The sequence below is a fragment of the Silene latifolia genome, chromosome 7 (genome assembly GCF_048544455.1).
Source record: "Silene latifolia isolate original U9 population chromosome 7, ASM4854445v1, whole genome shotgun sequence".
Lineage (NCBI taxonomy): Eukaryota > Viridiplantae > Streptophyta > Magnoliopsida > Caryophyllales > Caryophyllaceae > Silene > Silene latifolia.
Window position 1 is genome coordinate 7,389,298 of NC_133532.1, and position 62,990 is coordinate 7,452,287.

The 62,990-nt window shown below is 37.6% G+C and overlaps 4 protein-coding genes across 4 annotated transcripts; 1 reads left to right on the forward strand and 3 right to left on the reverse strand.

The window, feature by feature from the left end:
* The first annotated feature begins 37,349 nt into the window (after positions 1-37,349).
* On the forward strand, positions 37,350-46,825 carry LOC141591572 (uncharacterized). Its single transcript, XM_074411952.1, has 16 exons — positions 37,350-37,779; positions 38,059-38,102; positions 39,252-39,289; positions 39,499-39,589; positions 40,466-40,571; positions 40,671-40,741; positions 41,273-41,342; positions 41,883-41,945; positions 42,724-42,795; positions 42,880-42,981; positions 43,403-43,477; positions 44,362-44,463; positions 45,361-45,477; positions 45,756-45,812; positions 46,385-46,452; positions 46,544-46,825. The coding sequence occupies exons 1-15, from the start codon at positions 37,624-37,626 to the stop codon at positions 46,442-46,444; spliced, it is 1,224 nt and encodes a 407-aa protein (XP_074268053.1). The 5' UTR covers positions 37,350-37,623; the 3' UTR covers positions 46,445-46,452; positions 46,544-46,825.
* A 2,810-nt stretch (positions 46,826-49,635) lies between these two features.
* LOC141589656 (F-box/kelch-repeat protein At3g06240-like) lies at positions 49,636-50,826 on the reverse strand. The gene has a single exon (XM_074410289.1). The coding sequence runs from the start codon at positions 50,824-50,826 to the stop codon at positions 49,636-49,638; it is 1,191 nt and encodes a 396-aa protein (XP_074266390.1).
* A 1,864-nt stretch (positions 50,827-52,690) lies between these two features.
* Positions 52,691-53,884, reverse strand: LOC141589657 (F-box/kelch-repeat protein At3g06240-like). The gene has a single exon (XM_074410290.1). It carries the CDS (start codon positions 53,882-53,884, stop codon positions 52,691-52,693), a length of 1,194 nt encoding a protein of 397 aa, XP_074266391.1.
* Positions 53,885-57,030: 3,146 nt separating this feature from the next.
* Positions 57,031-57,822, reverse strand: LOC141589658 (F-box/kelch-repeat protein At3g23880-like). The gene has a single exon (XM_074410291.1). It carries the CDS (start codon positions 57,820-57,822, stop codon positions 57,031-57,033), a length of 792 nt encoding a protein of 263 aa, XP_074266392.1.
* Positions 57,823-62,990: the final 5,168 nt, after the last annotated feature.

Here is a 62,990-nt window from a genome sequence, read left to right on the forward strand (position 1 = left end):
GAAAATATTTCTGTCGAGAACCATCTTCCGCCTGAAGAAGCATGTCGGCTGAAACTTCACTATATGACTTTGATAAAAGGGAGGAGCCAATCAAACAATCCTAATGCCCCTAAAGTTCCGATTTATCAAGAAATCACGGTATTACTTTTCTTTTTCCTTTCAATTACTATTTGAACTTTTTTTGTAAGGTCTGAGTGCATTCTTAGTCTACTAACATCACCATTGAATTTATACTCTCATTTCTCTTATTAGGTTAAAAGTTCCAGTCTTCCAATTTTCTTGCCCTATGCGTTAATTAGGCTTGCTAAAAAGTAGTTTTCTCATAATTATGTAGACAAGATATTTGAGGGAAATACTCGATTCTGAGCATCCTTATTTGAAAAATCCGGAAGAAAATATCAATTATCGTGCTAGAAGGTTCTATAGGCACTTGCGAGAACAAAATGTCTTGGATCAAGAGCAAGCAACAGAATTGATGTTGTCATGTCATATGACTTTTCAGATGGCTGATCTTCTTATTGATATGAGTAAGTATCTTGAATTTTTCTGTTAATTTTTTTTACAATACTATGCTTATGGAGAGGAAGAAAATTAAGGAATGCTCCAATTTTTTAAAGTTGGGTACCGTAATGATTTGTGGTAGAATGGTAATGAAGTTGGGTAACCTGACTCCATAATCAGATTGATCTTTGAAGCGTTATAACATTCGAAAAGATTGTTATATCGCTTGATTGGCTTATAATGCATAGCAAATTAATGACTAAGGATAGGTTGCGTGGATATAATGGGTATTAGTCGGGATGATTTTTGTCATTTGGTGGGGTTGCTGTCAAGGGACAAATGATCACCTCTTTTTCTCCTGACATTTCAAGTTTTGTATGTCTTCACTTCTTGGGTGCAGTTGGTTTAAGGCCTTATGGCTTCTAATGCATAGCAGATATAATGATTGTGAAATAAATCAATGATTTGTACTTCCTCCGTTCCATTGAATTGTTTATGTTTGCTTTTTCGGGACTATACATAAGTAAGACGAATATCCAATACAACTTCTAACGTATAACATAAAAGATAGTCATGTGAGATCTTGTTTAAATCGTCGTACCGAGTGCATTATGAAAATCACTTTTTTTTTAAAAAATTTTAATGATATGTAACTAAAGATATGAACAAAATAAAACAAGCATTGACATACGTGCATAAAGCAAATGTAAACTATCATATGAAACGGAGGAAGTATAAGTTATCCACTCGTACAAGTGTTTTTGCATCCGAAAGCTTGTAAAAAATGAAATATAAATGGAGTAGCTATTTATTGAAAAAACGAAAAATGCATAATAATTCACTGAGACCGCAATCCAAATGTTATTGATTTAGTTTTGAACTTAAATGATGCAGTTATTATTAACAATAACCAAAACTAAATCTTATCTATATAAAACCAAAAACATTTCAAGCATTCTCCTTAAACCACGTCATCACATACATATTTCTATTTTTATTTTTATTTTTAAATGTGGGACCCACCGAAAAAAATCTGGAATTAATTGCTGAAAAACCTCTATGTTTAAGTTTTAGACATAAATATTTACGTTTATATTTTTTACACGTAAATACTAGTGAATAATAACGAATAATAAATAATTTTAAACTAAATAATTCAGCCCAAAAAATTTTACTAATAAATTATAATATATTGCGCCAACTGAAAAAATTCAATCCAAAATTTTACTACAATAACAATTAAAATAAAGTAGAAAAAAAATACATCAACAGATACAATCAATATTATTACAAAATACTAAATACTAAATTTAAGTTTAAATTAATCGTAAATGGAGTAAGAAATTAAAGAACAACATAGTAAAATTTACTTTTTAAAAAAAAAAAAAAAAAGCTATTATCCAATAAATATACTCAGTCAGATATAGTTTTTCTATATGACATGCATATTGTTTTATGTACATTGCATTTAATATACTCTATACCATGTTTTAACACTGATTTAACCTATTATCATTATAAGAGAAATAGTATTTTGGTTAATATTTTTTAAATGTTAATTATTTGCAACAATGTTCGTAAAAATATACCTGTGCAACTTTGCACAAGTTGAAACTAATAATAATGACAGAACTAAACCCAATTCGACTTGTGATCGTTTAATTAGTGACCCATGCGCAAGAGCTAGCAAAAGTAACTGACTCGATAAGCTTGATTCGAGACCATAAATGATCCAAGAAGTGTAATATGAACTTGACAAGATAACTCGAACTGATCACCCGAAATGAAACATGATACGTACAACAAAACTCAAAATAGCTAAAAATTCATAGACCGACCTTCCTTTCAAATCATCTGATAAAGTTACTTTCTTGGTAGATTAAGACACAGTGACACACCAAAAATAATTACCCAACCAACAATTACAAATTTATTTACAGTTATGTCAAGCTTGTTCATTAATGATGATGAAGCGCTCAAAGAAAAGGTCATAAGTCAGCGGGGCGGCCCAATGCTAGTGCAATCCGGTTCTTTGCACATGGGCCCAATGAGGGAAGGGGCCCAAAATTTAGTCTTCTTCTAATTTTGATACATTAAAAAAAATAGAAAAGCAAACCTACTGTCTACTGACATACCGTACTCCATATTCTTTCTCTTCCTCCAATTTATAAATATTATTAAAAGGCTAGACATTAAACGCCACGTAGACAAATGTGATATGACAACAATTAATTGTGATGTGGCAAAATATAGTCCACGTGGAAATACTAGCATAGTAGTACACATAAAAAAAAAATTACCAATTCCACATTTAAAAGTTACTCTCATAATTAATGGTAAAAAAACTAAATTTAGATAATTTTAATTTCATAAGATAATTTTTAAATGACTCTCATGCAAATGGATTTAATAATAATAATAATAATAATAATCTATAAATATAATTAAAAAGTAAGCCAAACTATCAACCATCAACTATATGTCTTATTTTAATTTTATAAGGTAATTTATAAACCACTCTCATGCAAACCTTTTACATTACATTTCTCCTTGCTCCATATTTATGTATGTAAAATCAATAACTCTATAATCTAAATACAAAATCTATATATCTAACTTAAAGGTATGCTAAATTACCTATCATAATCTACATGTCATATCTATACAATAATATAAAAAAGCTACCTTGACCATGTGTATACGACATGCGACAGCGTAGTATCACTAAGAAACTTTCATTTGATAATATGTACTAATTAATAATATTCATTCATAGAATTAAGATAGAATACTTATTATAACGTTTATGACCCCTTATTCATCTCTAACTCTTCATTTTCTCTTTAGCTCTTCCTTTTCCTTTTTGATGATTTATTTCTCCTCCTAAAATTTAACTCCTTATTTGATGCTAAGTTAATATAAATAAAGTCTTTAAAATAAGCACTTTTATTTTTTACCCTCTTTATCTAACCTTTTGGCATATTCATATGTTATTGAAACTTTCCATTGCATATCATTTTTATTAATCATTTCCATTTGTGAAAAAAATAAAGTTATATCATACATAAGATTTGTGTTTTATTTGGTATTGTTTAAATAACTTTTATTGATGTCAATTTGTATTTCTCACCTTGATTTATTTTCGCAGAGGGAATGGTACAATTTTCTTATTATTGGAAAGTTGGATTGTGCAGTTAATTACGTTATACATAAGGTATGTTCTACGAGTTTTGTTTGTGTAATTTATACAATCTTATTGTAAAATGCACATTTTTTTTGTAATTTATCCACTAATATCGCTTTGTGGTAGATTTATTTTATATTATCTTTATGTAAACCTTCTTACAAGATTAATTGAATTATCGTTAAATGTATGTTTGTTTCTTATTCTATTTTTGTAGGCGATGCTTCCTTTGTCTTCTCATAATATTAACATAGTGTGTTAAAAAAACTACATGAAAAATGTGTAGGCAAGAGAAGGATTTAGTTGAACAAACTTGATATCCGTCCTTGAACCATTTTCTAATGATATTAAAACTTATTTGGTACGTAATTGTCTCACTTGATACAAAAACAAAATATTTTTAGTTATTAATTCGAATTTAGAGGATCTTAGTAAATTGTTTTTTTATAACAATATTTTTGTTAAAAAAAAAAAATACAACATAGTTAAAAGGCTACTTAAAACATCTAATTTTAATTCACATGTCATTTTTACATTGGTTAATATTAAGTCTACATCACACTTATTTATTAAAAATTTTCATAAGATTTAATAATATTTTTTTATGGAAATCATAATACCGATCATGATTTAAATTATAAAAATTAATTAACAATTTACTCTCATTATTTAAATCGTACAATTTGTCCATCTAACTCTTCATTAACCATAGAGATAGTAGTTAAAAGGTTTTACATGTAGTAAATAAAAAGTCTAATAATTTGGATTATAAAGCTACTAATAATATTTTTTAGTGGAAACCATAAGATCGTGTACTAAATTACAAAAATAAATTAAGAATTTACTCACATTATTTAAAATTTTAAATCATAAAATTTATCCATATAATTCCTTATTAGTAATAAAGATAATAGTTAAAAGGTCTTATATGTGGTAAATGAAAAATCCAATAACTTGGATTGTAAAGCTTCACAATTTCTCATATTGTTACTTTTGATTTATTTCAAAACCATCTTAAATATTGTAATTAGCACACTTACGAAAAAAGTGAAAAATAAGGTGTATATGTACATGTGATTCAAACGTACATAGTCTTCTTAAAAGTACTCCATATTTCTATCTTTTAAGATTTTAAAATTTTAAACGTTTTGTAATTAAGATGATGCTTATTTAATTTTAATTTTAACAATCTCAATTTGCAGATTATTGATTGCGAGGAGGCTATTAAAAAGTGGAGATTACATCTTTGGATCTAAATGTGAAAAACGAAAACATATTTTTTACTCTTTTAGTTGGCTTACAAAGCATCATCATTCATCATCGACAAGATTCTCTATTTTACATGTATATTTTTGATAAAAAATATAAAGTTTGAGGAAAAGTTAAATTAATATATAGTATCTATTTTACTTTCTTAAAAAAAACTATCAGATATGTAACCGCGATTTTGGAGTGCTTTGTTTATCGACCTAACGACGCAGCCGTTTTTAGCTTAATTATTTATGACGTACATCATAAATACATAAAAATAACAAATTTGTAAAAAAAAAATTAATAAACATTTATAGTTATAAAATTAGTTACATTAAATTGTTGACTACAAAATATTCATGAATAATATTAACATGTATTAAAATATATGGAGATAAAATTCAAATTAAAACTTCTATCTATATTACTATGATCATGAAAAATAATGTAAAAGCAGAAAACATTTACAAATGTTTGGTTTATAGCTTATTCGCGATAAAAAAAATATTTTATATTTTAGTTAAAGATGGACGTCAACAAAGGCAAATAAATGAGACAAATAGAACAAGTCCGCGATTTTCGCGGGTATAAAAGTAGTTCTCATTTAAATTGTTTTTACTTAATTAAACGTTACAACGGTTAATAGAAAATGAGGGAAAATAATAATTTAGTAAATTAACAATTACTCCCTTATAGAAACCACTTTTCTAAAAAAACTCCCTTATGAAAACTTTTTAATTTTTTACTCCCATAAAACTTACTCTGATCAAATATTGCACCCAAAATGCCTATCCGGTGACTGATTCCGTCATTTTTTGAATTTTATGATTTTAAGTCTATTTTTATGACCAAATTGCCCCTCTCCTCTCTTATATACCTCTTATACTCTTCTCTCTCCTTTATACTCTTCACCTCACCTCATTCATTCACCCTTTTCTTTAAATTTCCCCATTTTCCCTCCAAATTAAGGTATGTTCTTCTTCCTCTTAATTTTATTTCTACACTCTTAATTTTCGATTTTGTTATATGCGGTTTTTTTGTTTCAAATGAAGAGCATTCCCTTATACTTCAACCACTCCCCAACCATCACCACAACACCACCACCTTCAAACACTGGTGCGCCACTTTGTCAGACCTTAGCCGCCTTGCCCATCGTCTCCTTCACAAATAAACCCAGAAAGAATAAAAAAACCAGAAAAATAGAAAATGTTATCTAACCGAGTTGATGCTGCAATCGGGTTTCGGGTTTCAGTTTCGTCATCACAATAAGGAGCAGGCAAGACGCACCATATAGGAGGAGCAGACAGTGGTCAATCTGGCGATGCAGCAGGTGTACGGAGGTGCTCAATTGATGTTAAAGATACATCGTCACAAGCCCATAATACGCAACCGACATCTTCTATAATCAAGGCAATATCTTAGCATATAATTGATAGTCAACTGTACATATCTCGTTACCTCTTTTAACTCTTAAAATCATGGAGTATATTACTCAATTAGTTTTGTTCACACTAGCTAACTACTTGTATATATACTTATGTAAACTCTTGAATCAATATACAATTACAACTTATCAATTATAATCTTTACAATTGATTGATGCTTGAATTGGTGATGGAGGTTGGATAGTGCGACGGAGACGAGTTGCTCCTTTCAGATGGAGTGAATTATGAGCACGGTGGTGGTGGTGGATCTGGGTTCGCGAAACGGAGCCAGGGAGGTTGTGTATGATGGAATTAATGGTGAACGAGTTTGAGAACGAAAATGGCGGTTGAAGCTTTGATAATGGTGATGATGATAAATGGATGGTGATAATGAGGGATGTAAATGGTAAACGATTTGTAAATTGAATTTTTGGGGCTTGGTTGTCATTCCAACGAAATAGTAGGGGAGAAAGGGGAATTGGGAATTTGATAGGGAAGCAGTAAATTTGATTGGGAAGAAGATATCAACATAAGGGCAAAACGGTCATAAAAAAAGATTTTTTACCGGATTGTCAATTTGGGTGTAATTTTTGACCTGAGAACATTTTATGGGAGTAAATTATTAAAAAGTTTTCATAAGGGAGTTATTTTAGAAAAGTCGTTTATAGAAGGGAGTAATTGTTATTTCCAAACGTACAGAAAAAAATAAAAATAAGTATATATCTATGATTAACACTTCTTATTATCATCTTGATAGAGTTGGACTAAGAAAAATATAATTCAGTCACCGAGTAAAATTTATATAATTCCGTAACAAAAGCCAAAATAAGAATAAAAGAATAATAGGTTACAATAACAACCACAAAAAAAAAAACTCAACATAATTATGTGAATATCTAGCCATTATAAAAGTAATAAAAAATAATTTACGTGATTTTCACGAGAAATTAAATTAGTATATACTAAAAAAGGCATGACAAAACATCACATTCCCTTTGACAGAATTTTTGCAAACCACATCTTTTAATAAAAAAAGATAAATTGTTGAAAGAGTTTCTAAGATTAAACACAATCATTAAAATTGGCTTTTCATTTTCAAAGTAATTAAACAATCGCTAAACATCAAAATAAATATTAAATAAATTTTGAAATTTTATTGTTAGAATAAAATTTACGGATAAAATAATCTTTATTCTTTCAACGTTTATAATCCGCACCATACTCTTTCAATACAATGTTAACCGATTAAATTACCTTGAATTATAAGTCGCAAATAAAAATATAAAAATTTCTATTTTAAAAAATTATTTTTGGTTGAATTAATTACGTAACTCAAATGTTTTTATTGAAAGAACAATAAAATAAAACAAATGACTGGAATGGATGGGGTATAATAAAAAAAATCAAAGACAACAAGAATAATAACAATAATCGTGGCAAAACAATAATAAACTTAGCAATATTAGTGGCATTATACAAATATCGTATTGATTAATAGAATTTTTTTTCTTACAAGACTTTTTTATCCTCGATTTTCAGTGTGATCGCAAATATGGGTTTGCATAACACATTAACAATCTAACGTCCCAACATAGCTAGACCCGTGAATTTCACGGGTAATAAAACTAGTTCCTTAATTAAAAATTAACCCCCACAAAAGATCAAAAATCAAGCTTTATTTATTAGTTAATTCTTCATCGAATCATCATCGATACTTTAATCATTATCATCGTAAGTTTTTTTTAATCAAATACTTTTTTTCGTTTGAATCGTTTCCCAAATATTGGTTTTATTATAAAATATGAATTTTTATATTATATTTTATAAGTCTTCGCCTTTTGGGGCCTCCGTCTTACATTTTGAACAGGGCCACCAAAAGTTACGGGCCGCCCCTGTAAGTCAGGTATGTTTTCTCGTGCTAATTAATTACGAGTATTAATTATTTTCATATTTCGCCTTTTTCCTCACAAATCTCAGTCGTTTTGTAGGTTGAGTTTTACTTGAGCGATAAAAATTTGCTAAACGGTAAAAACGACCATTTGAGGACGATTATTACAAGTGGAGATGAGAATATCCTTTATTAATTTGTAGTACTTAATTTGTTTACTTGGTTAATTGACATAATACGTATATGTTCTTGAACTTGACTTTTGAAATTGTGTGATGATTTTAAGTGTTGGACTTGGCGTCATTATGCTTGTATCCGAGAATGAGAAAGTATTTGAAAATAGGCAAGACGGAATTAATTGCAGAAGAAAAGGTTGAAGCCGTAGCTAATATACTGAGAACTTCCGACTTTCTAACCGTTTCGAGTTATGGTTTGTATTCTTTAATGAATTTGTGTGGTTTATGTTAGATAATTGATTGATTTATGTTTGAGTTCCATTGTTCAATTTCAGAGGAAAAAGGTTGGCAGGAAAACTCCATTGTCTACTCGGACTGTTGTTGAGAGGGAAGAAGAAACACTGGAGTACGAAACAACTGTTGAGCATTATTCTACTGATGAAGATGTCGAAAGTTCTAAAATTAAGTAAGTAATGTCTTAGCGTTCTTTATGAAAATACTGAATTGAAAAGCATTGCAACAGCAAAATGTATGGTTATTCCTTTTCTGATGTACAGATTTCCTAAAGGCATGACTATCACAGTCAAATTAATACATAAACGGAAACGGAAGTGGGAACATGATGAAATTACTCTCAAAGATTTGAGAGATGTGTTTGAGATTTTCGGCCATGTTAAGGTACAAATATTCTCCAACTTTGAAATTGATCATTTTAAGAGTAGACAATGGATACTATTACTAAACAAAATTACCGTATGTGAATTAAGCGTTTTAGTACAGTTTTGGGGGCTGAAGATGGATGCAACTTACCCTATGTAACATACTATTACTAAACAAAACTGTACTAAAACGCTTAATTCACATAGAGTAGACAGTGGATATTATTAAGAAGTCAAAATTTAGTTAGGAAGTAATGAATTGATGTGACTATTTAAAAAAATATGCAAGCTTTTTCTGTTTCCGTCTGAAACGAGGGATTAAAGGCTTGATATGATTAATGTAGACGGGGTTTTGAACGTGGAGATATCGTACCTTAGTCTTAACCACTAGGTGGAGACCTCTTTGTTCAAATTGATTTTTTATGAAGTGGTTTGACGATATCGTGTAGTTTCAGAATGTCTGGGTATTTTTTTTAATGTTTAAGACTAAAATGTTTAGCCTGGTTTTGGGAGGAAGGTTTGAGGTTGGCTTCTCGTTCAAGATCGATTTTTTACGAAGTGGTTTGACTATATTGTGTTTTTTCAGAATGTCGATGTGTTTTTTATATTCTGTTTTAAGACATTTTTTTGCCTGGTTTTGGGAGGAAGGTTTGGTGTTGGCTTTAGTTTTATTAGCTTCCTTGATGCTCTGTACATAGAGTATATGATTAATGCACGACATTTTTGAGCTATAAAATACACGGAATAATTTTGTTTAGTAATAGTATGTTACATAGGGTAAGTTGCATTCATCTTCAGTTGAGTCTATTTTAATATTAGTCACAGTCAAATTGATCGTTTTGTTATTACTAGGCCCGTTTTAATACTGACATCTCTTTCCTTCTTGTTTTAATTTGCTTTTTAAGCGAAGCACATCCACTTCCTAAAACCTGAAAGACCCTGTCACATTCAGTTTGAAGAATCAGAAGCGTCTGATAAAGCTCTTGCTGCTGCGGTTGATGATGGGTTGCCGGTGAATAACTACATCGCCATTCTAGAACGCTACTCTGGTAAGCTGCAATCATGTATTTCTATTTTAATTTTCTAATTAGCAAACCTTAGAATTCTATGATCGGAGGCTGTCTTAGCTTGTAGATACGACATTGGTAGAGAACATTGACGTAATCTAAACCTTCTCTTAAATTTTGTCAATTCGGGTAAGATTCGTCAATAATCATTCATCTGCCGTTTTATCAAATATAGAGATTGAAAGATAAGTATCCGTTTTATCAAATATAGAGATTGAAAGATTGTTGGCTGATGTACCCCCGAAAACATATTAAATAATCAACAACATAAAAATAGAAGTGAAATGGAGAGGACGGATCTGGGGATGTATCTTGATATTTCTGATTCCAAGGAAAGAGTGATAGTAGATGAAACTTTTTTATTAATGTAAGAGCGAGTTATTGCTCCCTGGGCGAGAACAAAGCCTACACATTAAGTGATAGTTGTTTGTCTTACAGTTTTTGCAAATGTTGAACAATTATGCAATTGGTTGGTTTAGGTTATGATCGATCATTCCAGTTGCTCCCTCGAAAGGATTTCCGTCCACAAAATCTTTTTATGCAACGACTCAGAAACCGACAATATCGGGAACCTCCAACGAACCAATTGTTTCCAAAAAAAAAGCAAAGATCCTGAGATGCCAATGTTTGGGATATGGTGGTGTGTACCGGAAGTTCATTACCTTGTGAAAGGAGAAAAGATTCCTGTCGAGAACCATCTTCCGCCTGAAGAAACATGTCGGCTGAAACTTCACTATATGACTTTGATAAAAGGGAGGAGCCAATCAAATCCTAATGCCCCTAAAGTTCTGATTTATCAAGAAATCAAGGTATTACTTTTTTTTTCCTTTCAATTATTGTTTGAACTTTTTTTGTAAGGTCTGAGTGCATTCTTAGTCTACTAACATCACCATTGAATTTATACTCTCATTTCTCTTATTAGGTTAAAAGTCCCAGTCTTCCAATTTTCTTACCCTATGCGTTAATTAGGCTTGCTAAAAAGTAGTTTTCTCATAATTATGCAGACACGATATTTGAGGGAAATACTCGATTCTGAGCATCCTTATTTGAAAAATCCGGAAGAAAATATCAAGTATCGTGCTAGAAGGTTCTATAGTCACTTGCGAGCACAAAATGTCTTGGATCAAGAGCAAGCAACAGAATTGATGCTGTCATGTCATATGACTTTTCAGATGGCTGATCTTCTTATTGATATGAGTAAGTATCTTGAATTTTTCTGTTACTTTTTTTTACAATACTGTGCTTATGGAGAGGACGAAAATTAAGGAATGCTCTAATTTTTTAAAGTTGGGTAGTATAATGATTTGTGGTAGAATGGTAATGAAGTTGGGTAGTATCTTCAGATTGATCTTTGAAGCGTTATAACATTCGAAAAGATTGTTATATCGCTTGATTGGCTTATAATGCATAGCAGATTAATGACTAAGGATAGGTTGTGTGGATATAATGGGTATTAGTCGGGATGGTTTTTGCCATTTGGTGGGGTTGCTGTCAAGGGACAAATGATCACCTCTTTTTCTCTTGACATTTCAAGTTCTGTATGTCTTCACTTCTTGGGTGCAGTTGGTTTAAGGCCTTATGGCTTCTAATGCATAGCAGATATAATGATTATTTGAACATGGAGTCGCGTGTAAAGAAAAAAGAAAGTTATCTCGATTCTGGAAGAATGTTCTAGGACTTTTGATCAATGTGGCAAGGAGTAGATTTAGGATTTTTGATGAACGTGGCATTCAACCAAAAGCTGTTTTTTTTTGGGAGCTAAAACAGGAGGTTTCGGTAGAAGGTTAACGACACGAGATTGGAATGGTTGAATGATGTTAGTAAGGCCTTACAGTTGCGGTTTTTAGTGGCTGATCTTAGTTTTTGTATAATTACTTAATTCATATTTTGTGAAAGCTAACATTTACACACACCATCTACTCTATTTTACTATACGTAATTCAATTTTTCTGCTGTTATTTCTTTTTTTGTCATAGGGCATCGGGCACTCGAGTTTGCCGCTCGCGAGAGGTGTGTCTGTATTCATGTATCTCAATCGAACAAATATCAAATTCAAGCAGTTGATTTATGCACGCTTATTCGGGATCTTATGGGTCCACAATTTGAGCCAAAGATTCATGTCAAGGATGTGGATGGTAACCTCATACTACATGAGATAACACTTTATGTAAATGAATCAATGGAGGTACTTCAATGCAATGGTATGCAATACTCAGGAGCTAGCAATGATTTGATTATGTTTTAGCAGAAGACTTAGTTTGTTTATGAGACTATGAGACGTACTAGTATTATTTCATTTCATGATTAGCGGGTTACTTTTGTATGCATCTAGTGCGATTCAATTACCAATTCAGATAGCTCAAATTAGTCGCAGCACAGTGATACAAACTTACAAAGGCATTTTACTTGCCAAAATACATAATCAGTCTTATGTCTATGTTAAAAGAGTTTATTATTTCAATCCCGTTTCCACGGAGCTGGCTTTATTTGAAGATGTTTTGATCTTATTCCTCGTGTTTTTATCAAGTGCATCCGACTTTTGAGATATGTAAGAGTCCAGGACCATCAACTGTACTGATTATACTCTGATGCATAAGTCGATGTATTTGACTGACTGCTTGAGGTTTGGATTTTGATGGTTTGGTACTGTTTTGAGAACTCCGCTCTCTGTAAGTCACCCTATTAGACAAAAAAAAAAAATCACCCCCAAATATCTGAATATGGTCCTAATCCCCAACCGAGAGTGATGCAATGTTATCATTCTCCACATCTAGTCTCATTGATGATAAGAAACTCGACAAGGATTAACCTTATTTCTATCCGACAGACTCGAACCTTGGATGGGATACCCAATACTTAAATGCAACTCTGATTTGTAGATATATTTTCTCGATTATGTTTGACAAAATATTAGCATTCCCTAGAATCCTACAAACTGCAAGACTCTCTGACTGCAAACATGTGGTGGGATACCCAATACTTAAATGCAAGCTCTCATAGTGTCACATTGATAGTAATGGTCTTGTAAATTCATGGCATAAATCAAGTCATCTTTCTTAACCGAGTCTGAGAGTGATAATTAATGAATTTGTAACCTTAGTAAGAGAAGTCCATTGATTTGTTAAATAACATAACAATGTAGTCCAAGCGCAACATGAATATCAAACCCAGTGAAAAAATAACAAGCCAAAAAACGACAGCATCATTTCTAAAGGAGCACAAAATTTCAGGACTTAGTACAATAACTGATACCACACAGACACAGTGCATAATAACCTTGTGAAACTTGTGATAATTAGTCAAATAACAGACGCAGTTTCCACTAGCTACAGACACATGATAATGATTAATTATACAAGTAGCAATAATAACTTAAGTCTTGATGTCTTTAAATACCGAAAACAACACAAGCAAAAGCCTGCGAAAACTTTCTCAGCCCAACATTAAAACCGAGCTAAAACGAGCCATCCAACAGCTTTGGAATCTTCTAGTCCGCTGCTTCCTGTTCAAGATCACTCAGAATCTCTGAGGCCAATGTGTCATCAAATAGGGAGACAGAGGAATCCCATCCAGGTTGATTATATTGGGCAGATCGAGAGAGAATCTTCCCGTCTTTCCCAAATGTGACTAGGGTTCGATAAACACAGCCATTGCCATATATATGCTTCATGACAGATTCACACATACCTCCAGGTAATATAGGCCACTTGGTCTTACACATTTGACCCTTTCCACCATTTCTGTATCGGACAACGGGTGAAAAAGGAATAAAAACCACCTCACTACAAGGATATTTGGCCTTAAATTCACAGTAGTCCAGGTCAAGGATCTGGTACGGGTATTCAGCGCCATTTCCAAATGTGGGGTGATCAAGGTAAAGAAGGACATTTTTGTTGTGAAGACCTAACTTGTGCGTATCTCCGACCAATTGTTCTAGGCTGACTGATCTAATCTCATTGACCTTCCTATCTATAATAACGTCCCTTGTGAAGGGATATGCATCGATTCCATACGAGGTTGCAATATGTCTTCCCAAAATGTCCCCAGGACGGTCACCATTCGGCAAAATGATTAACTGGTCTTCTGAAAGACAGTCAAACAGGCGCCAAAAGGTGCGACATATCTTGTCGTTGAAGGGGAATACCAACCAAGATGAACTTGTATAATTTTTCAAGGCAGATTGTTTCATAAGGTTATAAAAGGATGCGGGATCATAATGACGTTCAAAGGGTACTGGGACAAGGACAATCTCAAACTTATGCCCTTCATCAACACATTTTTTATGGATATCCTGAAGTTTAACCATAAAGTCCCCTTAAATATAGATATACAGTGCAACAACTGTATCACCGAGGTCAGAGGTTTGTACACGACTGTCCTCATCGGTGATTCGTGAGAGATAATCACATTCGAGAAGTTCGCTAAGGGATATAGGAGAATCAGTGGACCGTAGCCTCTGTCGGATAATCTTGTCTTGACCCATGATATTAACAAAGTGCTCATTAGTAAAAGGAAAAGATTCAGCTCTATAATAAAAAAGGAAACAATGGTCGAACTGCAAAACCGTGCCACTGGGATCTACCGCTAGACAAGGCGCTTCAAACGAAATACTCTGGGGATAAAAGCCAAAAGACTCACATACCGTGTCACGGGACGTGGAATCAGAGAAGGAGATAGCAAGACAATCAAGTGACAAGTTGGAAAAAAAACTGTCAAAATCAGCCTCATCAAAACCAGTAGCAATCTTGGCAACAACAACCAACTTAACATTCTGAGCCATTCCGTTGAGAGATAGTTTAGAGTATAAAGCTTCAAGGTTTCAGCAAATGCTAGCTCCAGAACTGTGAGTCTTAAAAGGGACGAGGAAACAACAAACAAGAACGTAGTTTCCCTGAAGACTAGCAATAGGGACAATTTCACCACCGTTGGTCGTGACTAGAAAATTTTTAGCTTTGGTAGATAACAAGGCTTCCAGATCAATATGTTTTCCTTGCTCAAATTCATGACAAGGAGCCATTGAATCCGGCTGCATCCCCTCATCATCGTCCTTCTCCTCCTTTTCATTCTCCTCTTCATCATCATTATCCTCCACCCCCACCTCCTCCTCCACCACAGTTAACATTACACGCCTCTTCTTTACTGACCTTTCAGTAATCGTCTCACATGGTTTTATGAGGAGGCTCCTATCATCTTGCTTCCTTGTGGAAATCATCTTGCATGGCTTTATAACCATCGTCCCACCTTGTTGATTAGTATGTATCGTATCAGCTGGCTTCTCTAAGGACATGGTATCGCATGGCTTTAAAAGCGTCATCTCATCTGGCTTCTTTGTGGCCATCGTATCAGCCGGCTTCTTTGCGGACATTGTCTCCAATAACCTTATGAGAATCCACCAAACCTTATATCAAAATAAATATCAATAATTATAATAATACGGAGTAATACATATTGCGAAACATATGCACACAAGCAGCTCAGTACTCGGCAAACTATAAACTCAGCAAATACATACATGTTGAGCTCAGAAAACAACTCGCTCCGCCCGTCAACCATTAGTTTACATAACATATGCACAGTAGAGCTCAGCTCAGCACTCAGCAAATACATCAACTCAGCAAATACATACATGTTAAGCTCACGAAACTACTTCATCCGTCTCAATCATTTGTTTACGTAACGTATGCAAAACATATCCACACTAGAGCTCGGCTCAGCATATACTTCAACTCAACAACTACTGACACAGTAATAATTAACGGAATAAGACACAAATTCCAAAACAATTCGAAATTAAAACACGAAATTAGCAAATATATATAAAACACACTGAATTAAAAATTGAAACTGAAATAAAAACAGAAGAAGGAGAAGTATAAGCAAATTACTCTGTAAAATAAAAACGGGAATTGCTCACCCAGATGTTTGCGATCGAATTTGTGGGACTTCAATTGATTGGAAACCCTAAAACCCCAATTTTTTTGCAATCACTACTACAGATACAGGCTATAACAACGGTTAAAAACCGTTGTTATATAAAAAAGCGGACGTTGTTAAAGCGTCCATTGTAAAAGGTTTTAACAACGGTTGGTTTTCTTAAGGAACCCGTTGTTAAAACTATTAACAACGGTTTTAAGTATAAAAACCCGTTGTGGAAAGTGTGACTCAATTTTGGGGGGAAAGTTATAACAACGGGTTGTAATATACAAAACCGTTGTTATAACTAAAGACAACGGGTTGTTTATAAATAACCGTTGTTGTTTGATTTTAAAAAATAAAAAAAAATTAAATTAAATATTACTAGATGCATGCATAATTACGGACCGTTATAATTCCGATGCATGCATTATTACTGCCATCCCTGTGCATATGAATGGACAATATGGAATGAGAAGGGTTATAATAAGATTTGAAACAACAGAGAGAGATATGATGATGATTATGGCACAACTTCCTAACATATATATTAATTAAAAAACAACTCAAACCACACATTGCTTAGTATAAATACATGCATTATCTCAACTAACATTCCATTATCTCACTATACATCTCCAAACCCTAACTGCTAAAACAAACTCCAAATAAACCCTAATTAATCTTTCAAACAAACTCCAACTTCCATCAACAAAATGAATGATATCATCCTTAAGACTCTTACTATGATCGAGAACAACAACAGTTTCATCCGCCGGTTGCTCCACATTTTGGAAAGTTTCAGGAGCTACCTTGTGGATGCTCGATCCGTACTGAAGGACGCCAAAAAAGATGGCTTGACAGAGCAGCAGCAGTTGCAGCTATATGACGATATAGTAACTGCTGAACAGAACCTCCAAATAGTCAAGGAGGAGAGGACGGATATCATAGAAGAGAATAACACTCTCTATGAAAATATAAGAATTGCATTTTTATTAATGTAATTTTTTTTTAATTTATGTGTATATATATATATATTAATTATGTTTATCATGCATTCCTCTCTATCATCTTGCTTCTTCTTTGTTTTAGTTTATTTAATTTGTTTTACTAGCTAATTAAGCGAATAATACTTAAAGAAATAACATAATGTCGATAAAAACACATACATGCAAATGAAATAATTAGAAAAAGAAAATAATGACGATGAAAGACGATGAAACCAACAGTGACGGCGAGATTTACCTGATAATTAGAGAAAGTAAGAGACGATGAAATCAACAATGACGGCGAGAAGATAAAGCGACGATGAGAAAGAGAGAAAGAGACGATGAGAAAGTGTGTGTTTTGTGTTTGTGTTTGTGTTTGTGTTTGTGTTTATGTTTGTGTTTGTGTTTGTGTTTGTGTTTGTGTTTGTGTTTGTGTTTGTGTTTGTGTTTGTGTTTGTGTTTGTGTTTGTGTTTGTGTTTGTGTTTGTGTTTGTGTTTGTGTTTGTGTTTGTGTTTGTGTTTGTGTATTAAGGTTTATGTTTTGTGGCTGTAGCTGATTTGTGTTTGTGTGGTTTATAGTATGGAAAGTATTGACAACGGTTATTAAACAAAAACCGTTGTTAAAACGTTTTAACAACGGTTGTAAAACAACAACCGTTGTCAAATAAGTTTTAACAACGGGTTTCAAAAGTAACCGTTGTGATTACTTTTCACTAACTTTGCGTCAATTTTGCGCCAAATTATTAACAACGGTTGTGCATGTGTGACCCGTTGTTAAAACTTATAACAACGGTTATATAACCATACCCGTTGTAATTAATTTTAGTAAAATTCGCGCCATACATTCTACAACGTCTATTGTGATTTTCGTGAATAATCGTTGTTAAAGGGGCGTTGTAGTTGCCTGGATTTGTAGTAGTGAATATAGTCCCGATGTGTCTTGTACTCGTGTACAATTAAGTTAAGTTGTGTATTAGAATATAATCTTTTGGTTTCCTTATCTTATAAAAAAAATGGAATATAATCTTTTGTTATGGCAATAAGATGCATCAATGCGTTACGACGTATTATTCTCTCTCTCAGAGGTGGATATCGGGCCGGTTCTTGTGCAAGTTGACTCAAAATAAACCTATATTAGTGAATGGGACAGGCGCGGCCATGCTCTCTAATTCCCGATTTGGGATTGACCAATAAGGGAGCAAACCTAACAAAAAAAAACATTTTTTTTTGTAAGTCAACTAGGTCGTGTAGAAATAGGAGAGCCCAACATTGGCCTATGTGGCAGTCAGATCGGGCAAGACCAAGGTTGGTAGTGGGCTTTCGGGTTGGCTAAACGTCGGCCAAAGACTCGGGTCGGGTTAGGCGTGCCCAGACTAGAGTCAAATGTCCAGCTCTATACTAACAATCCTATAATATTTATCAGATGTACTATTTTCATGATTTTCGATGCAATACTTTCACCGCCATTTTATCCATCTTTATATTACGTTTTTTTATGTATATATACAATATACAAGCTCAATCTCAGTTTGCGCGAAATACAATCCCGAGTGAGAACACGATAATACAATTAGGTATTTGCTTATTGGACCTTTTTGGCAACCAGCAACACCAGGTGTTAACCAACAGTTAACATTAGTACAATACGATTTGCTATCGTTTGGGTATTCATATTGATGGGGCATATTCTGCACCGCTGACCAAGTAAACATGATTGAGCAAGGTCAAAGATATCCACAGCAAGTCAACGACTTGGACAATCTAGCCGATGCAGCCCATCGGCCCGTCAGCCTGGGTCTCGGCATGGTAACCTGCCAGCCGGGACACATATCCGCGTACTCATATCCAAGGCCCCTCGGCGGCGAGTCAACAGGATCCGCCGGCCAGCCATAGGCCCCTCGGCCGAGGGGTAGATCAGTCTTTCCACCTGCTAGCCACTTGGCCACTACGTGACAAAAGGTGAAAGCCTATAAATACTCCTCAACCTTCATTGAGGAAAGGATCCCAACTAATCCACAACTTAACCTAAATACACTATTCATCTGGTAATATCTTCCTTATCTCTCTACAATACACATTCAGCCAAGTAACAACTTATCTCTTAAGTTTACTGACTTGGGCGTCGGAGTGAGTACGCTTGGCACAAAGCCAAGCCCTCAGTTCGTTCATTGTCGCAGGAGAGGCCGTGAGGAACGATTAAGACCAAAGGAGAATCCAACTCAAGACATCATTCAACAAGCCACGGGTGGTAACTATACTTGATCTGGAATTACACCCGGAACAATTGGCGCCGTCTGTGGGGAAAGACACTAGAAGCTAGTCACATTCATTCCCAAACAAAAAAAAAAAACAACAAAAACCCACCCAAAAAGCTAAGATGTCGAAACAACAAGACGCAGTCGTCACCGACGAAACCGCATTCTACCACGATGACACTTTCAACAATGCAGGTCGTGCGGCCCTCCACCCACGTGAGTAATCCAACCGGAGTTCGGGATGCCGATAATGCCGGACACGTCGTCGCCCAACCAACCAGGTCACCATCATGGGACATGTGGTTGACATAGCAAAACTGAAAATGGTCCTGGACCTAATTAGTAATACGCCTGCTCACACTGTCACGCCGACAAGAGCGGCGGAAAACGCCCAGGGGACCAGGGCCCAAAACGTGACTCCGAGAAATCTGAACGGAGCATTGGGAGAAGAAGTCCGAGTCGAAGAAGAAGTCCTTCCCGCTACGAGGAGAGGAGCCGGATTAGGAATGCGAGGAGCCGATCGCCGCGCGTCGTTCGATACGCGGTCAGACAGCCCCTCAAAGCCTACGTCCTAGACGTCCAGGTGCCAACTAAGCTCAAGTTGCCACCTCTATCATACAAGGGAGACAGTGATCCAGCCGACCACGCTGAGGCTTTCGAGTCTTACATGTCGGTATGGGAACAGCCCGATGAGGTCTGGTGCCGAGTCTTCCCGACAACTTTGCATGAGATGGCTCAAAGTTGGTACAAGGGGCTTCCCGACGGCTCGGTATACTATTACGCCGACCTAAGAGACGCCTTTCTAGCCCAGTACTCTTGCAACAAGAGAAGGGCCGTGGAGACATCGGACCTCCTAACTATCAAACAGGAGGGGGGCGAGTCTCTACGAAGCTACGTGAAGAGGTTCGACGGAAAGGTCCAGCAGATTCGAGAAATTAATCCCGAATTGGCGGCCTTCGCGCTGATGAAGGGCCTCCCAAGGGGAGACTTGAAAAATGAGCTCATCAAGTGCGGAGGCCTGAACTTGGACGCCGCTAGAAAAATGGCCGACCAGGCCATCAAGGTAGAGGACTATCACAAGACCTGGGTAGGCCCCAGCGAGGCCGAGCACTCGAAAAAGAAGAGTCACCAGGAGGACAACCCGGATGAGAGACGCCGTGACAACAACGGGTCACGGTCCGATGAAAGACGCCGTGAGAATAATAGGTCACGGTCGGACAAACTGCCAGAGACGGGACTCGACGGGCGCCGGGTGGAGTTCGGGAACGTACCACCGGGCGGTATAGTGATAAAACCCCTCTCGTCGTATCGCCCGCCGAGGTCTTTGCCCGAGAGCAAAAGCGAGGGCCGGAAGTGGGAGAGACCCCCAAGCCAAAAAGTGACGGTGACACGAGCCATCTTTGTGAGTACCACGCCACACCGCCATTTAACCAACGATCGCGCATCTAAAGAATGCCATTGAAGAGCTGATCCGGAAGGGGAGCCTCGGCAAGTACGTTGCCAAAGGCCAAAAGACCGACGCGAAGGCTCGGGTAAGAAATCCGTCTTCGAACGGATAGGGGTGATCCATATTGTCATCGGGGGCAACGAGAACGGAGGGTCCGCTCATGGGCACAAACGGCACCTGAACGAGCTATATCAGGCCATCAACTTTGTGCCCAACACAGCGATCCCCGCTTCCAACATCCCCGATATAACCATCGGAAGGAAGGACTACGAAGGAGTCATCGCTCCTCACAACGACCCACTTGTAGTCAATTTGGACATATCCAACCACCTGTCAAGAGGTGCCCGATTGACACAGGGCGCGTACACGAACATCATGTTCGGGAGTGCTTCCTCGGCCTCGGCACGAAAGTCAAGGACTTGAGCCCCGCACCAACCCACTATACGACTTCTGCGGGGGCCGGCTTGGTACCACTGGGATCAATCGGACTCCCGGTGACGTTCGGCGAAAAGAATGCGGCTAAAAATGTCCTAGCTGAGTTCGTGGTCATCGACGGCTCGTCCGCCTACAACGTTCTCATAGGCCGAGTCACCCTGAGCGAGGCTGACGCAGTGATGTCCATCCGGGCCCTAACACTGATGTATGTCTCGGACCGGGGGGAAGCACATAAGCTCGTCTCCAAAGACGAGAATGACGAGGTGGTCAACGTCCAGATAGCCGCCAGAGGATGCAACATGCAATCCCTCAAAGTGGCAAAGAAATCGAGAAAAGGGAAAGGTCTATCCTTACAACAGGAGGGCGACCTCATGGATGTAACTAGCGGCTAACTAGGACGTTGTACCTTCGACAGGCCATTAGGACGCTGATAATCTCGGGAATAACCTATGTAGCGGCGGAGGTGTCCAAAACAGATGTGGGCACCCCGACGCATGTTTTTACCTAAATGAAAAATCATCCAAGTCTTCCATCAAAATGTTCACTTTTCCCATAGTCACTAGGAAGCGCACGCGCCGACTCACACTGTCATGTCGACAAGAGCGGCAGTCTTTGTAAGTAAGCAGATGTCGGCTCACACTGTCATACCGACAAGAGCGGCAGTCTCATGAAGAAACAGGCGCCGTCGCAGTCACCCCAAGTAGTAGACGCCACGGCAGTCACCCCAAGAGGTTGGACGCCGTCGCAGTCACTCCAAGTGGTAGACGCCACGGCAGTCTCCATGAAGAAACAGGCGCCGTCGCAGTCACCCCAAGTAGTAGACGCCACGACAGTCACCCCAAGAGGTTGGACGCCGTCGCAGTCACTCCAAGTGGTAGACGCCACGGCAGTCTCCATGAAGAAACAGGCGCCGTCGCAGTCACCCCAAGTAGTAGACGCCACAGCAGTCACCCCAAGAGGTTGGACGCCGTCGCAGTCACTCCAAGTGGTAGACGCCACGCGAGCTCCATGAAGAAACAGCGCCGTCGCAGTCACCCCAAGTAGTAGACGCCACTACAGTCACCCCAAGAGGTTGGACGCCGTCGCAGCACTCCAAGTGGTAGACGCCACGGCGCCTCGTGAAGAAACAGCGCCGTCGCAGTCACCCCAAGTAGTAGACGCCACAGCGATCACCCCAAGAGGTTGGGCGCCGTCGCAATCACTCCAAGTGGTAGACGCCACGGCCTCATGAAGAAACAGCGCCGTCGCGATCACCCCAAGTAGTAGACGCCACGGCAATCACCCCAAGAGGTTGGACGCCGTCGCAGTCACTCCAAGTGGTAGCGCCACGGCGAGCCTCATAAAGAAGCGATGTTTGGCTCACACTGTCATACCGACAAGAGCGGCAATCACGACCAACGCAGTTGATACTCGCAAAGCAATCAAAATGCCTTAGAAGCGTTAACACGATTGAGATACGCGCCCTAGACTGCCTCGGCCAAGCCGAGGCGGAAACAAAAGAGACTCAATTAATAACGTAAGAAGACAACCCAGACGAAGACAGAGACGCTAAAAGTACAGTTGAGGCTCAAACACTAGCGCAAGAAAAAGAGGTAAGGTAAAAACCTCGGCCAGGCGGAGGCGAAGAAACGAGCTCTTATTAAAAAATGTTCAACGAATTACAAGAAATTACAAGGACAAACCAAAAGACAAAAGGCTACGGATATCATCTCCCTATGTCTCGCCGTTGCTCGCCATCGCGGCGGTAGCAAAGACCTTCTTCAAGGGGCAACCCGGTAGCTCCCCCGGCGACCTCGGCTTCAAGAAATTTCACCTTAGCCCCCTGCCTCAATCGCCCTTGCCCAATCGGCTTCCGCTTTGGCCGCCTTGGCCTTCTCAGCGATAGCTGCCGCCTCCTCAGCCGCTTTTTGCTCTATCTTCACTCTCGCCGCCTCCTTGACCCTCTCCTCCACGTCTTTCTCCTTAGCCTCGAGCTTATCTTCGAACAGCTTGTCGTATTTGTCCCACGGAAAGGAACCTTCAAGAGGAAAAAGCTCCTCAATTACTTCCCTGGGCAAAATGCCGGCCGGATCCCTAATCGGAACACGGGTCGGGAGCATTTTGGTTTGGAGCATCTCAATGTCGTCCTCCTTTTGCCTGATGATGGCCTCCTTCTCGGATCACCTTCCCTGGATCCGAAATTTGCTCCTAAATTCATTCCTCTGCTGGAGATAAAGGTCGGCATGCCTCGAACAAGGTCACACTTCTCCAAAGAACTTTGCGGCTTCGGCCGCAGCGAAAGCTCGGCCTTGGCTCTCTCGGCAAGAAGACCTCCTTTTCGGCGTCCTCCCCGAGCTTTCTCTCGGCCAAGAGCGCCTTCTCGGCCTCCCCCTAAGCCTCTGCTCATTGAGGAGATCCAGCCTCGCCTTCGCGGCCACCTTCTTAGTCACATCAAGCTCAAGAACGGACTGAGCCACGGCCTTCTCTTGCTCTATAATGCGAGCACCGGCCAGCTCATTCCACCTCGCCGCTCCTCGACCAACCTCGCACCTTCCGCCACGAGCCGGAGAGGGAAACCTTCGGGATGAAGGGTCAACAAAGACATTTCGACCGCTAGTCTGCGGCGGAAAGGGAAACCTTCTCGGATGAGGACCCAATGGCGACGTCATGATCGGCCCCGCACGGGTTTCTCACTCACTTCTTTGCTCAACAGAGCGGCGGCGACAATGCGGGCGATCTACAAAATTTAAAGAAAGCATCGGTATCAACATACATCGACATGCCGAAGAGCTGTCATCGGCGCGCCCGATGAATCGGCTAAATCGAGCCACCGGATAGATCGATGACGTGCTTGGCCTTCTTGGCCGAAGGGCACACCTCCTCGTCGGCAGCAGGCAAAAACAACGGCGGCGGTAAAGGTCGTCTGTTTTCTCTTACGAACAAGGGGAGACCCCTCCTCCTCGTCAGAATCATCCCCATTAGAGATGTAAACGATCTCCACCGTATCCTTCGAACGGGGGGATGGGGTGGAATCGATGTCGGCGCCACCACCGCCGAAGACTTTGTTCTTCGCGTACGGCGCGACACTTGACTAACGACCCTCGCACGGGCTTCCACCGCATTCAAGCGTCTCACCGCTGGTCCATAAGCTCATTCGGCGACGTCCTGCGGTCATGGGTAAGAGCCTTGGGATGCAAGTTAGCAACGGTCTTATCTTTGTGCGGCCCCATTCTCCGGAGGATATTCTCGATGTGTCCGGCCCAAAGCGGTGCAAAGGAAACAAAGCGGGGAGTTAGGTGGAAGAGATAAATCAAAGTTCGAAGAACAAGAACATTGAGAGCGATGATGGGCCTTGCACCGACCCCACTCACCCCGCGCTAGGGCGGTATGAGACCGAGAGCATAGCAAAGCGGCTCATCCTGAAGAATGATCTGCGTCGGGGGAATCCATCTTCTCGGCACCCCACTCTCATCCGTCTCAAAGAGCCTCATCGCGCCTTCTCATCGGCGTTAAGGTAGACACACGGTGGCATCCATCTTGAGCTTCTTGTATGAAACCCACTTGTCACGCTCCGCCTTAGTCTCGCACCGCAAATTAACCGGGTCTTTGGAAGGAGCGAGGCGGCAATGGATAGTCATCCGGCACCTTAACGTACACCCACCGATCCCTCCAGGTCCTTGCGGAGGTAAGTTTGTCAACGAAGCATAACCATGCTCCGTTTGCACACCTGTACCACCCGACACGGTTAGGTGCGATGGCGGAGATAATGAAGCCGGCGGAATAAATTCACTGTCGGGGCCTCTCCCTTGAAGAGACACAGCCAAACAAAACCGACTATGATCCTCATGGCCAACGGGTGTAGTTGGGCAACGGCAACGTTCATGGCTCTAAGGATAGCCATAACGTACTCATTTAGCGGAAACCGGAGCCCGTACTCCAAATGCCGCATGTATACACCAGTATGACCCGGTGGAGGACAACAGACCGCCTGACCCTCCCTAGGAATAACGATCTCGTATCCCTCGCCAAAGGAGAAATGGTCCTCGAAAAATCTCTCGCCGGCACAACGGGCAAGCTTATTGGTCCAAGCACAGTCAAGGCGGACCTTACAAGCGTCGCCGTGATCCATAACACGCTGCCTCTCCTCATTAGGGCGAGCCTCTTCAGCATCATCACCAAAATCGTCATCAACCTCATCGGAGTCATCTCATTCCTCCAAAACTCGAGGATCAACTTCAGGAGAAGGAGACCTAGCACCCCCCGGTGCAGAAGTACTAGCCCCGGCGTCGACAGAAGACATGATAGCAATAGTTAACAAAATAAGAAGGAAGTTTGTTTGTTTACCTTAAAGAAAACACTCGCCGGAATAACAATTCTGAAAATCGAAGACGAAAAAAACCCTTGAAAGTTTAGAGGAAAATTTTGGAGTGTGAAATTGGTGGCCAATTTCACGGGATAACTGCCCTATTTATAGGGAAAAGCCCATGAAGAAGGACCAATCAGAGAACAGCCCATGAAGCGTCAACCAATCAGCGTGCAGACACGTGTCGGACATGCAACCACGGGATGTCAATCGTTACAACAGTTAGACGTCAATCAATGCAACAGTGACCAAGCGTCTTCAACACGCCTATTCATATCTCCTTACCTATTCACCTTCCTCAACAAATTCCCAAGCATCTGCTCTCCGCCGGCCACATAATCAACCAAGCTAAAAAGCGCCGGCCGGGGGCAATCAAAAACAACCGGCACTCTCAACCCTGGTCTCGGCCAGCGTCACTTTCTTTTCCACATCGGATGCCCTTTACGCATCCATGTGGAGGGGGGATATGGTACGGCCTAAGAAAGACCAGGCCGAGGTAAAAGAAACCGCCGCAGAAGAAGCCGATGCAGAAAACTTTTCACGGATTACTTACGCAGAATATACGCTCAGACATACATCGGAGCCCATACCACGGCATAGACTACGCTGGGGGCAAATTGATGGGGCATATTCTGCACCGCTGACCAAGTCAACATGATTGAGCAAGGTCAAAGATATCCACAGCAAGTCAACGACTTGGACAATCTAGCCGATGCAGCCCATCGGCCCGTCGGCCCTGGTCTCGGCATGGTAACTGCCAGTAGGGACACATATCCGCGTACTCATATCCAAGGCCCCTCGGCGGCGAGTCAACAGGATCCGCCGGCCAGCCATAGGCCCCTCGGCCGAGGGGTAGATCAGTCTTTCCACCTGCTAGCCACTTGGCCACTTGGCCACTACGTGACAAAAGGTGAAAGCCTATAAATACTCCTCAACCTTCATTGAGGAAAGGATCCCAACTAATCCACAACTTAACCTAAATACACTATTCATCTGGTAATATCTTCCTTATCTCTCTACAATACACATTCAGCCAAGTAACAACTTATCTCTTAAGTTTACTGACTTGGGCGTCGGAGTGAGTACGCTTGGCACAAAGCCAAGCCCTCAGTTCGTTCATTGTCGCAGGAGAGGCCGTGAGGAACGATTAAGACCAAAGGAGAATCCAACTCAAGACATCATTCAACAAGCCACGGGTGGTAACTATACTTGATCTGGAATTACACCCGGAACACATATATCATTTGCAAATCATCATTTTTATTGCATAATTTGAAATGTGTTGAGAGAGAGGAGAGAGAACTGTATTATTATTCCATTATTAAAGGTATATATATACAATACAATGTGATAAAATTTCAATAAGATAATATATTCTATAGTTATTCTAAGACATCCATATAATAATATTTTATAACACTCCCCCTTGGATGGCCATTACTGAAGAAGATGTCTCGTTAAAAACTTTCCTACAAAAACCCCGTGGGAAAAACACTAGTGAAGGAAAAGAGTACACTAATCTTCAAACACGCATAATAATAGCTGTCTCGTTAAAACCTTTCCATGGAAAACCTAGTGGGACAAACCATGGATAAGGAAAAAGCGTATTGCGCATGTCTACTCCTCCTGATGACTACATAACTTGATGTATCTTGAAATGATCCATGCTCTGACATTGCTTCAGGATGATCGTTGAAGTAGTACCCATTGTGGTTGATAAACTTGAATTGTCACTCAATAGTAATTCTTGACAACTTCAATATTGTTATGAAACAATAGTTTGTGTGGATGTCCATTGGGCTTATACCCTTATAGTCATCATATATGTAATTAGGTTTCTCATTCACCCCTCTTCTATGTACTATATATACCCTATTACTAATGAATAAGATGGACAACTCTCTTCCCTCTCTCATTCTATTTGTTTGTTTTCTCTCTACACTTATTTCTCTAATTCTTATTCTATAAAACGTTATCAGCACGAAATCTACCGTTGAGCAAAATATATGGTAAAGACCATCGTAAGGTATTCAATTAACCCTCTCTATTTATCACGTTGTGTGTAACCCCGTCCTATAGCCATACTCGATCTATTTTTCTGTTCATCGTCGTTTTAATAATTAGAATCATTAACATTGAGATTTAACATGCCCTAACATCTATAAATCATGTTTCACAAATCACAAGTATACATGCTCACATCTTAACTTTGGGTTTTGTAAATTCTATTTAATTGACATGCAATGGATTTTTTTGCCTAAATTTTATTGTCCTTAACCGATTTTAATTCAGTTGATTAGGTATGTCCTCGTAATGGACAATTCATGAAAGTGCCAAAGATTTTCAACCATGTACACTGACGTTTTACCACATCTTTAATCCATCACATTGATGTTTTAATATGGCTATATGATTTCTCTAATTCAATTTCGTTTAATTCCATTGTCTTAACCCAATTCTAGTGGACAATAATTTTTATTTCGATTGTAAGTATTACTAGTATGCAGTTTTGTTGATGATAGCACGTTGCTCCAATTGTCAAACAATAATGTATTGCAAGGCGGTTTCCTATATCTATTTAATTCGAGACGATCTCATATTTATTTAATTGAGACGATCTCATATCTATTTAATTGAGACAAGCTCCTACCTAATTAATTTTAGATGATCTCATATTTATTTAACATAAGACGACCGTCATTATATTTAAGACGATCTTTTCTCAATTTAAGTGAGACAATCTAATATCGCTATGATATAAAACGGTCTTCTATCTATTCAATGTAAGACCGCGTCCTGGAATCACGTCCTATCTATTTAACGTGAGACGATCTTTTATCTATTTAATGCGAGATAGTCTCATGTCATCATAATTTAAGATGATCTTCTATCTATTTAATGTGGGACAATCTCATATCATCATAATTTTAGACATCATAATTTAAGATGATCTCTATCTATGTAAGGTGAGACGGTCTCATATGATCATCATAGTTTAAGATGATCTTCTATCAATTTAGTGAGAATTCATCTCACATATGATCATCATAGTTTAAGTTGACGGCTAGGTCTCATATAATCATCATAATATTATGAATCATTTTCCTATAAATTTAAATGGAGACTAATTTATTGTGGAGTAATCTTACTCCTATTATTTATTTTCATTACCCCAAATGAAAAGTCAAATTCTCCACATACTTAAATTATTCGTCATATGGAGTAATTGTTAACACTATTAAGACGACAAACTAATGGTTACTCAAAATAAATAACTCCGTCGTCATATTTCCCGAAGGGATACAATTTTGTTGGATTACTTTTACATGAGACACTAAGCGTGTCATATTCACTATACCACATCATTTCTTTGCACATATGATATAATAACTAACCTAAGTTAGCATTCAACTCTACATTTGGCTAGAAAGTGGACAATTGCACAATTAAGGCATCCAACTCCAACTATAGAGTATTATAATGCATTGCGAACTACTATCAAAAGTTGACATAAAATGATCATATATGATCAACAAGTGCTTAAGGAAATTTAATGTAACATTGCATTGAGTTCATTTGGGTATTACTATACCCGTTTATTATAAATATAAAGCTTATAATGTGCCGAAACTCTTATGTGTAGCATAGAAATATTACTCTGTATTACAACAGGAGACTACACTAAATTTGAGTATGATTTATATTTGAAGATCTAAACATTGGCGTTCCACATTAATACTCGAGGTTGAAAAGACCTAATAAATTCAATTGCACAAATTGATATTACTTCTAGTGGTTTGAAAACCACATAACAAAATACGAGTATTTGTGCAATTACTTTTCACAATTTGATTATTATCATGTGAACAAGTTGATCTTCTAAATTGGGCGTCTTGATTCAGCACATTAAGAGCCAAATACTTTATTCACTACTCCCCAAAATATTATATTATCTTATAAAATGCCCATTATTGTATCTCATTTATATATAATATGAGAAATTGGATTCTATGGTGGTTATGTAAATGATTGCAATCTATCTTGGATATAGTTTTTACCACCTTAGGGGGAGAAAGTAAGTGAAAAGTTGGTAAAACAAAAGAAGTTTTATCATATTAAATTACATCTACAATGTAATATATGAAGAATGTCAATTCTAGAAATTCTAGTATATGATCATCATAGAAGTATATCCATATAAACTGGATACACATTTGCGCGCAATATTCAATTGCCAATTGAATTAGGACTTTATAAGTCCATTAAACAGTCGACATATATATGGTTATTAACGAGCTCATAAACCTGAAATCCATCCAATCATGGAAACTGAAAACCATACTGTACAGTTTGCATTATCGAGTCATCATCATCATCATGTGCATATAGAGACTAAGTATATCATCTTTGAATTAGTTTCGTATCACATCATTACATTCTTTCATGTCATATAGTTTAGAAATTAGTCACTTATCATATGAATGCACATTGTTATAATATCTTTTGCAAAGAAAAGTTCAGGTGATTTCAAACTACAAAAGTGACAAGATCATTTGTACTGAAGCTGCAAAATCGTTATGAATGACTATCATCATATTATGAAGTTTGAAGCGATAAGTGATTCTTGTTAAATTGAAGACATCTATTAAGTTGATCAAGTACGATGACAGCTATTTCCAAGATTGAGAACTTTGTCATGTCATGTGTTGCATTAACGTTTTACAAGTGATGTAACCATCAGGGGGAGTGTGCACGCGCTGTACTCTTTTTCCTTATCTATGGTTTTGTCCCACTGGGTTTTCCGTGGAAAGGTTTTAACGAGGCAGCTTATTTTCTTGCGTGTTAAAGGAATATTGTACTCTTTTTCCTTACTAGTGTTTTTCCCACAGGGTTTTTCTAGTAAGGTTTTAACGAGGCATGTTCTTCAGTAATGTACATCCACGGGGGAGTGTTATGAAACAATAGTTTGTGTGGATGTCCATTGGGCTTATACCCTTATAGTCATCATATATGTAATTAGGTTTCTCATTCACCCCTCTTCTATGTACTATATATACCCTATTACTAATGAATAAGATGGACAACTCTCTTCCCTCTCTCATTCTATTTGTTTGTTTTCTCTCTACACTTATTTCTCTAATTCTTATTCTATAAAAAATATCATATTCTTTCGGAGCTGACAATCATGATATAATCATATCATAATAGCTTTTGGATCTTCATTTCAAATAATACCTCCATAATTATGATAGAATTTCTCCTCAATATATGACATAATATTATATGTCAAAAATAATTGTCATCTCAACAATAATGATGTTCATGACTATAGCGTAATAATGCGCTTATAGTGCTACGTTGTTAAAAATCTTGTTAGGAAAAACCCGTTGGGATAAAAAACCTAGTCGGAGGGAAAAAGAGTGTAGCCATCATTCCTTAATTCCTTGTCTTAAGGAGATTCGATCCGATAAATTATTGAATAATCATCCAATACCTTTAAGAGATTTTCTTTGCTAAACCACATATGTATGGATTGACATTCTCATTGTACTTTGACTACATTTTTTCCAATCGTTATGGTACTTCTGGACCATAAACTAATTTCACATGTTTAACATGAAACTCATTTAAATCATTATTCTCATATGCTCAAACTTCAGGTTGAGACAATAATAACTTCCTTCAAGTAATTCTTTCGGAGCTGATGATAACCTTTCAATCGTGTCGTAGAGGTTCATATATAATTATGAGTTCCCAAAACTCAATTAATCAAACATCAACATTTGATGATCATTTATAAGAGGCTGTAAAATATATTTCTTCTTTTAAACATTTATCAAAGTATAACAATATAATTAATTATGTGCATGCATATGATATGTAACTAATTCTAAACAACAATAAAAACAATGCAATAATATATAATCCCCTATTTACTAAATGAATAGGTGATTCTATGTTTTTTCCCGCCTAACTATATTAACTTCAAATATTTTAATATGTGGGGGAGAGATGAAAAGTTTTTGTCTATTGTTGGGAATGTTTGGCAGCAACATATTGAGGGGATAAAGATTTTTCAGATTGTGAGGAAAATGAAGCTGCTGAAACAAGATTTGAGGAGGTTAAATAATGATGCTTTTGCTAATGTTGAGGCTGCTGCTAGAATTGCTAAGGTTAACCTAGAACATATTCAGATTCAGCTGCAGGGTGATATCATGAACAGGGAGCTTCTGCAGAAGGAGAGGCAAGCAAGTCATACTTACCACGAACTGGATAGTGCTAGGATTGCTTTCCTTAATCAGAAAGCTAAAACTAGTTGGATAGAAGAAGGGGATACTAATTCTCAGTTTTTTCATAGTGCTATTAGAAGCAGGAGAATGGTGAATAAAGTTGTTGTGATTAAAGATATGCAAGGCTTGCTTCATCAGGATTCTCATGGTATAGAGGAAGCTTTTCTGGATTATTATAAACATTTGTTGGGATCCAGTAAAGCTGTTACAAAAGTTCATTATTCTACGGTCAGAAGGGGCAGAATTTTGAATGATGATCATAGGAGCCAGTTATTGCAACCTGTGACAAATGAGGAGATAAAAGAAGCTTTATTTTCTATTCCAGCTACTAAATCTCCAGGACCTGATGGGTTTACTAGCCAATTCTTTAGGGACTCTTATGAAGTGATAGGGCCTGATATTTGCCAAGCTATTAAGGAGGTGTTTGTGACTGGTAAATTACTTAAGCAGGTTAATTCTACAATTTTAACTCTGATCCCTAAGAAAGCTCGTCCTGAAACTGTTGCTGACTTTTGGCCAATAGCTTGTTGTAATGTCATCTATAAATGCATTACCAAGCTCATATGCAAGAGAGTAGCTGCTGTGTTACCTGATATTATCAGTCCCAATCAGAGTGCATTCATCAAGGGTAGGGATATTGTTGACAATATTCTCATTTGTCAGGATCTTGTGAGGTTATACAACAGGAAAGCGTGTTCACCCAGATGTATTATGAAAGTTGATTTAAGAAAAGCATATGATTCTATTGAATGGCCATTCATAGAACATATGCTTAGGGCTTTGGGTTTCCCTGCTACCTTGGTTGACCTTATTATGGAGTGTGTTTCTTCACCAACGTTTACTCTATCTCTTAATGGAAGTAGCTTTGGATATTTTGAGGGCAAAAGGGGTATCAGACAAGGAGACCCTATGTCTCCTCTCCTTTTCACTATATGTATGGAATATTTTTCCCGAATTTTGGATGTGGTGGTGCAAAGAAGTGAATTTAGATACCATCCTATGTGTAGAGCCTTGAAGTTATGTCATTTGTGTTTCGCTGATGACTTACTCTTGTTCTGTAGAGGTGACACTGTCTCTGTCAGCATTATTGTTAGGGCTTTCCTGACTTTTTCAGCTGCTTCTGGGCTGGAAATGAACAAGGATAAATCTGAGATTTTTTGTAATGGGATCCTGCCTCATGAGCTACACAGTATCCTGCAGTTGTCTGGGTTCCAAATTGGTACATTTCCATTCAGGTATCTAGGGATACCTATCTCTTACAAACGTATATCAGTTGGTGACTGTTCTAAGCTGATTGAGAGGATGGTAAGCAAAATTAGAGGATGGGGTATGAGAAAGCTAAGCTATTCTGGGAGGTTAGTATTAGTGAAATCTGTCCTGACTCAGTTGCATTCCTATTGGGCTAGGATCTTTATTATCCCTAAAATGATTATTACCAAGATTATGAATGTGTGCAGGAATTTTTTGTGGGAAGGGACTGAAAGTTATCATAAGAGTCCTCCTATCTCTTGGGAACGAATCTGTCAGGATATGAAGGTGGGAGGTCTGGGTATTATTAATAGCAGTGTTTGGAATGTAGCTGTGGTTGGCAAATATACATGGTGGGTGGCTAGTAAGGCTGATCATCTATGGATTAAATGGGTTAACCAAGTGTATATTAAACAACAAGATTGGTTCTCTTACTCTCCTTCTCTGAATACTAGTTGGACTTGGCGACAAATTTGCAGAGTGAAAGACAAACTGAAAGTGGGCTATCAGAACAGTGTGTGGTGCACGAATAATGGGAACTACACTCCTGCTGAAGGCTATAAGTGGTTGATGGGTACTCATGACACTGTATGGTGGTATAGGATAGTTTGGAATCGAATGAATGTGCCTAAGCATTCCTTTATTGTCTGGTTGGCTATGCAAGGGAGACTCTATACAAAAGATAGATTGGTGCATTTGGGTGCAATTGGTGATACTGTCTGTTACTTATGTGGGTTGGCTTCTGAAACTCAGAAGCATCTTTTTTTTGACTGTCCGTTCAGTCAGGTCTGTTTAGAGCTGGTGAATAATTGGCTGCAGTGTTGTATTCCTAAGCAGAATTGTATGGAGTGGTGCAGGGGGCTTCCTTCTCGGTGCTTATTGAAAAAGCAGATCATTTGGGCTGGTGTGGCAGCACTTATTTATCATGTTTGGCTGGCCAGGAATAGATGCAAATTTGACTCGGTTGTTAGTCATCCAATGACTCTTGTGAAGCAGATGAAGCAGCAGCTGAGTGTAAGAGTTAGGAATAGAATGTGGACTGTCAAGAACAGGGAGTCAGTGAGATGGTGTAAAAGTGTAGGCTTTGTTTAGAAGTTCTTATTTTATGGTGTTGAGTCAGTGTAGCTGATATCTAAGTGAGTTGGTGTTGTAATGCAACGTTTATATCAATATAAGAATTAACATTCCACCAAAAAAAAAAAAAAAAAAAAAAAAAAAAAAAAAATTAAAATTGGGCTTTTGCATTCTACTAGAGGCCAAATATGCAAGCTCAAAAAATATAACGTAAAAAATCATTGCCAAAATTAGCTGGACAATTATCAATCATTGCTATAATTAAATTATCTTATTAATTCCTCAATCATTGCCAAAATTAACTTGAATTATAAACATGTCAACCATAACTTTAATTCGTTACCCTTTATACTACCTTTAATGTAAGAAAAAAAATCCACATTAATATTTTCAAATTTACCAGGTCTCATAAGACCACCTTTCATCTTATATGGCTTCATATATATTCCAAATCTCGAAATCTCGATATTTTGCAAAATGTATGTCTATAACTTTTCACCATATATTAAATAAAAATATATAAAATTCATTGCAAAAATTAACTTGACTAATAAACATGTAAAGTTTGAAAATTTAGTTGATAGTTTCATATATTCCAAATCTCGAAATCTCGATATTTTGCATATACTATTCTGCAACATTTCTCATATATTAAACAAAGATATAAAAAAATCATTGACTTGAGTAATAAACATGCAAATAGTATTCTACAACTTATATATAAAGACGTGGGATATGATTATCAATATATACTGAATTGTGGATCGTCTTTGTTGGTGTTTTGGTCGGAATTTAATTGAGGATCATTTAATTGTGTTTTTATTATTAAAAAAAATTGGTGATAGATTATGTACTGGATGGTCCATTACCTCTTAATACTAGAGGCGGCAATCATTGACACGACCCGAAAACACGACACGAACCCGACACGAAGTTAGCGGGTTATGGTCAAGACGTTTTGACCCATTTAAGTAATTGGGTTGATACGACACGACACGAAACTTAAATGGGTTGGGTTAGGGTTGATGTCTTTTGATACGAACCCGACACGAATAACCCATTTATTTAAAATTGTCATAATATATTTGGCTTGAGTCAATAATTCAACAAAACAACTTAAGAATTAGCATTTTCATTCATCATGTTTGGAATATTAGGATTATAAATTGTAGTTTGTTGTATTAGTTTATTGGGTTAAACGGGTTAAATGGGTTAAAAATGACCTGCTTAAAGATAAATGGGTTAAACAGGTCGGGGTGGGTTATAGAAAAATTAAATGGGTCGGGTTAGGGTTGAGTCAAATGACCCGTTTATTTAATTGGGTCGGGTTAGGGTTGGGGTAGTGGTGACCCGTTTAATATTGACACGAACACAAACACGACACGACCCGATCTGTTTGCCAGGTCTACTTAATACACCATTATAAATTTGAGCGTACTACAGTACGGTATTCATAAAGAGATGTGTTAGAGAAAGTTGTAATTAAAAAGTCTCCAGTAAATATTTTTACATTTAAGAAATCTATTATTACAATGTACTTAATATGGGGTGGTGATTTACAATGGTAGTCAGTGTATTGGAGTATGTGGTGTGAGTATTTCTTTTAGTTTTTAATTTTGGTATAATGAGTACTATTTTTAGCAATGTGGAAGATTTTTAGTTACATGTAATTAGATTTTTAGTTCAAATCGAGCTCGTTTGTCTTTGTATTATTTCGTGGGTTTCTACACCAGGTGTTCTGCCCGTTGTTCGGGAGGTATTCACGATAGGTCAACGAAGCGTGAGCGGGCGCGGAAACCCTACGAGTAACCGAAAATCCCCGGCAATCAAATCTCATAATTAATGAATAAGCGGGGGCCCAAGGTTTCGCTATTGTGGAAGGGTAAGGATAGAGTAACATCCATCCAGCGTAGCCTCTTTCAATACGTCCTCAAGGAGGCAAGCGCACTTAAACTGGAGAAAAAACCCTTTCGCGCTTCGAGCAGAGGCGAGTGGAAACCTGGGCCCGTGACTAGTAACTGGCTATATTGCAAACTGTAAAAGCAGGCTTAATTGGAGCTTTTACACACGAGAGAGAATTGGATTTGGCTAGACAATGTGTGGTTACTGGTAAGGTTACATTGGTGAAATGAGAAGAGCGAAGGCGTCTTTATTCAAGAGCCGAAGGTGAAATACCAATATCGCTCTTTTTAGCGCCAAAATCTTACTACTATAGCAAAGAATCTTCTGAGAAAGACGTCCTCTTGAATTCCGAGAATTACTCGGATTGGTTCACATCCTACTCCTTGTCTTGCCCCCGCACTTGGCCGATGAAGCTGTTGCTTCGGTATCGGTAGGTCTGCGTGTCTCTATGAATTTCTGACCGCACGGAGAGGAGTGTGTTCTCCAGACTTTTAAAGGTACGCAATGTCTTCCCTGGCCTTAGCTTAGGGCTCGAAGAATATGAACAACAAGAGGAGGAAGATCTTTACACGAATGCTATCTCGCTACGTCCACTTCGCTCGCGCCGATTGGTTCTTAAGTAATGATCCAGAAAGGCATGGGACTTTTAAAACTCTGGAACTACCTCAACAAGATCTTCATCTGGATCTAGATCTGGAATCCTTGTATGCGTTTGAAAGCCTCCAGATGACTTGTTTCTTCCTCTTGACCGAATCTGTAACCTTCCCCGGGATTTAAAATTTAGATCTTCAACTACTTCCGAGGCAGAAATTGCTAGAACTGAATGCGAAAAGTATGGAAAAACATCGGAGTTCTTCAAGCTTTAGCAGACGAAACGCCAAAAACTGGCGGAATGCTCTCAAAACCGGTAAATTTACGCCTTCTTGAATTGGGAGAGCAAAGCTTTATAAAGAAGTGCCCTCCCCTAACTAAATATAAATATTTTAAATAACAAATAAGATTATAAAATACTAAAAAAAATTCTATAAATAACATATAAATTAAAATAAAACTAATAAAAAGAATTATAAGCGAGCTTAGAGCCGAGCTCATGAGAGCTTGAGCTCGGCTCGAGCTCGTTTTAACCGAGCACGGGCCGAGCTTTGACCGAGCCGATTCCGAAAACTTGTCAAGTTGACTCAGATCATTTACAACCCTAAATAAAATTACCCGAATCTTCTCAAGAAGATGCCATCCCAACCCGTTTCTTACAATGTATTGTAACATTATTTCTCTCGAACACAAATTCTCGTTTAAAACGAACCTTCCGACATGAAATATTGTTGGATTAATCTAAAGGAACATTATCCTCTAAAAATATAAGAACTCCGTCATCCCTATTCCCCACTTAACTGTTACTTCATCTTAGACTTCTATTTTTTGTCCATTATTTTCTTCTCTGCTCGCAGAGTATAACTACAAAATTGCCACTTTCTTTAAACCTGATATTTGTATAGCTTTAATTTCCATCAAATTGGTAAATACCCACAAATTTTGACACAAATTCTGATTGAATTAGTCCCATAATCAATAATTGCTATGTGGGTTGCAACTACCCCATTGAATTTTTCTGGCAATTTTATCATTAAACATTGTCAGCATCACCATCATTCTTCTGGGTTCGGGTTTCGGGTTCGATGCTCGGATTCTCAGTCTTCTAATCCTCGGGGTTTTGGCTCTCAAGATGATTCCAATGTAAGAATGATCATAGTTTTTAGTTAATTGCATTGTACTCTCCCGTCTTAATGGTTTGTTTACGTAAGATTAAAATACCCGTCACGAAGAATAAACAAATGATGGGAACGGAGGGAGTAATTATCAGTGGGATATATAAGCTACTGCATATACTTATACTGATTTCATTAAGTTTATTTGCATTTCATGAACCCCAAGTAATTGTTTAGTGAAATTTGATGAATAAACTGGTTGGAATTATGTTCATAATGCTCGGATTTTGGTAATTTGGTTGTTCAGGTGAAGAAAAGGAAGGATCAAAAGGGCATGCTTTTGCAGCAAAGGTTATACTATACTATACTATACTATACTCTTCTCTCTCTCTCTCTCTCTCTCTCTCTCTCTCTCTCTCTCTCTCTCTCTCTCTCTCTCTCTCTCTCTCTGTGTGTGTGTGTGTGTGTGTGTGTGTGTGTGTGTGTGTGTGTGTGTGTGTGTGTGTGTTTATTGGACTCACTGATCATGTATGACTAAAAATGTATTCTTGTTTGCCTACTGAGTCATGACATGATGACCGGCTAGATAGTTGGGTGGATTTCATCTAGTTACTAGCTTGGCAATAGTAAGGCAGTATTGTAATATTAAGCGAAAAATCAGTTTTGGGAACTTTTAATGAAGAGGATTTCTTTCTGTGTTATAATGGGGACTCGGGTTTTTGATGGCTGGTATGGTGTTGGCATAACTTATGTTCAGAGTAAATACATCGAGATTTGAGGAACATGATGACAGCGCTTTTGTATTAGCATTGTCATTGTCATTGACATTGACATTATTTAGGTATAAGGCCTCAACCATCAACTTAAGTTTTTGGTGGAGATAGCCTTTTCATAGGCATATCGGTGAGTTTTATTTTCTGAATTATGTGGTGATTTGTGATAGTAGAACGGTATGTGCATGTTGTGAAATAGTTGACAGTTGGGGAAATTTTCTTTTTCTTGTGGAAATTGCTTCTTTTTGTTTCAATACAATAGCAAGGTTGAGCAGATTTAGCCCCCTCTTACTCTGAGATAGACAAGAGCTTACTTTGATGGACTAGGATGTAGTCACTGTTTTGTTTTGGTTGGTTGAGAGAGAACTGGATAGATAGGTAATAAGTAATAACTTAATTGGAAGAAAATAAACCAATTTGAAGCGTCTCTTATAAGTACTTAGTTGCTTAAAGACTGGACATAACTATAAGACTTGTAATAGAGTAGGTTTATAAGGTGGAAGAACATGGTCTTGTATGCACAAATTATCTTTGTGTTCCAGAAATGTTTCATGTAACGTTTATGTCGGAATAAATATCCCCTTGACCTGGATGGCTACATCACATCAGATGATCAATTTCTCTTGTAGTATATAGTATTTGATTTGATGTTAAGAACTAATCTTAAGTTTTTTTTCGATATATTTTTTTTGCTACCCTCTGACCTTGTGTATGTTTCATGATGCAGTAATTCAATAAGCAAGGAGTCTAGCCCTATGCCTGGTCGTAAGTGGGTCTTTTATCCTCTTCTGTATATGGGTGCTATATCATAGAAAAATAGATGTTCGCTTAGTCACGTCTATTCCTAGTCTAGACTCTAGAAACTGTTTAGTCATAGAAAAATAGATGCTCATTGCTTCATCCTTTGTCTTGAGCCCTTTTACCATTCTGTATAAATGGGTTAACATCTAAACTAAAGCCTGTCAATCTTGTAGAGGCACCTGGAGTGAGCTCAAGGCTTGACAAAGTGTATATTCAGAATCCGTCAGATCTCCAATTCGAGAAAAAACTTCAAGCTGTTAAAAGGTGCAATCATTTAAACATTTACTTGCTAGTGTTCGTCAGGTTGTATATTTACAATAAGAATTTCTGTCTATTACACTAAATTATATTCAGAGAATCACATTCTTCATCCATGTGATTCTTTATTAGTTTCTCAACCAATTCATTGTTTCACATTGACTGAAATCCATGAAATAGGTGTTGCTTTGCCTTTTCTCTTAGCTAGTGGCTAATCTACCATTTACCTTAACTGTGTACCTTCAGTTGTGGTTCCAAAAATATATAAATATAAATCTGACCATTATAGGACAGTAGTGTGAATGTTACTTAACCAAGTCTGTTGCATTTTCTTTTTTTGGCATGGAGACAATTACATGCCTGCAGACGAACTCTTTTGCAATGTTAATCACGATTGCTAATGTGGATCGGTAGTTTCCCCTTTATGTCACTCAATTATCCCCATTTTGACATTTTTTTGTCTTCTGAAGAAGAGTCAAATGAGGCTAATTGAATGAAATGGAGGGAGTAGAAGGGAAGGCTCTAATGTCATCATTGTCTTTATGTGTGACTTGAGTAAATGTTGGATGTCAGTCTATGCTCTATCTTTAAGAGTAACAATCACTATTTTGGTATCAATATGTCAACTTAGCATGAAACGGTAATATTTGATTACATTATGTAAGATCACAATATTCTACTGTGAAACCATAGTGGTGACATTTTCTGGGCCTGGGTTATACGTGATGTGTAATGCTACAAAACTTTGTCACTGATGAGTGATGATGCCTTTAAATTTTTGTTTTTGGGGTTTTGCTTCTCGCATTCTCGCCTGCTTGTGCAATTGGCAGGATTATGAATTTGTTTATTCATTTGTTCTCACCTTTGATTTATCAATTCCAGATCAGCTGTTGAAAAGAAAAAGGTAAAAGAAGAGAAACAGTTTGGGCCAATTGATTATGATGCCCCGATAGAGTCAAAACAAAGCACAATTGGGCTTGGTACTAAGGTTGAGCTGCTTTATGGTCTTATACTTTTTGTAAGAGCATCGTTGATTCTTGTTAAAGTTGTTAATTTTTTTTTTCCTGAATGAAATGTGATGTGCTAGATCGGAGTTGGGATTGCTGTGGTGCTCTTTGGACTAGTTTTTGCCCTTGGCGATTTCTTACCATCTGGAAGGTATTGCGTTACTATTGAAGTTTGTTCTTTCTGATGATACGATTGTTAGGTTACATTGTTTCCCTTTTCTGGTTTTGATCTGCATGCTTGCACAATCGTCTCTACCCAGGCAAACCTTTCTCTACTTTGCAGCTCGGCATTTTGTTATGTCTTACTGAATTCCCTTCATCATACAGAATGTCTCTTAACAAAAGAAAATATGGCCATCTTTTGCGAATAAGGGCCACTAATGATCATTCCTGTATTTCCATTGACTTTCTCAGCTTCCTTCTTGAGGATATCTTCAGTAGGTGTTCTTTAATCTTACCTTAAGAGAAACAGGGTTCCATCTCACTGTTAAATATGTTAATATGGTTTTCAGAGCCTCATGTTCTCTTTGATATGAAGTTGGACTGTTGATATTACTTCCAGTAGTTATTTCATATATGATGACACTGATCTAGCTGGGCACATGGTTACATAATCAGGAAACATAATGTAACAGCTTACTTTCTCCTCCACCCCTAATTACCCGCAGCTCTCTTTATGCAGCATAAGTTCAACTGAAGATAACGGGACAGTTACCAGAAAGCTGTCTAAAGAAGAGACGGCTGTGCTTCAGGTGAACTGCTGAATATCACTTTAATATGCATGAACAATCCATTCTAAATAATTATGAGACAGTAAATCAGTGAGTGAATGTTTTGGGTATTTCACCATGTCCAGCTTTGAATAACTTGTACAATGTATTATCGACCTTATGGACCCCGCCGTTTGTGAAAGCCTTTGACTGCTTACAACATAGGGGATTATTGTTGAATGGTATCTGACCTTATGGGAATAATACTTCTCATTAACCTGAACATTTATGAGCGTAAGATTGGGTCCAGCTTTCTCCCATTTAGATAGCTTGTGAGGGAGAAAAGAGAATTGGTGAAGCTTTCTCACAAAGCAGGGTTCTGCGTCTTTAGTGAAGTTGCTGTAGATATAATGGAGTTGTGGTGGGGCTATATGATACTATTCTGCTCACATTTTGTATTCGCATAAATGTATAAACATCTTAATAAGAAATACTCTCAGACCAAGTGTTTTGACTGAATAAACTATTCACTTATCAAACATTGTAGCTCTCTTAACGTAAGATTGTTTTGGTTTGTACCAGAGTAGGCTTCAGCAATATCAGGCAACCCTAAGCGCCTCGCCTAAAGATACTGTTGCTCTTGAAGTGAGTTATTGATTGATCCATTACCTATCTACATGTTACTGATTTTATGTACTTTTAAGTGTTTTCCTCTTATTTTAAGTTCTTCTTGCTACGCTGCAGTCTGCATAAGGCGTCTAAAAGTTTCCTTCACTCTTGCATTGCTTGAGCATTGTTATTTTTGTTGGGTGTGCTGTGTGGGTATTGAGAAAATAAAATTTTGTCCATGGCTTGTGCATTTTATGACAGCCATGGAATTAAATTGAGGTATCGGATGTGTTATTGACTTAACCGTTAAAGACTCATATATTGGTATCCGGATGTCGCTTATATAACAGGAGCGGCGCCAATGTAGTAGGAATTTGTGTTGGATTTCCATTTTGATAGTCTATCTCCATCCCCATATGAGTATATGACCTCTTTTTCACAAATATATCCTTATTTGCTAACATCTTTTTTACCAAATGTTATTCCCTAATTATAACGGGTAATATAGATTAAGTCTTGGAAATATCAGTAAATTAGTGATGATACTTTTGGAATATCGGCTGATGCGGTCAAAATATCAAAAATTTTAATGGGGAGTAATATAACGGGAACTAATTTAATAATGGCCTGGAATTCAGTTATGTAAAGGGCATTACCTAACACGACAAGATCATGTTAATACCATGATCACTGGAAAATGACGGATTTTTTTTTTCAGGAAGATCTGATATTCCTTTCAAGGCATTTTAGCTTAATGGTTCCATGACATGGTTATGATTGTCACTATTTTTGCATTCATATGGTGATCTTGCAGGGAGCTGCTGTGACACTTGCTGAACTCGGGAATTATGCTCAAGCTGCTTCTTATCTTGAAGACTTGACAAAGGTTGTCCCTTAAAATTCTATCTGGTAAGATAAGTAATTAATTGATACGGAGGATAAACTTTCAAGGATCATTAAAATTCTACAGGAGAGACCAAGTGACCCTGACGTATTCCGTCTGCTGGGAGAGGTTAAATATGAGCTTAAAGATTATGAAGCAAGCGTTTCAGCATACAAGAATTCTGACAAGGTTCATACTAAGTTATTTGGATTTTAGCATTGTTCCAATGGTTCTCCAAATAATTTTCCGCGTGTCTGTTGGCTTCTTTCCTCTTTTAAAAATTTGCAGTTGAGTCTAAACTGTTTAGGTGACGCTAGACTAAAATACGATAACAGTTGTCAAGCAATACTTTAAAAGCGTAGTTATCCTACTCTCTTATTGTATATGGGTGTCACTCCATGGTGTCTATTCTACCCTAATCCAGATTTTCAAATAAAAGTAAGAATTTTTTTATGTTAACTAGCATACCATGGCCCTGATCTATTAGTCCTTTTACATGTTAAGAAGGTAAAGAATGGTTGATGTGGAAATTCTCCTCCCCTTTCCCTTTGTCTCTTGGTACCAATTTTTCTTCTATCCTGCTGATGACCATCTTTTGATTTTATGTAAGGTGTCGAAAACTGTAGATTTTGAGGTTCTGCGTGGTCTTACAAATGCACTGCTTGCAGCTAAGAAGCCAGACGAGGTTTGTCATCAAGCTCAGTGATAGGCGAATTCTGATTTCTGACTTAATTTTGTCTCAGTTGATACCTATACTAAGGATTAGGCGGGTCAATGGGGATCAGTTGAAAAAAATCCATGCCAGAAAAAAAGAAGTGCAAATCATGCCACTAACTACTAGACATTGTCTAGACCTGTCATACGGGTTGGGCGGGTCGGGCTCCGGGTCGGGTCAGAATAGGGGTCGGGTCGAATAGGGGTCGTGTCATGCAGGTTACAGGCCGGGTTAGGGTCAGAATACGGGACAAGAAATAAATTCCAACGCCTTTTTTTAATTATTTTTTTAATCAAAAAAATATTTTTAAAAAATGTAAAACATATTCATAATTAATATTTTAATCATATTCAATGTTTACATTAATTATATTGACATAATTTTTAAAATAAAGGTTTTTTAGTAATTATTATATTATTAAATATTATAAAAGTTATATAAAATTGAGTTTTTCATTGTCTTTGTAATTTTAAGTAATAAAAATAATAATCTTTTATTTATTTTTTCAAATATAATACATTAATATTAATATTTTAATAAAAATCTTGATTTACCTTTGACGCAACGGGTCGGGTCTCGACCCTAAAATAACGGGTCATATCGGGTCGCCGGGTCGAAATTTTCGGGTCTTGACCCTGAAAATGGGTCGGGTCGGGTTTTCAGACCGGGTCAGGATTTGCTAACTACTTAACTTTTTTGCCCAGTAATCAACTATTCACATTAGAGACTAGCGAGGGATATTCCACCTTTCTCGTTTATCACGCTGTTGAATATGCATTAATGGTATGTAGGATGAGCTTTTGTTCATTTTCTATTTTTTTTCTGAAAAAATCCATTTTCTACTCTTGGTATAGGCTGTTCAGTTGCTTTTGGAGACCCGTGAGCGTCTCAACAAAGAACAATTAAGTGATAGCACCAAAACGGAAAATGGGGACCAGACAGTGGATCCAGTTCAAGTGAGTCTACTTCTCTTTCATCCTGTTTCCTTTTTTTACTTCTATTTTTGCAGTCATCGTGCATACAAGTTTTGCTAGCCATTGGTCGAAAGAACAGCATAGTCTGGCATGCACAAAGTGAGGTCTTCCTGGTTTCGAGTCTTACACTTACAGTTTGTTTGAATACAGTAAGAAGAAAGGTAAGCGGAATACAGGGGGGCAGAGATATGAAGTTTTCATTCCAAATTTTTCCTAATTTGGAAGGAGTTTAATTAATTTGGCTTGGAGAGATCATTCTTTTTTCCTGTAGCTTAACTTACTATCCAAACAACGGATTTTGTCCCCGTCCCCGTCCCCTCCCCTCAAAATCCCTCCATCCAAACAAGGGGTTAATGTGAGAGTATAATTGTGTTGGTTCTGAAGCTACCGTGACCAGTTGAGTTCTTCTCGGATTGTCTAGTCTTATTCCAAGTCCTGTTTTCCACTCAATTGAATTTTTGTTCCTCCTTTTCCATTTGTTAATGAATTTGTTTTAGTACAATATTCAGGAGACCAATGTGGTCTTTGCATGGTGTTGACACCGAGATCCGTATGCTCTTAAGTTAAAAGTCCGCCTTTTAAGTTTATTCTGCCATACAGATAGTTTACATGGAAAGTTGGGAGCTCAAGACTTGAGCTTCCACACCCTCAACCTTGAGGTTGACGATTCGAACTGTATAGCCCTCAAGTTTGAAATACTCAAAGATTGAAGGACTCCTACCTTGGGTTAAGATACCGTTGGTACGCATGGAAACCTTTTGCAATATTAACATCCACGAGACGATGACCATTTAGAATGAAAATTTGGAAACATGAAATTGACATGTAAAACAAGTTGTAATTAGATAACTGATTTCAAATTCTGGCATCTGTTTCCAGGTTGAACTGCTTCTTGGAAAAGCCTATTCCGATTGGGGTCATATCAGTGATGCAGTAGCTGTTTATGATCAATTGATATCTAGTCATCCAAATGACTTCCGTGCTTACTTAGCTAAGGTAATTTTCTTAACAATCTTGAGGTATCCTGAAACTATGGTTAATGAGAAAAAAAAAATATTATGTTTTCAACTCCTAGGTTTTATATTCGAAGTTCTTCCAAAATAATGCTTTACTAAAATATTTTGTTGGATTTATTGTATCACCGACTAGATTATTATCGTGTCATTAGACTCCTTGTTAGTTCATATTTATCACTAAGAGATACCTCTTTACTTTCTCATTGGTACTGCCTCTAGTAGTACACCATTCAAAGATTTTGTTTGATGGCATTGTAGGGAATTATATTGAAGCAAAATGGCAATGTTGGAGATGCGGAAAGGATGTTCATACAAGTGAGTTCCATTTAAGTTTTGTGATTTGACGTTTTTTTCTTTTTTTTTTGCTGTTAACTGTGTGTGTATGTTAGTTGTCCAATGCCTAAACACATGATTTGAAGATCCGCGAGTGTTTTATCTTCAAATTACCATTTTTAACGGTCAAATCTTTGTGGAAATGAGATGCATTAGAAGCTTAAATGGTGCCGGACAACATTGACACTACTTCAGTGTCGATGTTGACACAACATTGACACTACTTCAGTGCCTTGAAACGCTCTATCCAATGGTGCCGGAGACTTTCCAGACAACCCATAATGAAATTTGTATCGCAAATTGCATGACTGGTTTCTCTATTCTAGAAAACCATAAGCTCCAACAGTTTAGTGAGTCATTTTTCTTTATTCCAAATAAAAAAATTAGCGAGTCTTTGGGTACAAAAGGAAAATGAAATAAGACTTGCCCAACAATCTGTCTCCTAAAATGTTGAAGAATAAGACGCACTCATTCTTAATACAAACAAATAAGTATCTTTGTTCAATCTCCAATCAATAAAAGCGGCTGCATACTAAAATATGTGTTGTGCACAGGCGCGTTTTTTTGCTCCTGAGAAGGCAAAGGTGCTTGTGGATCAGTACGCAAAACGCTAAGACAAAATGTAAACTTCTGATCTCTAGGCCTCTCATTCTTTTTTGCTCACCAGTCTGTCATTCTGATCTATCCTCTCAACCCTCGCTTTGTTTTTGCAGGGATTATTTGAATAAGACGTGAAAGAAAATGAAGCAATCTTGAAATCAGAAATGGTTCCATATGCCCTGTTCCACACAAAACTGCAAAGAGGTAGCTGCAACTTGAGCTCGTTGGCTCTGACGATTCTGGTAAACTAAACACGTTACTGATTCATTAGACACTACACATTACACTGTCAATCATTGTATTTCAATTGCTATTTACATTGATGACATTGCATCAAATAACAATCGATCAATACATACATATAAAGTAGGCCTTCCCAAGTCATCATTTTGAAAGTTGGGTGTTTTCGAGCTCATACGTTATGCCTCGTGAGCACTGTAGTTGATCAATACCTCCTCAAATAACAATCGATCAATACTAAACCTCATTTTCTTCTGTTTTTGTGAATGGCCAAACACTTGATCAATACCTCCTCAAATTCATCCTCTTCACAGGCTATCTTCAGCCCACCTACTTGTTCAAACCCAAACTCACTCGCCGTACACTCCATTACCTTCCTAAAATCCGGCATTGACAAATACGCCATGGGGATGACGAACCGTGTCTCTTCCGCCCCCACATAAACAGGTACAAACCCTCTTGGCACCTTTTCTGAACGAGGCCTGCACCATTTTCTGACAGATGGTTCACGGGTGAGCAAGGACTCGGTGAAGCTCGAGTCATGATCCTTTACTCTTGCATACGAATGCAGCTCTAAGGAGCTATGGTGTCGGTTACCTCTCCATGTGATTAGCCTATAGATATGCTTAACCCGCAAAATATCCATCGTCGAATCGATGTGTAAGAAAGGTGAGACGAGTCGAGACGGTAATCAGAGAATGGACATTAGTGTTGAAGCCCTTAGGGCTGAATTATGAGAAGAGCTTAAGGGCAAAAAGGCTGTTTTTCTGGTAATCATAATGTTAATCATTTTTAATGAAGAGATTATGAATTTATGAAAGTTGGGGTGAAAAGTTGTTGGATTTTCAGTGTTGAAATTGTGGACAGACTCAAAACTCGGGATATCTATGATATGCAAAGGTTGGCAACTGCCATCCAAATCCCGGATAATTAGGGATAACATTACCTTCTAATTGCAGGACTTAGCTCCCTATTTTGGGGCTCAAAGAGTGCAAATTATACTCTACAACTGTCGTATGGTATGACGACTTAAAAAGGTTATAATTTTATGATAAATGATGATCGTTTTATGTTAAAAGGTGACCAGTATTTTATTTATGAGTATAAGTTAAACCACTTTTTAACTAGGTATGACACCAAAACGGATAAGGACACGTGATACGGTATCCCATGAAATTTAGGACACCGGGACATAATATTTAAATTTAATAAAATATATATTTTATAGTTATAAACGTATGATTTTATTTTATATTTAAAATTAAATTTAAATAAGTAAAGGTAAAACTTAACATTTGAGAGCATCTACAATGGTAAGCTAGTTGTTACTAGCTTACCTTTGCCACATCATTTTCTTAAGCTACAACCATTTTAAGCTAGAATTTACTCCAATGGTTTAGCCAACTTATTAGTAGCTTAATTGGACCCACTTAATATACTCCTCTATTTATTTATTCAATTTCCAAATTTCCAAAAAAAAATTAAAACTTTATTAATAGGATCACTATTTTCCTATTGGTTAAATTACACATGTGGGTCCATTTAAGCAAGTAGCTCCATGGAGCTACTAGCTTAAAATTTTTTGGGCAAAGCTAGTCTACATGGCCAACTCCAATGGTTGAAATTTCTTAAACTTTGCGATTTTATGAAATTGCAAAGCAGTTCTGCCCAAACCATTGGAGATCTTTCCGACTATAATTCTTTCTCATTTCTCACCCAGCTCCTCTCCTAAAAAAGAAAATTTGAACCATAGAAAATTAATGTTCAACCTAGCTAGAGACATGGATTTTTTTTCCCATACCCAAGTTAAGACTTTGAAAGTTTTACATATGTGTGTGAAATATCTACGCTTTTACGTTTTTTTTGGGTGCTTAAGAGGGGCAAAGCCCTAAACGCTTTTAGGTTTTGTAGATGTGAATATTCTACTTCTAAAAGAAACATGAGTTTTTTTATTCTTTTATTTAAAGGTATGATAGGATAACGGTGCTTTTACGTTTTGTAGATGTGAATATCTCCGCAACATGATTATAAAAAAAAAATCCATAAAATGACCATTCATTTTTATTTTTTGTTTAAAGGTAAAGATCAGAAACAAAACCACCAAAAAAAAAGACGGAGGTAGTTCAAGTTGATCAATACTATTATACAACCAGTTGTATAATAAGCATTGTACAACCCTATACATTAATCCGAGCTTATGAGTAATTTTTCTGAGTTTTGTAAAAGAGTATTTGTTTAAGTTTAACTGTGCGAGTTCAAAAACTTTACTACATAGCTCAGATTCTTTTAAACAAAACTCGAAAAATTTAGTACACAGCTCGGATTTCTACATCATACAACTACATACAACATACAACAGGTTGTATAATCAATCATCCACTGATTGGTTCAAGTTATGCATCAAATAGCACAAAAATGTGTATTTGATAAGTCACTAATGTAGTGAGACTAAGTTTCAAATTCAATAGCTCCCCATTACATTATCTTATTAAAACATTTTGCAAGCACGAAGATACAAAATTCTAAGAGGCAGAACACTACTGAATTACAGATGATCCATACAAGTACATTCAATGCCTCAAGGACTCCCACAAATATCGAGATAAGGGAGCTTAGATATACGCAGCCATGTATAAGCCAGCAGATTTCTATAACAAGCAAAATTATAAGAGGCAGAACACTGCTAAATAACTAATACTGTATAAGCCAACAGAAGATCTAACACAAACTCCGGCGCAATCATCATCAACAGCTACAAGCCAAAGATAGATACAAATTGACAAAAGTAGATTGATCTTTCACTAATGTTCTGTGATCTTCCTTGTCAATCATAGTAGTTCATTACTAGAATGTTGGTCTAAGCATCCAACACCATACTTCAAAAGCGGAGTAAAGAGAGCAAGACAAAAGCGGGTCTTCCACAATCATCCCATAAAAGTTAAGTTTACATTTACGTTTTGATCAGTTACTTATTCAAGACAAATGGGGAAGAAGTCATATCCTCGGTTTCATATCCATTGCACAAAACCAAGCTCTCAGAATATTTTTCAAATTCTACATGACGAGTAATAGATTTTCCAAGCAACTGCACTTGGCCAGTAGCAATGTTGTACGACTGCTTCCCATAAACAATATAGCCACCATCACCCTCATAATATAATACCCTTCTTATTACCTGCATACTCCGGTAGAACAAATTCAAACCTTCAGGGCTCGAACGACCCGAGAACCAAAGAGTCCAATCCCTCTTTCCACTATTCTTTTCCAATACCCATATGCTCGTATTTTTACCAGAAACGCATAAAATCGCTAGTGACTCCCCAAGAAGAAACAAAGACCTTGAAGAATCCTTCGCATCCAACTCGTGTGGCAGTTCCGAAAAGGTGAAAATTTCTGTATCAAAATCAAGGGAAACAAGATAACCCGGTCTACGATTACCCCCATGACCAACTTCATTTCCGAGCCAGTGAGCTGCCCCATCACACACATAGTAGGGCCCACAAATACGATCAAAGGTTGACCAATTGATATTGACCCGCCCATTATCTCTTATAGCCCATTGTTGATCACTAAGTGTATAAACTGCAACACGAGTCTGACGAGGCTCTACTCTCTCAATACTCTCAAATGAGATCGCGATGATTTTATAATCCTGACTAAGACGCGCAAATCCAAATACAAACTCAGGCCCAAACCCGAAACAGGGAAGAATGGGGCAATCTGCAAGTAGCAACGATTTTCTAATACTAGCGTTAATTAATCTCATTTCGTAAGTATCAGGGTGAAACATTAAAAGCAATGAATCACATCTACCATGAAGATAATATCTTTCGGAACTCTTGAAAATGGAACCGGTTTTTCTAAATGTGTTGGCATTACGAACTGTCAATGAACATCCGCTATATCCACCAGCTCCCAAACCCTCGAGAGATACTAATTTACTCGAAGTAAAGTTGTTGAGTTTACGATGCATCGAAACAAAGACGGGATCATCGATAATAGAGCGCCAAGATTTGCATACGCACCTGAATCTTACAAGGGTTTTAACCGGCAAAATTGCGAGAATTTGGGTAAGTAATTCTGCTGGTATGTATGCACAAGTATGGGGTTGAGTTGAACATGATTTCTTGCTCTTCATCATCTTCCTGCTCTTCATTTTCTCCAATTGCTGATACAACGGATCGGAGTGAAATTAGGGGATTTTGATTTTGAAATGGGATGATATAAAACCCTAGCGATTTTTTTATTTTTATTTTTTGGTGCGAAGCGATTTTTTTTATTTTGATATGTGGTGAAAACTAACTTACTCCGTATGTCTGTATTCGGGCCGGGCTGGTCGGGGCGGGCCAGGCTCTTCTGATCAGACCCGGGCCAGGCCGGGGGAGTGACGGGCTTGGTCGGGTCTGGTTGTGCAGGGCTGAGATATGCTTGACCTGGGCTAGGACTCGAGACGGGCCGGCGGGCTGGCTGGCTGGCCATTTTTTTCTAAAATGGCGGGCCAAGTGCAGGTCGGGCTGAAATTTTAGGAACCGGGCCAAGACCGGATTGGGGCGGGTCGGGTCAAGTTGCATAAAATATTGGGCCAAGGCAGGCCGGGTCAGCCCGTGCTGATGGGCAAGCTCTACTTACAAGTTACATCTGCAGGCCGGGTTGTTTTGATTTCGAATCGGGTTATACAGATCTTTTCAAATGTGAGTTGAGTTATACGTGATCACACGGGTTGGGTTAGGGTCAGGGTCAGGTCATAATACAACAAAAAAGTTGGGTGATTTCCTTAGATAATGTTGTGAGACAAATTAATTCCCACCATATGACTACTTGAAAAATAATTCTCTCCATACAGTTAAGTTAGGATTGGATAATTTAATGCAAAAGAAAGGATCGGAAACAAGTATAAGAACATTATACTTGGATTTTCCATAAATAGTCTTTTAAGAAAATAATTCCCTACATATTACTACTTTAATTTTTATTTATTTTTAAATTTTTAGATCAAAGAAGGCATATTGAAAAAAAAAAAAAAAAAAAAAAAAAAAGAAGAAAAAGATGAAGCATTGTTATGAACTTGTACTAGCTTCGATATTAAGTTTAAATCCGACTATATTTCGAACACAAAATGTAAATAAAGTTATGGAAAATTTATTTTTAAAGTAATATTAATACAAACAAATAAATAAATAAAAAATAATTTAAATTCTTTTATCATAATGATAATTAAAAATTAAAGTAGCAATATGTAAGAAATAATTTTTTTTCAAAGACATTACTTAAGGAATATCCAATTTTTGTACATTTTTCAATTTTACATACATAGTGATAGTAGTAGAACGGTCCGGATTCTCTCCATTTCCTCAAAAAAAAATGGACCTTCATTTCTTATCAACGGTCCCATTCTCTGTCAGTCCATTTTTCATGTTTAATTTAACAATCAAAAGCGAGAATTAATAATTAATAATAAAATTGTAATTAACAACTTTATATAGTATAACACAAATTAAAGTAAAAAGAAAACTTGGACAGTAAAAAATTCATGTTTTAATTTAGTGGATTTTTTTGAAGTCCATGCCTAGGTTGAGACATGAAATGTTTAGATACGTATGTGAAAAAATCCATGTTTTGTGTCTAGTACGATCTAATTCCCAGATAAAATAAAAGAAAAGGAGGGTTTTTTATTCTTTTGTTGATAGACATCACAGAATGACAATGTCTTTAATTTAACGCAAATAATTTTGGGGTCCCCAACATGAAAAACATAAAAATTGTTCAAGAATGAGCCAAACTAGTTCATTGCTGAAAATAACTTAGGGTCCTTGTCAATCATAGTAGTTCATAAACAATGGGCAATAGGGAGTTCTGGAAACTGCTGTCAAACTAGTTCATTGCTGAAAATAACTCAAAAGTTAGTCTTACCATCCATCACCAATTCACCATGCTTCAAACTTACTGTCCTAATTTTCTTGCCGATACAGATTCACGCAATCATCCCACAGAAGTTCAGTTTACATTTACGTTTTGATCAGTTACTTATTCAAGACAAATGGGGAAGACGTCATATCCTCAGTTTCATATCCATTGCACAAAACCAAGCTCTCAGAATATTTTTCAAATTCTACATCACGGCTCATAGATTTTCCAAGCAACCGCACTTGGCCAGTAGCAATGTTGTAGGACTGCTTCCCATAAACAATATAGCCACCATCGCCCTCATAATATAATACCCTTCTTATAATCTGCATACTCCGGTAGAACAAATTCAAACCTTCAGTGCTCGAACGACCCGAGAACCAAAGACTCCAATCCCTCTTTCCACTGTTCTTTTCCAATACCCATATGCTGGTACTTTTACCAGAAACACATAAAATCGCTAGTGACTCCCCAAGAAGAAACAAAGACCTTGAAGAATCCTTCGCATCCAACTCATCTGGCAGTTCCGAAAAGGTGAAAATTTCTGTGTCAAAATCAAGGGAAACAAGATAACTTGGTCTACGGTTACCCCCATGACCAACTTCATTTCCGAGCCAGTGAGCTGCCCCATCACACACATAGTAGGGCCCACATATACGATCAAAGGTTAACCAATCGATATTGAGCCCATTATCTCTTATAGCCCATTGTTGATCACTAAGTGTATAAACTGCAACACGAGTCTGACGAGGCTCTACCCTCTCAATCCTCTCAAATGAGATCGCGATGATTTTATAATCCTGACTAAGCTGCGCAAATCCAAATATAAACTCAGGCCCAAACCCGAAACAGGGAGGAAGAATGGGGCAATGTGCAAGTAGCAGTGATTTTCTAATACTAGCGTTAATTAATCTCATTTCGTCAGTATTAGGGTGAATCATTAAAAGCAATGAATCACATCTACCCAAAAGATCATAATATCTTTCGGAACTCTTGAAAACGCAGCCGGTTTTTCTAAATGTGTTCGCATTACGAATTGTCAATGAACATCCGCTATATCCACCAGCTCCCAAATCCTCGAGAGATACTAATTTACTCGAATTAAAGTTGTTGAGTTTAAGATGCATCAAAACAAAGACGGGATCATCGATAATAGAGCGCCAAGATTTGCATACGCACCTGAATCTTACAAGGGTTTTAACCGGCAATATTGCGAGAATTTGAGTAAGTAATTCTGCGGGTATGTATGCACATGTATGGGGTTGAATTGAACATGATTTCTTGCTCTTCATCACCTTCCTGCTCTTCATTTTCTCCAATTGATGATAGAACGCAGTGAAATTAGGGGATTTTGATTTTGAAATGGGATGATATAAAACCCTAGGGATTTTTTGATTTTGATATGTGGTGAAACTAACTTACTCCGTATGTCTGTGTTCGGGCCGGGCTGGTCGGGGGCCGGCCAGGCTCTCCTGATCAGACCCGGGCCAGGCTAGGGGAGTGATGGAATTGGTCGGGTTGGGTTGAGATATGCTTGACCCGGGTTAGGGCCCAAGACGGGCCGGGCTGGCTTTAACATTTTTTCCTAAAATGGCGGGTCAAGTGGATGCCTGGCTGAAATTTTAGGAACTGGGCCAAGACCGGAATGGGGCGGGTCGAGCTAAGCTGTAAAATAATGGGCCAAGACAGGTCGGGTCAGCCCGTGCTGATGGGCAAGCTCTACTTACAAGTTACATCTGCAGGCCGGGTTGTTTTGATTTCGAATCGGGTTATACATATCTTTTCAAATGCGAGTTGAGTTATACGTGACACGGGTTGGGTTAGGGTCAGGGTCAGGTCAGGTCATAATACAACAACAAAAAGTTGGGTGATTTCCTTAGATAATGTTGTGAGACAAATTAATTCCAACCATATGATTACTTAAAAAATAATTCTCACCATATAGTTAAGTTAGGATTGGATAATTCAATGCAAAAGAAAGGATCGAAAAGAACGTTATACTTGGAAAGGATTGGATAATTCAATGTAAAAGAAAGGATCGGAAAGAACATTATACTTGGATTTTCCATAAATATTGTCTTTTAAGAAAATAATTCCCTACATATTACTACTTTAATTTTTATTTATTTTTAAATTTTTAAATCAAAGAAGGCATATTGAAAAAAAAATACGAAGAAAAAGATGAAGCATAACACGGACTTGTACTAGCTTCGATGTTAAGTTTAAATCCGACTATATTTCGAACACAAAATGAAAATAAAGTTATGGAAAAATTATTTTTAAAGTAATATTAATACAAACAAATAAATAAAAAATAATTTAAATTCTTTTATCATAATTATAATTAAAAATTAAAGTAGCAATATGTAAGAAATAATTTTTTTTCTCGAAAACATGAACCTTCAATTTGTAAGAAATAATTAAAAATTAAAGTAATGTTAAGTTTAAGGCTCTGTTTGGCAAAAACTAGCTGAAAAGGTGGCTGAAACCTGAAAAGTAGCTGAAAACTGAAAAGCTAACTGAAACCTAACTGATAAGGTAGCTGAAAATTAGGAGCTGATAATGTAACTGGTTATATAAAAATGTGTTTGACAAACTAGCTGATTTTAGTAAAATGACGTAAAAGGATATGAAATTTATTTAATATTATAGAATAAAGGGTACAAAATGAAAAATAAGTTATTTCAGTTACCTGATTTCTCAAATGCTACCTGAGGTAACATTTCATTTCAGGTACCTTATTTGACTAAATAAGCTATTTGCTAAACACTTGCAAAAAAATCAGGTAGCTGAAATTTTGGTCAAATAAGCTACTTTGGTCAAATAAGGTACCTGAATTGTCGTGTCAAACGGAGCCTAAATCCGGTTACTTAAGGAATATCCAATTTTTGTACATTTTTTAATTTTGGCTCTGTTTGGCAAAACTAGCTGAAAAGGTAGCTGAAAACCTGAAAAGGTAGCTGAAAACTGAAAAGCTAACTGAAACCTGATAAGGTAACTAATAAGGTAGCTGAAAATTAGGAGCTGATAAGGTAACTGATTATATAAAAATGTGTTTGGCAAACTAGCTGAAAAGTTAGCTGATTTTGGTAAAATGATGTAAAAGGATATGAAATTTATTTAATATTATAGAATAAAGGGGTACAAAATGAAAAATAAGTCATTACAGTTACCTGATTTCTCAAATGCTACCTGAGATAGCATTTCATTTCAGATAAATTATTTGACTAAATAAACTACTTGCCAAACACTTGCAAAAAAATCAGGTAGCTGAAATTTTGCTCAAATAAAAGCTACTTTGGTCAAATAAGGTACCTGAATTGTCGTGTCAAACGGAGCCTTTACATACATAGTGATAGCAGTAGAACGGTTCAGATTCTCTCCATTTCCTCAACAGAAATGGACCTTCCTTTCTTATCAACGGTCTCATTCTCTGTCAGTCCATTTTTCATGTTTAATTTAACAATCAAAAGCGAGAATTAATAATTAATAATAAAATTGTAATTAACAACTTTATATATAACACAAATTAAAGTAAAAAGAAAACTTGGACAGTAAAAAATTCATGTTTTAATTTAGTGGATTTTTTTGAAGTCCATGCCTAGGTTGAGACATGAAACGTTTAGATACGTATGTGAAAAAATCCATGTTTTGTGTCTAGTACGATCTAATTCCCAGATAAAATAAAAGAAAATGGAGGGTTTTTTTATTTTTTTGTTGAAAGATATAACAGAATAACAATGTCTTTAATTTAAAATAAAATAATTTAGGGTCGGCAACATGAAAAACATAAAAAAATGTTCCAAGAATGAGCCAAACTAGTTCATTGCTGGAAATAATTTAGGGTCCTTCTCAATCATAGTAGTTCATAAACAATGGGCAATAGGGAGTTATGGAAACTGCTGTCAAACTAGTTCATTGCTGAAAATAACTCAAATGTTAGTCTTAGCATCCATCACCAATTCACCATGCTTCAAACTTACTGTCCTAATTTTCTTGCCGATACAGATTCACGCAATCATCCCATAGAAGTTCAGTTTACATTTACGTTTTGATCGGTTACTTATTCAAGACAAATGGGGAAGACGTCATATCCTCGGTTTCATATCCATTGCACAAAACCAAGCTCTCAGAATATTTTTCAAATTCTACATGACGAGTTATAGATTTTCCAAGCAACTGCACTTGGCCAGTAGCAATATTGTAGGACTGCTTCCCGTAAACAATATAGCCACCATCACCCTCATAATATAATACCCTTCTTATTACCTGCATGCTCCGGTAGAACAAATTCAAACCTTCAGGGCTCGAACGACTTGAGAACCAAAGAGTCTAATCCCTCTTTCCACTATTCTTTTCCAATACCCATATGCTGGTAGTTCTACCAGAAACGCATAAAATCGCTAGTGACTCCCCAAGAAGAAACAAAGACCTTGAAGAATCTATCGCATCCAACTCATCCGCGATTCGAAAAGGTGAAAATTTCTGTGTCAAAATCAAGGGAAACAAGATAACTCGGTCTACGGTTACCCCCATGACCAACTTCATTTCCGAGCCAGTGAGCTGCCCCATCACATACATAGTAGGGCCCACAAATACGATCAAAGGTTGACCAATTGATATTGACCCGCCCATTATCTCTTATAGCCCATTGTTGATCACTAAGTGTATAAACTGCAACACGAGTCTGACGAGGCTCTACCCTCTCAATCCTCTCAAATGAGATCGCGATGATTTTATAATCCTGACTAAGACGCGCAAATCCAAATATAAACTCGGGCCCAAAACCGAAACAGGGAAGAATGGGGCAATCTGCAAGTAGCAACGATTTTCTAATACTAGCGTTAATTAATCTCATTTCGTAAGTATTAGGGTGAAACATTAAAAGCAATGAATCACATCTACCCAAAAGATAAGATCTTTCGGAACTCTTGAAAACGCAACCGGTTTTTCTAAGTGTCTTCGCATTACGAACTGTCAATGAACATCCGCTATATCCACCAGGTCCCAAACCCTCGAGAGATACTAATTTACGAGAAGTAAAGTTGTTGAGTTTACGATGCATCGAAACAAAGACGGGATCATCGATAATAGAGCGCCAAGATTTGCATACGCACCTAAATCTTACAAGGGTTTTAACCAGCAATATTGCGAGAATTTGAGTAAGTAATTCTGCTGGTATGTATGCACATGTATGGGGTTGAATTGAACATGATTTCTTGCTCTTCATCACCTTCCTGCTCTTCATTTTCTCCAATTGCTAATACTCCCTCCCATCCATCCTTTTTTTCCCCTTTGAAGTGGGCACGGAGATTAAGGGTGGGGAGTATAATATTGATAAATATATGAGTGGGGTTTGGTAATTGGAGAGAGGTATGAATAATTATGATTAAATATTAATAAAGGAGATGGGTGGGGTTTGGTTATTGGAGAGAGGTAGGAATAATTAGAATTAAATATTAATAAAGTATATAGTGGGGTTTGATGACTGAAAAGAGGTAAGAGTATAATATTAATAAAAACTTTCTCAAAAAGGAAAGGGGAAGAAAACCTGAATAATCCGTTTTAGGAAATAGGGAAGAAAAGAGTGGATAGGAGGGAGTAGAATGGAGTGAAATTAGGGAATTTTGATTTTGAAACGCGATGATATAAACCCTAGGGATTTTTTGATTTTGATATGTGGTGAAACTAAGTTACTCCGTATGTCTTATAAGTAGACCTGTACTCGAGCGGGGCTCTCCTCGTCTGACCCGGGCCAGGCCAGGGGACGGGGAGGGACAGGTTTGATCGGGCCGGGCTGGGATATGCTTGACCCAGGCCATGCCCGAGGCGGGCCTTGCCGTGCCTTACCAATTATTATTATTTATTATTTTTGCTAAAATGCCGGGCCAAGTGCGGGTCGGGTTGAAATTTTAGGACTCAGGCCAACGGCGGGCCAAGACCGGGCTGGGGCGGGTCGGGTTAGCCCGTGCTGATGGCTCTACTTACAAGTTACATCTGTCAAGCGGGTCGGGTTGTTCTGATTTCGAATCGGGTTATACAGATCCTTTCAAATGCGAGTTGAGTTATACATGACACGGGTTATGTTACGGTCAGGGTCGGGTCATAATACAACAAAAAAAGTTGGGTGATTTTCTTAGATAATGGTGTGAGACAAATTAATTCCCGCCATATGATTACTTGAAAAATAATTCCCACCATATAGTTAAGTTAGGATTGGATAATTCAATGCAAAAGGAAAGATCGGAAAGAACATTATACTTGGATTTTCTATAAGTATTGTCTTATAAGAAAATAATTCTCTATGTATTACTACTTAAACAAATCTTACCATAACGACCTAAAAACAAGTTCCTTCTTCTCTCAAAAACCTCCCAAACCAAAAACCTAATTAACTTTGAGCCGCCGCCGCCTCCATCCACACTCTAGCTTCCCACCTGCTGCCACCCTTTCGCCGGAGATGGGGTCTTTTTTTGGCCTATCTCCGGCGAACGTTCATCTCATCGCCATTGTCTTCCCTTCACTGATCAGACAATCGTTTTTTTCGGTTTTCTCGGCTATTCATCGGGTTGTTTCTTGATCCAGGGTTGTTCTTGGGTATGGGTGGGTGTTGTTTGTGGTGGTTGCCCGGTGGTACGCCTTTTCCCCAACGATTTTCCTTGCTCCGATCGTTCTTGCATGCTGCTGTGGGGAGTGTTCCCCGGCCCCGGTATGGTGGTTCCCTAGCTTTTTCGTTGTTTTTTGGTCTTTGAAACGGGTTTTCCCCTTCGGGTTGGGTCTTGGTTCACTGTCGTCCCTGCCCTTCCGTCACCTTGTCCTGTCACCGTCGCTTTTAGTTCCTTCTCAGAGGTGATCCCCCCACTCCCCCCACCTCTTGGCTGGTTCTCCTTTTCTGTTTTTCCGTGTGAGTCGATGAGTATAGCTCATCCGTCTGCCTCTCTGTGGCTCTTTGAGGGCGTGACTTGGGTCTGTTTGGTGATCCCCCCATTCCCCCCACCTTTCGGTCCCTTTTCCTTCTCCTCTCGTGTGCGTCTGTGTTGTGTTGTTTTGGGTCTGGTTGGTTGTTTGACGGTGGTCCTCGGAGGTGCCGTTTGGTGAAACGGGTTTCGTTGTAGTGTTTCTGATTCCTTTTGCGTCGTATAGGTCTTTGTCTAGGTCTCTTTCCTATTGTGGGGTTGCATGCAAGTCTTTTTTGGTGCTGTTGTCGGGTTTTCGTTTGGGCTTCTTGTGGTCATCGTTTGACGTTTGGGTCTTTTTGGCGTTGGCGGGTTGCTCCCTTGTCTGCCCTTGGTGTTGTGATGATTTCGTTGTGGTCTTGACTGGTCTGGGTCAGTGTTGGTGCTTGAGTCGTTTTGAGGTGTGCTGGGGTTGGCCTAAGGTGGGGGTGGTTGAGGCGTTAGATTGGATGGCTTCGGTGGTCTTTGTCTCTTATCGCAGGCTGTTTTTTTATTCTATGTTCTTGTTGAAGGAAAAGTAGATCTATATACTTAACATATTCATATATGTTTTAAATTAATTTGTCATAAAATTAATAAAGGTCTTATGCATGCAAACTAATTAGTAAAATAAAGAAGAAATCATCCTTACATTGTAATTTCGGTTCTTATGGGCACAAAAGAGATCTCCTTCTCTTTTGTTCTTGAGCTTTCCTTTTGGATGAACAAAGACTCAAGTGTAGGATCTCTCCCAAGGAATTATACCCAAGGCTTACTCTTAATTAAAATTAATATTATAAGTACTAGATAATATTAATTCTTGTAGAAAAAATGACCCAAAAATATTTGGGTTTTGCTCTCAAAAGCCGGTTGAGAGAGAGGAGAATGGAAGGTGATTTTCTCTTTCTAAAATCTTAATTTTTGATAAGTTGGAATGAATGAATAAATTACACACTCATGCATGTAGTGTATATCAAAAATAAGACAAAAATCCTTTTGCCTTTTCTATGGTGAAACCGGGTAGGAGGGAAGAGGAGGGAAGAAAAAGACCCAATACATGCTTTTGTTTGCCTTCACAATGCAAACTAGGGTTGCATGGCTAGGCTATAATACAAATGATTGTGTTTTCCACTAATTTAAATAACACAATATTTAGCCTAATTCCCTCTTAATTTCGGTACACTTATAATATGGGATCCATGTTATTTTTGTCAATTTTGACTTATGTCACATGTCATATGTTACATAAATTTGTTATGCATTTTTAACATATTAAAAATCAACGTATTATTAAAATACGTCACATACAAAAATCGACTTAGTAATTCATAATTACTTGTACCAAAATATTTTACCAATTTATAAATCACAACAAATTGTATTTATAATAATTCATTCAATTTCAATTATTTCTTTAAACAATAATTTCATCCGAGTAATGATACAATTGATTACTCAGACCGTATCTCATTTAATCATATTTCAATGTGATACGTAAATTTTACTTCCAAAATCGTCCGTCAATTTTTCAAGTAATTTAATTAACTCGTAACGTTATACGATTAATTAAATGATCAATTAAGAGTGTTGCCCTATAGGTATGACCTAGGGGTCAATCGATCACCACCGTCGCACGACGATAATGTCAAACTCTAGTCGACCAATCATTACCGATATATGTTGACCAGGTTGATGATAAAAAAATTACTTCCCAATTGTATTCTTTAAAACGAGACTTAAACATGTGATCATCATGATCAACAGTCGTGATCGCATTATTGTCGGAGGACACATATTCCAACAATCTCCCACTTGTCCTCGACAAGTGTGCGTCACCAATTCTCTTGTCCTATTACTATCTCTCACTCAATGCAAGGTGTCTTTCAGGTCGTACTTGCAAGTGATCATATCGAGAGTGGTTTCCTCAATCTGGAGAATAACTGATTGACCGGACTTATCTATCATAGATACTTTCCGAGCGTGGCCACGCATTTCCAGTTCATTACTCCTCGAGTGGCCCTGAGATATTGTTATAACCCTGACTAGGGGTGGACAATTCCTATCGCACTCATTCCCTTCGACTAGCCACAATCATCATAACCCAAAATATGCCCATTTGACCCCATTTACGAAGGTCGTAGTAACACAAATCAAAGTTAATCTGAAACTGTGCCATCTTAGGCGAATAGTCTTTAGTCAAAAGAATCGACTCATTTGAATACTATAATAGCTCTCGCCACGACCAGGCTATATAAATTTCCAGAACTCTATAAGCGGTCATAAGGCCCGACAAAATGTTCCTAACAGTCTGCCTATGTGATCGACTAGTCATCTCACATGACTCTATGTCACTTGAACTTGCCATCAATCGCATCACACTCTAGTCACTTCGAGACGTCACCTCATACAAGTGACTATGGGCAAATGCTATGTTAATAATCCGTGTTCACTTTAACGGGGTTCAATTGTCACTACAACCCGTTTAGATGTAACAATGTATAAATTAAAGATAAAAGACAAATGTGATTATGAACATGAACAAAAACAACACTTTTATTTCATTTCAAAATCTAACATAGACTTGGTACACGTTTAAGTCCCATGGACGTAACATGCCCATCATGCTTAGCCTGCGATAAAGGTTTGGTGAGCGGATCGGCTATGTTGTCATCCGTCCCAACCTTACAAATCGCAATTTCCTTTCTTTCAATGAAATCTCTTATTACATGATATTTTCTAAGTACATGTCTAGATCTATTACTAGACTTCGGCTCCTTAACTTGGAAGATCGTCCCACTATTATCACAATAGAAAGTGATGGGATCATTGGCGGTAGGTACTACTTTTAGACCTTCCGTGAATTGCACGATCCAAACGACTTCCTTAGCGACTTCGATCTTTGCGCAATGTACTCGACCTCCGTTGTAGAATCCATGATTCTGACTTCCTTGAAGCTTCTCCACTTTTGGCCACCATTGAGCATAAAAACGAAACCAGCTTGTGATTTCAAGTCATCTCTATATGTTTGAAAACTTGAGTCCGTGTATCCATTAACACGCAACTCAGTGTCTCCTCCAAACACTAGGATAGAATCCTTAGTTCTTCTCAAGTACTTAAGGATGTTCTTGACAGCAATCCAGTGACTCTCACCTGGATTTCCTTGATATCTACTCGTCATGCTCAAGGCATACGAGACATCAGGACGTGTGCATATCATGGCATACATGATTGATCCAACAACGGAAGCATAAGGGATCAACTTCATGCGTTCAACATCATGGGGTTCGGAGGGAGATTGAGTCTTGCTCAATATCGTCCCGGTTACCATAGGTACCAAACCCCTTTTGGATTTGTCCATGCTGAACCGTCGAAGAATCTTGTCAACATAAGACTCTTGACTTAGTTCCAATATCCTCTTGGATCTATCTCTATGGATCCGGATACCTAATATGCGTTGTGTCTCTCCTAAATCCTTCATTTG

Coding starts and splice junctions, on each gene's coding strand:
- LOC141591572 (XM_074411952.1), top strand. CDS start 37,624: ATGTGGGTTGCAACTACCCCATTGAATTTTTCTGGCAATTTTATCATT. Junction 40,572..40,670: donor CAATTGGGCTTGGTACTAAG/GTTGAGCTGCTT, acceptor GTGATGTGCTAG/ATCGGAGTTGGGATTGCTGT. Junction 45,813..46,384: donor CGGAAAGGATGTTCATACAA/GTGAGTTCCATT, acceptor TGTTGTGCACAG/GCGCGTTTTTTTGCTCCTGA.
- LOC141589657 (XM_074410290.1), bottom strand. CDS start 53,884: ATGAAGAGCAGGAAGGTGATGAAGAGCAAGAAATCATGTTCAATTCAA.
- LOC141589658 (XM_074410291.1), bottom strand. CDS start 57,822: ATGAAGAGCAGGAAGGTGATGAAGAGCAAGAAATCATGTTCAATTCAA.
- LOC141589656 (XM_074410289.1), bottom strand. CDS start 50,826: ATGAAGAGCAGGAAGATGATGAAGAGCAAGAAATCATGTTCAACTCAA.